Source organism: Zingiber officinale, chromosome 3B, assembly GCF_018446385.1.
Source record: "Zingiber officinale cultivar Zhangliang chromosome 3B, Zo_v1.1, whole genome shotgun sequence".
In the NCBI taxonomy this organism is placed as follows: Eukaryota; Viridiplantae; Streptophyta; class Magnoliopsida; order Zingiberales; family Zingiberaceae; genus Zingiber; species Zingiber officinale.
The window spans coordinates 96,019,378-96,091,466 of NC_055991.1; the positions used below are offsets into that span (position 1 = coordinate 96,019,378).

At 39.6% G+C, this 72,089-nt stretch overlaps 1 protein-coding gene across 5 annotated transcripts; it reads left to right on the forward strand.

Annotated features, from left to right (window-relative positions):
- Positions 1 to 31,616: 31,616 nt before the first annotated feature.
- Positions 31,617 to 43,437, forward strand: LOC121967138. 5 transcript variants are annotated; one of them, XM_042517183.1, is made up of 5 exons: positions 31,617 to 32,120; positions 32,261 to 32,428; positions 34,015 to 34,226; positions 40,938 to 41,012; positions 42,814 to 42,841. In XM_042517183.1, the coding sequence occupies exons 1-5, from the start codon at positions 31,641 to 31,643 to the stop codon at positions 42,824 to 42,826; spliced, it is 948 nt and encodes a 315-aa protein (XP_042373117.1). In that variant the 5' UTR covers positions 31,617 to 31,640; the 3' UTR covers positions 42,827 to 42,841. The 5 variants fall into 5 exon arrangements, with proteins under 5 accessions (XP_042373117.1, XP_042373115.1, XP_042373118.1 ...); XM_042517181.1 differs by lacking the exons at positions 40,938 to 41,012; positions 42,814 to 42,841 and adding an exon at positions 43,072 to 43,437; XM_042517184.1 differs by lacking the exon at positions 40,938 to 41,012 and having other exon boundaries at positions 41,290 to 43,022.
- The last annotated feature ends 28,652 nt before the right edge of the window (positions 43,438 to 72,089 follow it).

Sequence of the window (72,089 nt, forward strand, 5' to 3'; positions counted from 1 at the left end):
TCGGTCCCAACAACCCACACGACGTCCAAGAGGAGAAGAGGAATACAGCAGAAGATCAAGAGGTCTTTATTTACAAAGAAAGGTATAACTAGTTCTTAATTCCGCAACGAAACTAGTTTTTCTTTATATGGATCCTGAAATACCAATACAAGAGGCTAGCGATTTCGTGTTTCATTTTTTGTGTTTCGATTTAGTGTTTAGATCTTGTGCTTCTATTGAGATCTTTGTAGTTAAACCTAGGGTTACTGTAAGAAGTTTAAATATCCAATTTTTTTGAAAGACTTTGTCTAGGAAGTGGTGGATGATCCCATATCCAAGAAGGCCGAGTGTCTCGCCATGTTTAACCTAGAAGCCAATCATTGAAATAGATATTTAGTCAGCTTCTGTAACATGGGATGAACTTGGATTAATAATGTTAAGTATCGTTTGCAATCCAAGTTTTAACTACTGAAGAACACATGAGTTGAACTTGAAGTAAAAAATGTTAAGTTCCGTTTCCAATTCAAGTTTAATTCATGAGGAGCACATAGGTTGTTAGGAAAGTTCTGTGCTTGTACAAATTTTTTACAGGAAAGCAGAATGGAATTCCGAATAGCGACCAACACTTAGATGGAGCGTCCATATGATTGACTGTGTAAAAGTTAATAAGTAGTTGCTACAACATGTAATAGTTCATAAGCTTCTACATATTGTAACAACTATCTTATAACTTTTACATTGTATAGTAACTATCGATAGCTACTATCATGTTGAATTAAGGGTATTTTCAAAATAAAATTATTAATAGAGTATCCATTTATTTTTTTTAAAAAAAGGCACCCATTTGATGTTCTTGGGATGTCTTTTTTATTTTTCCTAAATTATAATATTTAAAAAAAATAAATGTTTTAAAAATTATTTTAGAGTTAATTTAATAATTTTAAATAAAACTTAACTAAAATATTCTCAAATTAGTCATTTTTAAATAGGAATATTTTTTAAAATATATTTATAACCATTAAATCAATTACCCTTTTTCAGGTCGTGCCTAATCCATGGATCGAGCTGGCTCCATCTGGCCTGACCTAGTGACCTATCCGAGTTTGTCACTGTCACACCCCGGGAGAGTCTCTGCCAGAGGAAATTTCGGTAGCATCTTTTCTGTACGGGTGATAATCTGAAACTTGACTACATAGCCCTTAGGGCCCCTCACAATTCTCGGCCAACACGGCCGAAACATATACAATAATATAAACAAACAATCCATGTAGTTTATAATAAATTAGCCTCCGACTGACTACACAACACATCACAACACGTAGTTTATTATACAACCTACTCCACTACTCGAGGAAAACCCAACCCACAACGGAAAACCATCGCAATGAAAAACAAAGGTAGTAGACCAAAATTCGATATAAAATCCACGAGTACAATATCTACACATCACAATTATGTAGATCTTAAAACAAGAAAACAAAGTCTGAAAGTAGAAAATCATATCTAAACGAGGTTGGGGACTAGTGATCAGAACCTCCTGACAACCTCAACTTGAAATAGAAATAAATCAACGGGGTGAGTTCAACAACTTAGCGGATATCAAGCTGACATGCATAGTAAGATATATCTAACAGTAATAATGATGGAGTAAAGTCTTATGATAAAAAATAGGAAATGCGAAAACTAAACAAACAAAGAAACTGTACTCATCAGGACCTCCTAGCCGGATATAAGGGTCGTCGGACTAAACACATCATGTCTCCTGTATGCATGTCAATCATATGTAACCACATAAATGCATCATCCAAAATGCAACAATCACAAGTAATAAATGCAATCCATGTATATGATGCAAATGTCCTGGTCACCCCTAACGCCAGTCAGCCACCTCACACACGATGGTGAGGTCGAGTGGGTAGGGTTGTGACAACTGTGCACTCTGCCATCATTACTCCTGAGTGACCGAGTGGACAGGATGCTGTCGGAGTACACTTATCCTCCTACCCCAATCAGAGTGGGGGAGTCAAAGCTCTCATCTCCCTATGTTATAGTCAAGAGGAGGGATTCCTGCCCGCTACCACACTGCAGTCACACTACCCATGAGCGGACCAACGGAGCCCTGACAGAGCAAACTGTAACACACACCCTGCCTGAAATACCACTAACTCATGAGTGGTTGTATGTGTGCAAGTCATGTAACTGGCAATGTGCTCAACAACAATGGAGCCGACAATCGCACAACATGCAATCATATAAAATGATCCATGACACTAAGTATGTAACTCCTGAACATACCAACCTCATCATAATGTGTACCAAAAGGGAAATCAAGTCCATATCAATGATCTAGGTGTTGGTTGGTCCTAGGAAGATCGTACTAGTTCCACTGTACAAAAATTTTGTACAAGTGTCGAACTTTTCCTAAACAACCTATTGTGTTCTTTAGAAGTTAAATTAGGAATCGCAAACGGAACTTAACATTATTGATTCTAAATTTAACTTATCTGTTCTTAATGTTTTAGACTTGGATCGCAAGCGGAACTTAACACTATTGATCCAAATCAACCTATGTTATATATTCAATTAAATATTAATTTCCAAAATTGGCTTCCAGGACTGCATGGCGAGGCACATGACCTTCTTGGGTATGAGAGCATCCACCACCGCCTAGACAAAGCCTTTTAAGGAAAGCTAATATTTAATTTCCTTATATAACTCTAGGTTTAACCAAAAAGAACAATCGAATCACAAATTCGAAAAACAAAAAGAAAACACAAACTCGAATTACAATTCGAAAAACTAGAATCTAATGCATCTCGTGTTTGGAATTCTAACAAAGAAAAATAACTAGCAAGATGCGGAAGAAAATTGCTAGTTATACTTTTTCTTTGTATGCTAATAACCTCGAGATCTTCTGCCGTATTCCTCGTCTCGCCTTGGACGTTGTGTGGGCAATGATCCTCCAAGATGAATACCACCCAAAGAACTTCTCCTCCTTCTCTAAGTTTCTGCACCACCACCACCAAGGAGCAAAAGAGAGCAAAGGGAAAAGAGAGGGAGAGAGGGCCGACCACAAGAGGATCACCAATAAGAGAATTGTTGGAGTGTATACTGAAAGCCTAAGCTTTGTAAACATTCATTATGAATAAAGAATCACATTTGGTCAAATTGTCTACATTTGTTTGTAGTTGTTCATTTAATTTATATTGTAGATAACATAGTATGTGGTGTCACATGCAGTAGATGATGTTATCAGTACCTTATAAATTATAAACAGTAGCTCACGACCAAAATGGAAAGGAACAAACCATTAGAAGGTCGTAGTGTAATTAGGTATTAGTTTATTTTGACTATATAATTACACTAGTACACTCAGAGTGTATTGAGTAGGACCATTTGAGGTCGTTTCTTTTATACTGACTTTATAAAGGAACAAAGACCTCAGTTATTATGGAAGTGTGTGCTCTTAATCCTAATATAATAACAAGCACATATATTTGATATTTATTTCTTTAATTTATCAATGGGTGAGATTTAGTTCGATGAATCAATAAGCCCAATAAGTTGGGAAATGATATCACTTATAGTGTGTGTTGTTGATTATAGAAGGAAACTGTGTCCTAGAGATACTAGGTTGATAATGTCCCCAAGAGGAGCTCATAAGGATTGTCATGTTAAACCCTGTAGGTGGACTTAGTCCGACATGACGATAAGGTTGAGTGGTACTACTCTTGGACTTAGATATTAATTAAATGAGTTGTCAGTAACTCACTTAATTAGTGGACATTCGATATCTTAAACACAGGGAGACTAACACACTCATAATAAGAAGGAGCCCAAAAATGTAATTTGGGATTGGTGCGGTAGTTCAATAATAGTTCTCTAGTGGAATGAATTATTATTGATAAAATTAAGTTGTGTGTTCGGGGCGAACACGGGATGCTTAATTTTATCGGGAGACCAAAACCAATTCCTCCTCTCGGTCCCTATCGTAGTCTCTTATTTATAGAGTACTATACCCACCTATACCCACCTTCTATACCCACCAATAGGGGGCCGGCCAAGCTAGCTTGGGAACCAAGCTAGGGCCAGCCTAGGTATAAATTGGGGTGGCCGGCCCTAGCTTGAACCCAAGCTAGTGGGGGCCGACCAAATTAAATTTAAAAAGAATTTTAATTTTAATTTTTATTATGTGGAAGAAATAATTTATTAAAGAGAATTAAATTAAAATATCTCTCTTGTAAAAGATCTATAAAAGATTAAAGAAAGAGATTAGATCTCTTTCCTTATTTGTAGATTGGTGAGATGTTTTATTTTCTCTTTAAAATTATTCACATGTTGATAAAATTAAAATTATGGAAATTTATTTTTATCAACCATAAAGAGATTTTAAAAGGAAAATTTATTTTTTTTAAAAAAAAAATTTCCAAAGACAAATAAGGAAGTTTTAATTGTTGATTAAAATTATCCTATTTGCTTTACATGAGGTGGCCGACCATTAGAGATTAATTGGGGAAATTTTATTTTATTTTTCTCAATTAAATCATGTCAGGGAATTAAGGAAATTTTATTGTAATTAAATTTCTTAATTTGCCTAGGCCAAGGAATATAAAAGAAGGGGTGAGGGTGCCTTCACAAGACACAACCTTTATTATTTTCTCTCCCTCTTTTCCTTGGTGTTGTGGCCGGCCATCATCCTCTCCCTCTCTTCCTCTTGTGGTGGCCGAATACTTCATCCCTCTTGGAGTTCTTGTGGTGGCCGGATACTACTTGGAGAAGAAGAAGAAGAAGGAGAGAAAGCTAGCATCTCTTGGAGCTTGGTTGGTGTTTTGATCTTCTTCCTTGGTGAAGCTTCCTTATTGTTGGCCGAACCTAGTTAGGAGGAGAAGAAGGTGGTTGGTGATTTCTCATCTCGGAAGATCGTTGCCCACACAACGTCCGAGGTTAGAAGAGGAATACGGTAGAAGATCAAGAGGTCTTTCTAAAAGGTATAACTAGTAATTTTTCTTTCCGCATCATACTAGTTATTTATGGAAATAATACCAAATACAAGAGGCTTACGATTCTAGAATTTCGAATAAGTTTTTCGATGTTGTGTTCTTTTGTTTTTTCTTTTCCTTGTGATTTGATTGTTCTTTTCGGTTAACCTAAAGTTATTTTAGGAAATTAAATATTAGCTTTCCATAAGAGGTTTTGTCTAGTCGGTGGTGGTTGCTCCCATATCCAAGAAGGCCATGTGCCTCGCCACGTTAGTACTGGGAACCAATTATGGAAATTAATATTTAATGGAATTAATAACTTAAGGTGACTTGGGTCGAACGTGTTAAGTTCCGCAGGAGATCCAAGTCAAAACCTAAAAGAACAAATAGATTAAGTTTTGGATCAAAACGTGTTAAGTTCCGCAGGCGATCCAAAATTTAATTTAAAAGAACACATGGTAGCTAGGAAAAGGTTCAGACCTTTATACAAAATTTTTGTACAGTGGAACCTCTAGGTTTTCCGAGTAGCAACCAACAAGAATAAGAATTGATATGTCAGGAGGCCTTTCCTCCCCTTCTTTTATATTACTTGCCCAAGACAAATAAGGAAAGATTTTTTATAAAAATTAAAATCTTCCTCTTGTTTTTCCTTTTCCCCTTTTATTTTTTCCTTTTCTTTCCTCTTGATTGAATTAATCATCAATCATAGATTGGATGATGATTTAATTTGGCCGGCCCCTTGCCTGGGCACCAAGCAAGGTTGGCCGGCCCCTTAAAAAGGAAGGAAATAATTTTTATAAAATTTTATAAAAGAAGAAATCCTCTCATAAAATTTTACAAGCTCTCTTATCTATTGTGGATGTTAAAAAAGGAAAGTTTTAAAAATTAAAACCAAATTTTAAAATTTAAAACTTCTCTTCTAAAATTTTCCTTTTTAACATGGTTACAAAATTAGAAAATTTCATTTTTAAAACTTCTCTTCCTTTTTTCTAAAAACCATGAGGATGATTGAAAAAGGAAAGTTTTAAAACTTTTAAACTTTCTATTAAACCATGTGGCCTAATTCAAATAAGGAAAATTTTATATTTTAAAAACTCTCTTTTAAAACTTGTAGTTTTCTACAAAGAGAAGATTTTAAAAATTCAAAACACCCCTCCTTATTTGACATATTATGGCCGACCCCTCTTTGCTTGGACACCAAGCAAAGGGCCGGCCCCTTTTTGAAGGAGATTAGCTGACCCCTTTGGCTTGGTCACCAAGCCATGGGTCGGCCTCTTCTTGGACACCAAGAAGGGCTTTATATGGGTGGACTTGAGGCTTTAATAAGGCTACGACAGGGACCTAGAGGAGAAATTGGTTTTGGCCTTCCGATGAGCTTAAGTATTCCGTGTTCGCCCCGAACACACAACTCAAGTTTATCAATAATAACTAGCTGACCCCTTTGGCTTGGTCACCAAGCCATGGGTCGGCCTCTTCTTGGACACCAAGAAGGGCTTTATATGGGTGGACTTGAGGCTTTAATGAGGCTACGACAGGGACCTAGAGGAGAAATTGGTTTTGGCCTTCCGATGAGCTTAAGTATTCCGTGTTCGCCCCGAACACACAACTCAAGTTTATCAATAATAACTCATTCCACTAGAGAGTTATTATTACACTACCGCACCAATCCCAAATTACATTATGGGCTCCTTCATATATGAGTGTGTCAGTCTCCCTGTGTTTAAGATAACGAATGCCCACTAATTAAGTAAGTTACTGACAACTCACTTAATTAATATCTAGCTCCAAGAGTAGTACCACTCAACTTCATTGTCATGTTGGACTAAGTCCACCTGCAGGGTTTAACATGATAATCCTTATGAGCTCCTCTTGAGGACATTCTCAACCTAGATAACTAGGACACAGATTCTTTCTATAATCAACAACACACACTATAAGTAATATCGTTTCCCAACTTATCGGGCCTATTGATTTATCGAACTAAATCTCACCCTTTGATAAGTTAAAGAAATAAATACTAAATATATGTGCTTGTTATTATATTAGGATTAAGAGCACATACTTCCATAATAACTAAGATATAGTTCTTTTATTAAGTTAGTATAAAAAGAACTTACCTAAAATGGTCCTACTCAATACACTTAGAGTGTACTAGTGTAATTTATTAGTCAAGATAAACTAATACCTAATTACACTACGACTATTCCAATGGTTTGTTCCTTTCCATCTTAGTCGTGAGCAATTGTTTATAATTTATAAAAAACTGATAACATGATCTTCTATGTGTGACACTACACACCATGTTATCTACAATATAAATTATTTGAACAACTACACTTAACAAATAAATGTAGACATTTGACCAATGTGATTCTTTTATTTCAAAAATAAATGTTTACAAAAGTTAGACTTTTAGTATACACTCTAACACTAGGTACACATGCCAAGTAATAAATCTAGGTACACATGCTAGGTAATAAACTAGGTACACATGTCAAATATACCTAGTAGCTAGGCCTGTATCCGGTAATGCATTGTATATCACTACATAAGTATACAATGCAAGAATCAAGAGGACATATGCATAAATGTATCACAGATAACAATATGGTAAACTACGGTATCAAGTAGTGACATACCAAATAGATGTAAGCATAATTATTACTACTAGTTATAACTCACTAAGCATATCAGAATGATAATACCAAAAGATAAGTCAAAGGTACCCACCTCAAAAATATAAGATCGTCTCCAGTAATCCAACGTCGAGACGTCCGTCTCGAATAAACATCCTACATATAGTATGCACAGTATAACTAAATTTTATTATAAATAAAATAGCTAAACAATCCGATTAGGAAACTGTAGTTTAATTCCATTTGATTATCCACATTTCCTTCATAGCTAATCTCAATATAAATAAATCTAATTCGATTAGCAAACCCCTCTTGTTAACATCAATTACCAAACAACTTACCAAATCCTCAGATGTACCGCTACTGATTCACGACCGGAGAAGTTTGCTACCACAAGGTAGGATTGGAGCTAGATGAAGCTGCTGTCCACCAAACTAGAGACAGTCATCCCCTAGTTAGCATAACATCCCATACCAACACCGAAACCCAAATCTCCACAGCTATAGAACCCAAAAACAAAATATCTTACCCTATCCTACCTGAACGACGGAACCACAATGAATGGTTGTAGGGATTGGCGGAGCAAGACTCGGTGGAAGAAGCTCGGCTGTGGGAGATGGCCGCTGCTCCTACTGTGCTATAGGTTGTGAGGCTGAGCCAGTGGCGTCCAACCAAGGCTAGGGCACAGATGGGCTGGAGTAGCATGGTCCGGTGGTCGGAACGGCGATGGACAGAGGTGCGGCAGCGAGAGATCAGATTTAGGGCATAAGCGGCAAATTGGAAGAGGGAGATCGTCGAGGCTAGCTTATCCACGGATCCCTAAACTCCCACCCACGCCGACGATCGGGTTGGGGGAGTAGGCGCAAGTCGGGCAAAGGAGAAAGAATCGGGAGCAAAAGAATAAGTTCGGTGAAGAAATAGAGAGGAGATTAGGTAAAAAGAAATAAACTTAGGGCTTTTCAATTAAAGCCTAGGTTATTTTCTCAATCAACTCCTAATTAATTGGGATACTATAAACATGCTTTCACTTAGCCTAAAAATTCATCCCCTTAAACCCGTTTTACGGGCTCCGAAAAATTCTCAGAAAATTTCTAAAATTTTTTAAAAATTCCATTATGGTTATTCATCCCTTTTCAGTATTTTACATTCTTCCCACTAATAAATATTTGGTCCCCAAATTTTGTTATTTACCAACAGCATGTATTAGCAATGGATACACAACATGAATGCTGAATGGAAATCTAAACCACATACCTCAAATAAAAAGATGGGGGTATCGAGCTCAGATCGTATCCTCGAGCTCGCAGGTAGCCTCCTCATTAGAATGATACTACCATCCGACTTTAACTAACCAGATAGTCTTGTTCCGTAACTGACGCTCTTTGTGGTTCACAATCCGTATCGAAACCTCCTCGTATATAACGTCAGGTTAGATAGGAACTGATATATCTGACATAACATGTGCTGGGTCAGATACATATCTCCTCAGCATATACACATGGAATTCATTGTGAATGCCTGCTAGAGCCGATGGTAGCGCCAGACGGTAAGCTACCGCTCCAATCCTCTCCAAGATCTGGAAAGGTCCAATGTATCGTGGAGCTAGTTTACCTCAGAGAGAAAATATCTTCACCCCTTTCGTGAGTGAGACTCTCAAAAAGATATGGTCACCAGTAGAGAACTCTAGTCTCCGTCTCCGATTAGCATAACTCTTCTGACGGTCCTGCGCCTAGGGAATCCTCCGTCTAATAGTACGGATCAACTTTACCTCCTGCTGAGCTCTCTGAGGTCCTAGCAGCTGGGCCTCCCAACCTCCTCCCAGATGGTGGGTGTCCGACAAGGCCTACCATACAACGCTTCAAACAGTGCCATCTTGATAGCCGAATGATAGTTGTTGTTTTAGGCGAACTCTACTAATGGCTGGTGGTCCTCTCAGCTGCCTCAGAAATCCATAATGCAAGACCTCAGCAAGTCCTCTAATGTTTGGATGGTCCGCTCTGACTGTCCATCTGTCTACGGATGGAATGCTGTACTGAAACGGAGCTGTGTGCCCAAGGCCTGCTGCAGACTCTGCCAGAACCGGGATGTGAACTATGGGTTTCTATCCGATATAATTCTCAAGGGAACACCATGCAATCTGATGATCTCCCGACAATACAGCTCTGCCAATCGATCCAGCGAATCGGTCTTCCGGATCGCTAAGAAGTGTGCGGATTTGGTTAATCGGTCAACGACTATCCAAATCGCGTCATGGCCTTGTTGTGTCCTAGGTAATCCTACCATAAAATTCATAGTGATGTGCTCCGATTTCCACTCTGGAATGAGAATCCTCTGAAGTAATCTAGCAGGTCTCTGGTGCTTAGCCTTCACCTGCTAACAGACTAGATATCTAGCTACAAACTCTGCGATGTCTTTCTTCATGCCGTTCCACTAATAGAAACGCCTCAAATCTCGATACATGTGGGTTCCACCTGGGTGGATAGCAAAACGGGAGCAATGAGCCTCCTAAAGTAACTCCTCCATAATCGGGTGAGATTGAGGTACGCATAATCTACCTCGAAAATAAATAACACCCTCGTCATCTCGGGTGAACTTTGTCTGCTGCTCGGAAGCTATCTGGCTGCCAATGAACTGTAAGCGTTGATCACCAACCTGGGCCTCTCGGATCCTCATCCTAATCGACGACTGAGCAACCATGGTAACCAGAATACTCTGCTCTGTCTGTTCCTGCTCCTCAAGGCCCAACTTGGAGAAACCCTGAATCAAGTCCGTGACCAAAACTTAGTGGCATGCTAAAGTCCCTCTGGACTTCCGGCTAAGTCCATAGGCAATCACATTAGCTTTTCCTGGGTGGTAGTTAATGGTACAATCATAATCCTTCAGGAACTCCATCCATCTCTGTCTGCTGTCCGGAAGCTATCTGGCTGCCCATGAACTGTAAGCGCTGATCGGCCTGGGCCTCTCGGATCCTCATCCTAATCGACGACTGAGCAACCATGGTAACTAGAATACTCTGCTCTGTTTGTTCCTTCTCCTCAAGGCCCAACTTGGAGAAACCCTGTCAAGTCTGTGACCAAAACTCGGTGGCATACTAAAGTCCCTCTGGACTTCTGGCTAAGTCCATTGGCAACCACATTAGCTTTCCCTGTGTGGTAGTTAATGGTACAATCATAATCTTTCAGGAACTCCATTCATCTCCTCTGTCGGAGATTGAGTTCCTTCTGAGTGAAAAGATATTTGAGACTCCTATGATCAGTGAGAGTCTAAAATGTAATACCATACAGATGATGCCACCAAATCTTCAAAGCAAAGATAATAGCGGCCAGCTCCAAATCATGTACTATGTAGTTCTTCTCATGCTACTTTAACTGAAGAGAAGCATAGGAGACTCCCTTGTCGTGCTGCATCAAAACAATGGCCAAACTCTGTAGAGAAGCGTCGGTGTAGAACACGAATCCGTCCTCTCCAGAGGATAAAACCATCACTGGTGCCGACACTAGTCTCCACTTCAGCTCCTGGAAGCTGGTCTCGCAGGCTTTTGACCATGTGAACTTCACGCCTTTCCTGGTCAGGCATGTCAGTGGCATAGCAATGAAGGCGCTGAAATTCCGTTTTGTTTCAATTTCCCCTGTACAAAAATTGTACAAGTACAGAACTTTTCCTAGCAACCCGCATGTTCGATCAGACATGTGTTTGATCAATCAAACAAGTTCTTGGCAGATCAAAGCATGCCTTGATTGAAGTACAAAATCACTGGCCTCTTGTGTTGATATTTAGAATTGATAAAAAGAAAACTAAACTAATTACACAGCGGAATCAAAGAACTAGTTGTATCTTTCTTTTGTAGCCAAAGACCTCTTGATCTTCTACTGTATTCCTCTCCTCTTCTTGGATGTCGTGTGAGCGATGATCTACCAAGGCAACAAACACCCTTCCCCTCTTTTCTTCCAAACCGCTGGCCACCAAGAGAAGAGCTAGGATGGGGCGCCTTCTCCTCTTCTTCTTCTTTTCCAAGCCATCGTCCACAAAGGATGCTGAGCAAGGGGCGCCGGCCCTAGCAAGGAAGAGGCGCCGACCCTAGCAAGGAAGAGGTGCCAACCCTATCAAGGAGGAGGCGCCGATCCTAGCAAGGAGGAGAAGAGAATTGTGAAAAAATTAGGTTTTTGGGGGCGCCACCTACTCCCTTTTATAACCCTTGCCGTCAACCCTAGGAAGGTGAGATTAACCAACACGTGGATGAGTGGATGCGAGACTTTATATAGAGGCTACAACAGGGACCTAGAGGAGGAATTGGTTTAGGCCTCCTGATGGGCTTAGGCTTTCTGTGTTCGGCCCGAGCACTCAACTCAAGTCCATCAATAATAACTCATACCACTAAAGGGTTATTATTGAACTATTGCACCAATCCCATATTACAATATGAACTCCTTCTTATCATGAGTGCGTTAATCTCCCTGTGTTTAAGATATCGTATGCCCGTTAATTAAATGAGTTACTGACAACTCAATTAATTAACATATGATTTCAAGAGTAGTACCACTCAACTTTATTATCATGCTGGACTAAGTCCACCTGTAGGGTTTACATGATAATCTTTATGAGCTCCTCAAGGGGACATCATCAGCTTAAATAATTAAGACACATATTTCTTCTATAATCAACAATATACCATATAAACAGTACTATTTCTCAACTCATTGGGCCTATTGATTTAACGAATAAAATCCACCCATTGATAAGTTAAAGAAATAAATACTAAGTATACGTTCTTATTATTATATAGGGATTAAGAGGACGCACATCCATAATAACAGAGGTTTTGTTCTTTTATGTAGTCAGTATAAATCAAACAACCTCAAACGGTCCTTCTCAATACACACATAGTGTACTAGTGTAATTTTATAGTCAAGACAGACTAATACCAAATTACATTACAACCGTTCCAATGGTTTGTCCTAATCCATCTTGGTTGTGAGCTACTATTTATAATTTATAAGGAACTGATAACATGATCTTCTATGTGGCATCACACACCATGTTATCTACAATATAAATTAAATGGACAACGACATTGACATATATATAAATATAAAATGCAAACATTTGACTAAAGTGATTCTCATTTCAAAATATTTTAAAACAAATGTTCATACAAAAGCTAGGCTTATAGTGTACATCCCAACAAGCAATACGAGATAAACCCTCAACAAACCGTTTGTAATATTCGGCCAATTCCAAGAAACTATGGATTTCCTAAACTGATTTCGACTGCTCCCAGCTGGTGACAGCCTCGATCTTCTGAGGGTCTATGAAAATACCTTTTCTAGAAACCACGTGTCCTAGAAAATCGACTGAGGATAGCCAGAAAGCACACTTGCTGAACTTCGCATATAGACGATGTTGTCGAAGAGTCTCTAAGACTATGCGAAGATGTTGTGCATGTTCCTCCTCAGAACGCGAGTAGATCAAAATGTCGTCGATGAAAAAGATAATGAACTGATCTAGATACTCCAAAAAAGACACGGTTCATCAAATCCGTAAATACCGTTGGAGCATTGGTAAGCCCAAATGACATTACCAAAAACTCATAATGTCCGTATCTGGTGCGGAATGCTATCTTCTAAATATCAGAATCTTTAACTCTCAGTTGATGATATTCGGATCGTAGATCAATCATAGAATACACTGATGTACCTCTGAGCTGATCAAACAAATCCTCGATCCGTGATAAAGGGTACTTATTTCTGACGGTCACTTCATTCAGCTGTCTTTAATCGATGCACAACCTCAGAGTACCATCCTTTTTCTTGACAAACAATACCGGAGAACCCCATATAGATACACTAGGGCGAATACATTCCCTGTCCAATAACTCCTGGAGTTGGACATTTAGCTCGTCTAACTCTTTCGGTGCCATACGGTAAGGAACTTTCGATGCCAGCACAGTCCCTAGAATCAACTCAATAGTAAACTCCACTTGCCTTCGTGGAGGCAAGCCTGATAGCTCATATGGAAATACATTTGGATACTCTCATACCACTGGAACGTCTGAGAGCTGAGAATTACTACTATCATCATTATTAATTAACAACAATAGAAATCTCTGACAGCCATGTGACACCAGTTTCTGAGCCTGAATCGCAGAAATGGTCGATATACTGTCATCCTAAATGCTAGTGAAATCCCATGAGCGTTGGTTTGGAGGTCAGAATGTGACCACCCTCGTCTGGTAATCAACCGTGGCATGGTATGCTGACAGCCAAACCTTACCAAGGATAATGTCGAACTCAACCATTTCCAGTACTAATAAATCTACAATGATTATATGGTTGCCAAAGTCTAATGGGCATCCTCTGACCTCCTGAGTGACGTCCAATGTATCGTCGGACGGTAGGGCGGCAGTCAGTCACCGCGATCTAAGGATAGGTAGTCTACCAATCTCCCTCATAAATGTACGAGAAATAAAGGAATGCGAACTACTAGTATCAATAAGTATATCAGTGGAAAATGCATAAAGTAAAACCGTACCACGGAAAATGAATCCGTCGGCCCGCTGCGCATCCTCTCTAGTAACCGCATGAATTTGTCCAGTCTTTGGCGGGGGTGGAGGTGGTAGCGCTGCCAAAGGTTGCTGCGCCTGAGCCTGAGCCTGCCACTGAGGCGGTGCCAGATACTGAGCCAAAGATGGATAGGAGGGCTACGACTGATACTGAACCTGTGGCTGGGGCTGCGGCTGGTACTGCACTAGTGGCTGAGGCTGCGACCGGTACTGAACTAGTGGCTGGGGCTGCAGCTGATACTGCCCCTGCGTCAGATACTGAAGTCCCAAGGCAGGACTCTGTGATACTGTAAAAGCACTGGAGTGCTCCTGACCATACATGCCATATGCAGCTACTGCAGGGGGAGCTGTCCTCTGCTGACGATGCGAAGATTGGGCTTCCTGCCCCTCTCGCTGAGTCCCTGTCTGACTATACTGTCCTCCTTGAATAGAGACTCCGGAAGCTATATGCTGAGCCTTCAGTGAACAATCTCGGCTTATGTGCTCAGGTAGTTTGCAATAATAGCAAACTGACTGTCCCAGAGAGCAGGCTGATGTGATGTGATCTCTGGACCCACATCAGATGCAGTGAATGTCGCTGGCGGGTTGTTTTCGATTGTGCTGAGGAGATCAGAAATGTCTTGATGAAGATCACCCTGACTTCTGAGGCCGACCAGATGCCCCAGGAGTACCCTGACCCACCTGACTGCAACCACTCTGCTGCGGTTCGGTAACCTGTGGCTGCTGGGTCTGTCCTGAAGCCCGATCTGTCTGCTTCCTTTTCTTGTCCGGATACGCTCTCTGCTGAGCTGATTCAATCATAAGTGCTCTATTCAATGTCTCTATGTAAGACGAATTACCAAAACTCACAATCTTTACTTGTAGTTGTCCATCTAGTCCCTGGACTAATTGAAGCATACGTGACCTGTCCTCAACAACTAACTCTGGACAAAATCTGGCTAACCGATTAAATTCAGTGTTATATTCAGTCACCGTGCGGTTGTTCTGCGAAAGACTCAGAAAATCCTGTCGGCGTGTCATCTGATATGACCGTGAAAAATACCAACTCTCAAAAGCCTCTCTAAATCTCGTCCAGGTGATGTGTTGCTCGCCTATAATTGATCGTTGCGTGCCCCACCAGATATCGACCTCGCCCCGTAAATGGTAAGCAGCCAGCTCTGCCTTCTCCCACTCGGAGCAAGCCATATAGAAAAAAGTTCTCTCCAAGGTCTCTATCCAAGACTGAGCCACGCTCGGATCGGTCTCTCCGCAGAATAACGTGAATAAGCTTTTCACCGACTCTGCCAAAGCTGGGATCTGAGCTCGTGCCGTAATTATATCAGTAGGGTGAGTAGGGATCGCCGAGGGAACTGGCGGAACCACTGTAGCTGGTACTACAAGTGGTACCGCTAGATAGGCCGGGGAAGGTACCCCTGGTGCTGTTATATAAGTCATGGCAGGTATCGCTGGTGGCACTGCAAGGTCAATATAGGTAGGAGCGACTGGAGGTACGGTAGGTGGTGGTACCGGATAAAAAGCAACTGGTACTGCTAGGTCAACTTGTACTACTGGTGCGGTTGCCGGGTATGCAGTAGCAGGCATAGGTGGCGGTGGTGCTGAGTACGCAGTAGGCACGGCTGGAGGAGGTGCCGGGTACGCAATAGCAGGCACTGCTGGTGGAGGGGTTGGATATGCTGCAGGTGGTACCGTGAATACTGTAGGAGTGGGTACGACGGGTACGGTCGAGGTAGGTACCTCTGAAACCATCGGAGTCTGAGAGCCTGACACGCCCGCAGTACCATGTGGAGTCTGTCCCTGACTGATAGGCTCGATCCCACCAGACCTCTCTAGCGACTCCGTCGCCAGGGATTTCAACGTCCTCTTACATGGTCGTTCAAGGCCACGTCTCGACACAGGAACACATGTAACTCGTTTCATATTTGTTAAATTATTACACAGTATTACTACGGGTACTAAAACTATAAAATCAATCATCATATCTATTTGTCGTCTAGAGATGTTCCGTCACTGCCAAGTCCCCAAATATTACCTCGTCAAAGAATACCTCAGAATTCCGAAACATAAAAATCGACGGAAATCTATACAAATATGAAAAGTACCCAGATTGACTCGCAAAACCGAGCTCTGATACCAAATAAATTATCACGCCCCGGGGGAGTCCCTGCTAGAGGAATTTCGACAGCATCTCCCCTATACGGATGACAATATGAAACTTGACTACATAGCCCTCAGGGCCCCTCACAATCCTCAGCCAACATGGCCGGAACATATACAATAATATAAATAAACAATTCATGCAGTTTATAATAAATCAGTCTCCAGCTGACTACACAACACATCACAACACGCAGTTCATTATATTGATAGATCGATTTAAGCAATAGAGGGGGGGGGGGTGAATATCGCGCGTTTAAAAACTATTCTTTTGATCTTTTGAAACCAAAGTCGTGCAGCGGAAATAAGAAAAAAGACAAGGTTTTAACTTCGTTCGGAGTCTAGCTCGACTCCTACTCGAAAGCCCGCGGTCCTTAACCGCACCGATGGGCAAAATACTATAATCCTTCTTTCCGAACTCCGCGGAAAGAAGTGAATCGTACAAGTACAGATATATATAGATAGTAACACTTCTACTATCTTATAGAATTAAAGTACAGTGCAACAAGTAAAGCTATACCGACAAAAGTAGTAAATCGTAGCTCGGTCGACAATCGTATGAAGTTGCTTGCAAAGTTGATGATGACTTGTCGCATGAGCAGCTTGCAGAAGTACACAGGAGTCGATCAGAAAAGTTCTTATTGTCTCTTACTTCGAGCCTTAATTTATAGGAGTATGAAGGTTCGGTCGACTGATCCTTCTTTTCGGTCGACCGAACCAGCTTCGATCCCCTCCAGCTGGAATCTAACACTGGCTCGAATCTCTGACATTAATTTGTCTTTAAGTATTCGGTCGACTGATCATGCCTTTCGGTTGACCGAACAGCTTCCTTCCCTGTTCGTCGTGATTCTACCAAGATCATCCTTTAATGCTGAATAAATGTGATTGGATCGGTCGACCGATCCCTAGGTTCGGTCGATCGATCAGCTTATTTCCTTTATTGCTGATCGATGCTGATGATCTGTCCTGTGCTGAGTCACTAAGGTTCAGTCGACCGATCTTACAGTTCGGTCGACCGATTAGTCTTTGATCAGACTCTGATCTGATCTGTTCTGAGATGTTAGTTGCTTTGCATTGATCTTGTTCGGTCAACCGAACCACAGGTTCGGTCGACTGATCCAGTCGGTCCTGCAAAAGAAAGTTAAGCAAAAACTATTTCCTGTAAAACAGATGTTAGAACAGTAGTAATATAAAGCAAGATTAATAATATGAAAGACAGTATAACTGTCTTGATCTCAACTTGGAAACCTTCCCAGTTTCTTTAGTTGGATCAGCGACCTAAGGTTGTTCCCTTCGGAAACCCGACCTCGTTATCGCTCCTCCAGTTGTTTACCTCAACCTACCCGCCAAACTTAGATCCTTCAGATCTAGTTTGGACTTTTCACTTAGCTTTGATCGGCTCGCTAGGACTTTTCCCTTGATCTTAGGTCCTTCAGACCTCTCGATCATACTGCCAAGCTTCAGGTCCTCTCGACCTCCTTGGACTTGCACCTGGGTTCCGCGATCTGCTAAGATTTCTCTTGCCTAGCCTCCAACTAGGTTTTTCTTGGTTGAGTAAACATCCTGTACACTCAGTCAATTTGTTAGATCATAACAAGACTTAACTTGAACCTTTGACAACATCAAAACTCAGGTTTGATTCTGGTGCGGCTTGCACCAACAATCTCCCCCTTTTTGATGTTTGGCAACCAAGGTTCAAAGTTAAGTTCAAATATGCAACAAGTAAATAAACAAGCAATTTTTCTCCCCCTGAGTTAAATAACTCCTCCTGAATTCACTATCTCTCCCCCTTTGACACACATCAAAAATAGGGGCAGAACCAAAAAACAAGTAAGATTTAACCATAACATTTTCTAAATATAAATGATTAAAATATGAAAATATTAACTAAGTAAATTTTGAATAGAATTATCAAAGAATTTAAACATAATACTAAGTTTGAATAATATTTTAAAAAAATTACTAAGTTAATAAAATTTTGAAAATATCTTAAAATTATATTTTGAAAAGAATAAATTTTGAAAAATAAATTTGAAAAATAATTTTATATTTTGAATAATTTTTTATTTTTGAAAGAAAAGTTTATATTTTGAAAAGAATAAATTTTGAAAAACATTTATTAAAAAGTTTATATTTTGAAAAGAATAAATTTTGAACAACATTTTGAAAAATTATAATTTTTGAAAGAATGAATTTTGAAAAACATTTTGAAAAATATTTTGAAATGAATTTTGAAAAACATTTTGAAACATATTTTTTTTATTTTAAATATATTTTGAAAATATTTTAATCACTAAGTAAAAATAATATAAACTTAAAAAAATCTTATTTTGAAGCTCCCCCTAAAATTGACAAATTCCTAAAAGTCCAAACATGGGTAGGAAAACTAAGGAAAATATATCCTTATGATGAAACATCCAACCTTTGTTCAAGGCTAACTACCACAAGATAGTAACTAATCACTCAGGTTGGTCAATTTGAGTATTTAGTACTAACTAGGTTTTTACTAGTTAGTTAACCCAAATTGATCCATGTATGTTGTTTAAAGCCCAGATTTATATCGATGCACTGACATAAGCATCTGAAATCTAGGGCTAAGACCTAAGCATCTCACCCATTCTAAGTTATCAAACAAGGGATCCTACTGTGCTTGTGAGATGCTGGCTCCTAGAACTATAGGATCATGCAGTCTACGGTAGATCCTAAGCTACTCCAGAAAATTAAAATATTTTGAAAAGAGGTTTGAACACCAAAAATTTGAAAGGGGGTTTTTACAAAAATAATTTTAAAAAAATAATAAGTAATAATTTTCAAAATGAAAGAAAAACTATTCTATAAAATTTAGCAAAACAAACATTACTAACTAGAAATTACTTAAGATTAAACATAGTCATAATCCAAGTCAATATATATAATAAGTCAAAAACAACAGATCCTAAAAATCACTCATCCTCATCCTCATCGTCTTGATAATAGTCAAACATCCTCCGCTGCTCCTTCTCTAAAGCATCAGTACGATCAAGCATCTCTTGACGAAAATCTGCAATTTGTCCCTGAAGAGAGCTGTATTGATCATCCATTTTTGTTTCCAAGGAGTCAAAGCGACTAAAAATATCATCACGAAGACGGGTAAAGAAGTCACTGGTCGGAGGAGGAGGAGCATAAGAACTGCTCTGAGCAAAATCAAAGCAGGGTGTCATGGCGAATCCAGGATCAATAAACACAGGAGGAGGCACAGTAACTGGGATCAGATCATCCTCAGCAATAGGGTCGTCGACAGCCGGTGGGATGTAATGTGGATGAGTTCGTTTGTACACAAGCCCCTCGGCGCTAGCCTTAATCCCAGCCAAGGACAACTGCCTAATCTCGACAAGATCAAAATCCGATAGCTCAATCAACTCACCCCAAAGTACTCCCACACCCAAAGAAGCAATGTAGGCAGTAAGAACATGACACTGAACCATATGAACCTTATATGAAGTACTGTACCCTGAATAGTAAATGATAGATCTGTATACCCAGTATCCTAAGTCAAAGTCTAGTCTATGTCTAAGAGCATATATCAGAAAAAGATGAACTGGACGCAAGACACCCTGATCTCCAAATGATAATGGATAAATGCAAGACACGACCATCTTATAAAAGACATTATCTTTTGGACTAAGGGGTACAATTGACATCTTTTTAGAACGAGGTCCCTCAAAGAAGTCTGCATACATGATGTCAAGGGTTAGATGAGAGAAGGGAGCAGGTAACGGATCGGGAAGAGACTTACTAAAAAATATACGGTTAACCGAAGGTCGGATCCATAGAAATCGAATAAACATGTCAAGATCAAACAACATATCTCGAGTAGCAACTCTAGTCCTATAATGATAAGGATCAAGTTCGCATAGATTGTGATAAAACTCAGAACACAAAATAGGATTATATGCATGACGACAAAAGACAATACTGTCTAGTTGAAAGTGCTGTGTAATGTCTATGACCTCAGGACAGAAAGTTTGATAGAATTGAAGATCTAGACAACGCGTTCCTAACACCTTAAATTTCTTATTAGGAAAAGATTGACGCAATTCTTCGGAAGAGAACCTAGGGTCTTGGCTGGGATTAAGAGAGCTAGCCTCTCGTTGTGCAATAGACCTACTTTTCTCACTATAAAGATAATAATGAAAAATTAATATTGCAGTATATAATTAATTGAGAAAAGACTAGATAATTACCGAGGCATTATCGAAGGTGAGGTGAGGCTAGAATCGATGAACAGATTAGAAGAGAGGAGAATGGATTTGGTGAGTTCTAAAGGTTGCCCGATTCTGTTTATATAGAGGGTGATCGGTTGACCGATCACAAGTTCGGTCGACCGATCCCTTTAAATCGTCACCTTTTTTTTTGACAGGTGAAACGATGTTCGGTCGACCGGACACTTGTTTGGTCAACCGATATATTTATTTTACAGAGAGAAGCGGTAGGTGTGAAAATAGGTGAATGGTTGAAGTTTATGTTTTCGGTCGACCGATAAACTTGTTCGGTCGACCGAATAATTGAATATGTGAATAATTGCTGTCACGTATGTTCAGTCGACCGAACCTTCCATTCGGTTGACGGAACCTAAAAAGTTTTTTTTTAATTGATAAGTTTTAATAATTTTTAATAAGTTTTAAAATAATTTTTAATAATAAGTTTTAAAATATTTTTTAATAAGTTTTAAAATGATTTTTAATAATAAGTTTTAAAATATTTTTTTAATAATTTTTAATAATTTTTAAAAGTTTAAAATAATTTTTAAAAGTTTAAAATAATTTTTAATAAGTTTAAAATAATTTTTAATAAGTTTGAATTAAGTTTGAATTAGATTTGAATTAGATTTCAATTAATTTTGAATTTGAATTAATTAGGTTTGAATTAAATTAGGTTAGAATTAATTTGAATTAAATTAGGTTTGAATTAATTAGGTTTGAATTAAATTAGGTTTGAATTAGATTTCAATTTTGAATTTGAATTAATTAAGTTTGAATTATATTTGAATTAGATTTCAATTAATTTTGAATTTGAATTAATTAAGTTTAAATTAGATTTCAATTAATTAAGTTTGAATTAGATTTGAATTAGATTTCAATTAATTTTTAATTTGAATTAATTAAGTTTGAATTAGATTTCAATTAATTTTGAATTTATTCAAAGAGGTTATTGAACCCATGTTAGATTCAAACTTAGTTTTGGGTTAATCAAGCAGACATCCTAAGGATAAGTTTCAGTTCAGTGGCGAGGCATATGACCTACTTGAATACCATTAGACCATTTACTGAAGACTTTCCAAACTGTTCCTGCCCAAAAAACTTAGTACTAAATTTTGGTCTAACTAGCCCATGTTTGACTGGGGTAGCTTCGGTCAGATCCACTAAGTCTAGTGCGCCAGGTAGAATTCCATATTCATCCTAGATATGCCTTCGACAAAGTTTCCTTAACGTACTATCATCCCAATCCATTCCGATGTTATGTTGTAGGGTTTGGTAAACCTTTTTCATCTAGCCATTCTAAGCAGAAAAATAATCCTAAGGCTAAGTATTGAGTTTGGTTTAATTAAGTTGGTTGGATTGTTTTTCTATTTGCTCCCCCTGAGTCATAGCTTAGATAAGGTCTATCTAAGTAATGGATTTGACTCTTAGGGACCAAGTAGAGGTTTGGTTCAATTTGTTTGGTTAAAAATTTTGTTTGAACCTATGCTTGGACTTGACTTCTAGTATTTTGACTGATTAAGGATAAGTATGATTTGTTTGTTTGTTTGGGTTTGTAACCAAGTCCTGATTTGTTGTACATGGCTCGTTGTGATCCAAGTACCATATTTAGACACTTGGATCCCATTTCGAACCTTTCCAACGTTTTCTTGAGTCGCTCGACTTGACCTTTCAAATCAGAATTTTCTTCCTCAAGTTTTTCAACTTGAGTTGAAGTTCCGATTTGAACTCGGTTAGTTGAGTCACTCAAGTTAACTTGTTGCTTAAGGTAGTCTATTTCCTTAAGTAACAAGTTATTTTTTTTTTTCTGATTTTGACAATTTTTTAAACAAACATTTATCTACTTTAAGAAAATTAGACTTTGAATAAATCGTTACCATATTTGGATCTTCAGATCCGGAGCTTCTATCAGACTCGATGTCGATCTCGGATTCGTACTCTTCGTTGGACTCGGACCCAGAATCTTCGTTTCTTGCTATAAATGCAAGGTGGCTCGAGTGCTTCGTTTGCTCCGCGTCGGATTCATCGGAAGAAGTTTCGTCCCATGTCGCTTGAAGAGCCTTCTTTCGTCTTGTTGATTTCGGTCCTTCTTCTTTCCGATTTGGACATTCATTTTTGAAATGCCCCTTCTTGTTGCAGCCATAACAGGTCACTTCTAATTTGTTTTGGATCTGATTCGGAGGGGTCTTTTTGGTGCTTCTTCTAAACTTCTTTTTAGTCAACAACCTTCGGACCATGTTGACTAATTCTTCTTAGTTTGTTGAGTCCGAGTCTGGTTCGCTTTCTGACTCTATCTTCTTTTTTGATTTTGTTTCCTTTTGTTTGATCCTATATACAAAGCTACACCTTTCTCGACATGGCTTGTGTTAGACTGTTCGTGTAATTCCAATTCACAAAATAACTCGTCTAACTTAAGAATTGAAAGATCCTTGGAAACTTTGTACGCATCTACAATTGATGCCCACAAAGCATTCCTCGGAAAAGCGTTCAGAGCATACCTTATTGTGTCACGGTTTTCAAGACTATGCCCGATCAGGTGGAGGCCGTTTAAGATGTCCTTTAGTCGAGCGTGTAGTTGCGAGGCCGTCTCTCCAGGAAACATTTTTATATTCAATAAATTATTTAAAAGTAAATCTCGTTTGTTAACCTTTGAGTCGTCAGTTACTTTGTGTAGCTTGACGCGAGTCCCACAATTCTTTGGCGTCGTCGTAGGGACCGATTCAGTTCAACTCCTCCATAGTAAGCCCGCACTGAATGGTGTTGATCGCCTTGTAGTTCAATTGTGCCTTCTTGATCATTTGGGGAGTCCATTCTTCTGGTTCTAGTGTTGTTCCGTCCTTTGTTGGGGGAGTATATCCTTTCAAAACGATGAACCAGAGCTCGATATCGGACTTCAAGTAACACTCCATCCTATTCTTCCAATAACTAAAATTTTCTTCTTTGAATAGTGGAGGTCGGACAGTACTATATCCTTCTTGATACGAGTTCGTCATCCTTGCAAGACAAAAATTTAAAAATATTTCCAAGACTTTCGTCTTGGGATTAGTAGTGCCTGAAAAATAAATAATAAAAATATTCTAAAGGAAAAAAAAGAAAGTTTTTTTAAAAAAAAATGCTTTGAAAATCGGTTAAGAAATTTCAGAGCTAACCAGCTTTGATACCAATTGATAGATCGATTTAAGCGATAAAGGGGGGGGGGGTGAATATCGCGCGTTTAAAAACTATTCTTTTGATCTTTTGAAACCAAAGTCGTGCAGCGGAAATAAGAAAAAAGATAAGGTTTTTTACTTCGTTCGGAGCCTAGCTCGACTCCTACTCGAAGGCCCGCGGTCCTTGACCGTACCGATGAGCAAACCACTATAATCCTTCTTTCCGAACTCCTCGGAAAGAAGTGAATCGTACAAATACAAATATATTTAAGATAGTAACACTTCTACTATCTTATAGAATTAAAGTACAGTGAAAAAGTAAAGCTATACCGACAAAAGTAGTAAATCGTAGCTCGGTCGGCAATCGTATGAAGTTGCTTGCAAAGTTGATGATGACTTGTTGTGTGAGTAGCTTGCAGAAGTACATAGGAGTCGATCAGAAAAGTTCTTATTATCTCTTACTTCGAGCCTTAATTTATAGGAGTATGAAGGTTCGGTCGACCAATCCTTCTTTTCGGTCGACCGAACCAGCTTCGATCCCCTCCAGCTGGAATCTGACGTTGGCTCGAATCTCTGGCATTAATTTGTCTTTAAGTATTCGGTCGACCGATCATGCCTTTCGGTCGACCAAATAGCTTCCTTCCCTGTTCGTCGTGATTCTGCCGAGATCATCCTTTAATGCTGAATAAATGTGATTGGATTGGTCGACCGATCCCCAGGTTTGGTCGACTGACCAGCTTATTTCCTTTGCTGCTGATCGATGCTGATGATCTATCCTGTGCTGAGTCACTAAGGTTCGGTCGACCGATCTTATAGTTCGGTCGACCGATCAGTCTTTGATCGGACTCTGATCTAATCTGTTCTGAGATGTTAGCTGCTTTGTATTGATCTTGTTCGGTCGACCGAACCACAGGTTCGATCGACTGATCCAGTCAGTCCTGCAACAGAAAGTTAAGCAAAAACTATTTCCTACAAAACAGATGTTAGAACAGTAGTAATATAAAGCAAGATTAATAATATGAAAGACAGTATAACTATCTTGATCTCAACTTGGAAACCTTCCCGGTTTCTTCAGTTGGATCAACGACCTAAGGTTGTTCCCTTCGGGAACCCGACCTCACAGTCGCTCCTCCAGTTGTTTACCTCAATCTACCCGCCAAACTTAGATCCTCCAGATCTAGTTTGGACTTTTCACTTAGCTTTGATCGGTTCGCCAGGAGTTTTCCCTTGATCTTAGGTCCTCCAGACCTCTCGATCATACTGCCAAGCTTCAGGTCCTCTCGACCTCCTTGGACTTGCACCTGGGTTCCGCGATCTGCTAAGATTTCTCTTGCCTAGCCTCCAACTAGGTTTTTCTTGGTTGAGTAAACATCCTGTACACTCAGTCAACTTGTTAGATCATAACAAGACTTAACTTGAACCTTTGACAACATCAAAACTCAGGTTTGATTCTGGTGCGGCTTGCACCAACATATACAACCTACTCCACTACTTGAGGAAAACCCAACCCACAACGGAAAACCATCGTAGCAAAAAACAAGGGTAGTAGACCAAAACTCGATATAAAATCCACGAGTACAATATCTACACATCACAAGTATGTAGATCACAAAACAAGGAAACAAAGTCTGAAAGTAGAAAACCATATCCACATGAGGTGAGGGACTAGCGATTGGAACCTCCTGACAGCCTCAACTTGAAATAGAAATAAATCAATGGGGGTGAGTTCAACAACTCAACGGGTATCAAGCTGACATGCATAGTAAGATATATCTAACAGTAATAATCATGGAGTAAAGTATTCTGATAAAAAATAGGAAATGCGAAAACTGAACAAGAAGCTGTACTCACCAGGACCTCCTATCCGGATATAAGGGTCGTCAGACCAAACACATCATGTCTCCTATATGCATGCCAATCATATGCAAACATAAAAATACAGCATCCAAAATGTAGCAATCAGAAGCAATAAATGCAATCCATGCATATGATGCAAACACCGGAACCCAAATCTCCACATCTAAAGAATCCAAAAACAAAATATCTTACCCTATCCTACCTCAACGGTGGAACCACAATGAATGGCTATAGGGATTGGCGGAGCAAGACTCGGTGGAAGAAGCTCGGCTGTGGGAGATGGTTGCTGCTCCTACTGCGCTGTAGGTTGTGACGCTGAGCCAGTGGCGTCCAACCAAGGCTAGGGCACAGATGGGCTGGAGTAGCACGGTCCGGTGGTCGGAGCGGCGATGGGCAGAGGTGGAGCGGCGATGGGCAGAGGTGCAGCAGCGAGAGATCTGAGAGATGGGAGAGGGCGACACCTAGGGCACTCTTGCTCGGGCTGTGGTTGTCGGTGGTGATGAAGATGCGAGGAAGATGGGAGAGAAGCTCGACAGATGCGCTTTGTCAGTGAGGAAGAAGAGGAAGCGATGCGAGGCGGCGCCGTGGGCTCGGGAATGTGATCGGGTTGGGGGAGTTGGCGCAAGTTGGGTGAAGGAGAAATAATCAAGAGCAAAAGAATAAGTTAGGTGAAGAAATAGGGAGGAAATTAGGGGAAAAGAAATAAACTTAGGGCTTTTCAAATAAAGCCTAGTTTATTTTCTCAATCAACTCCCAATTAATTGGGATACTACAAACAGGCTTTCACTTAGCTTAAAACTTCATCTCCTTAAACTCGTCTTACGAGCTCCGAAAAATTCTCAGAAATTTTTAAAAATTTCTAAAACTTCCCTTATAGTTATTCGACCCTTTTCGGTATTTTATATTTAGCAAGTCGATTGTTTATCTAGCGGTACCAGATAGTATACATTTTTTTTTTACCGGATTGGGCTAGATGGCTGTTGCCCCCTCCTCAACTTTTTTAATATGAGAAGCATATGAAGTATAGGGATAGAGATTCAATGAGAGTTGAATGGGAGGCACATTATCACTTCTCCTTAATATAAATATATATATTTCACCCACTCGATATGAAATTTCCGACTTCGTCCTTGCTCATATACCTATTCGATCAAATATCCTTTATACCAATAAATTTTTTTCATTACATCTCATTATCATCCTGGGCATACTTAAAAAATTTATTATATTTTAATTTTTTTTATTTAATATTATAATTTAACTCTTAAACCCTAAAGATAAAATGATAATTTACTAAAAGGTGTATCCAGGTTTTCGAATTTACCCAAAGGCGCATACTACTTTGTTATTTATCAAAAGATGCACCATTTTACATGTTTTTCCCATTCTACACTCCTGATTACTTTTTTTTTATTTTTTTATTTTCTCTGTCATTTCTCTCTTTTCTCTTTTCTCCTATGCATGCAACGTTTTTCTTTCCTCTCCTCTTTTGTCCTCTCTTTTTCACGTCGTTTCTTCTAAAAATATTTTAACAGCTCTGAGAAGCTGAAATAAATAATGGATAGCATATTTGAACTCCTTACAACCTCAGAAATCCATAGGAACTGAAATGGGTGCAATCAGAGCTCTCTAGTCCCATCAGTGTATTTTGGTCGAAATCCATTGATGGGCTTAGAGAGCTCTAATTGCACCCATTTCAGTTCCTGTGGATTTCTGGGGTTGCAAGGAGTTTAAATATACTATTTATTATTTATTTCGACTTCTCAAATGTGTTAAAATATAATAAGGAAGAATTGTCAAAATTCTCCAGATTGGGCCTGATATGGAATCATATCAGACCTAATGTGGGCCTAATATGATTCCATATTAGGCCCAACGTGGAGAATTTTGATGATTCTTTCTTATTACGTTTTAACACTCCTAAAAAGTCAAAATAAATAATAGATAACATATTTGAACTCCTTGCAACTCAAGAAATCTAGAGTAATTAAAATGGATGCAATCAGAGCTCTCTAGGCCCATCAGTGGAAAAGAGAGGAAAAAAGATGAGACGAAAGAGAGCAAATATTGCATGCATAGGAGGAAAGAGAAGAGAAAGAGAAATGACAGAAAAAATAAAAAGAAAAGTAATCAGGAGGGTAGAGTGGAAAAAGTACTATAAAAAAGTATATCCTTTAGTAAATAACAAAGTAGCATGTGCCTTTTGGTAAATTCGAAAATCTGGATATGCTCTTTGGTAAATTGCCGAAGATAAAATCCTAAATGACATATCCATAAGATAAAAAATAAATAAAATACTATTGCAGTGTGCAGTCTGCAACATAAATATATTATATATATATATATACACATGATTTTGATATGATGACCCACTTTCAAGTTTGATTGAGTATATGGGGTGCTCGAAAATGATCCAGATGCTCGGATATATGCGAGAGTTGTAGAGGTAGTCAGATACCATATATATATATATATATATATATATATATATATATATATACACACACAGAAAGAATTGTTATGCTACGAACTATTTCTTATGGATTGCTACGGACTATCCTCGTGGTAGGTTCATGTCATTGTTTTTAAATACAACTATTCTTTTTTTTTTTCTTCATTCTCGTCGAAATTGTTTGTTCTCATGGAAATTGCTAGCAAGGCTCACCGTCCCTCCTCGCCCGCCGGTCACCAGCCCGACCACTGACCGCCTGCCCACCGCCGACGTCCTTCGGTGGCCTGGACCCTCCCCAACTACTATAGCCTGGAGGAAGGTGAACCCTTGGGGGATCACGACATGGACTCGATGGCGACGACTCAATCGCTGTTGGATTCCAGCTGCGATATGACGCGATCGCGACCAAAATTCGGTCGTTACCGGACCCTGGCCGGTTCAGGGCTAGATTGCAGCTAGAATTTGGCTGAAATTTGGTTGTGATCCGGCCGCCACGCTAGCAACCACTATCGCAACCAGATTTTGGTCGGATTGTGGTCGAGATTTTAGCTATGATTCGGCTCGAATCCTAGCAAGGTAGGCATGGTGGTGTGGGGGGGGGGGGGCCAGTGAGTAGTCAACGGTGAGGCAGACACGATTGGCATATGGGCAAGTGATTTCGACGAGGAGAACGAGGGAAAAAAATGTAAGAGAAAAAGTTATATATATATATATATATATATATAAGGGAAAAAAATGTAAGAGAAAAAGTTATATATATATATATATATATATAGAAATTTTAGCCTGCGGTGGCTTATGTGCGGTTTTGCTGCGGTACTAGCCACGTCAGCGAGAAAACACAAAAAACTGCTCTCCTCTAATCGGCCTGGACCGATCAGGCTCCAACCTGATCGGTCTGGGAGTCTCCTGATCGGTCCCCAGACCGATCAACCAACTCTCTGTGAGAGTTGGCTTCGAAGCCTGATCGGTCTGTGGACCGATCGAGACGCCTGATCGGTCCAGGCCGATCAGGAGCACAAGCCAACTCTCACAGAGTTGGTTGATCGGTCTGGGGACCGATCAGCCTAGGGCCTGATCGGTCCACAGACCGATCAGGAGACTCCCAGACCGATCAGGTTGGAGCCTGATCGGTCCAGGCCGATCAGAGGAGAGCAGTTTTTTGTGTTTTCTCGCTGACGTAGCAAGTACCGCAGTAAAACCGCACATAAACCACCGTAGGCTAAAATATATATATATATATATATATATATATATATATATATATATATATGCACACTAATTGCTTCGGATCCATGTCTTTTGTTTTTTTTATTGTTTAAATGCCATTTTTTTTCTCAATCCTCACGGAACTCGCTGTGTAGTCACTGTGCCGGCTCTGTAGAGCCGTCAATTTGGGTTGGGCCCGTCGGGTTGGCCCGTCCCGTCAAACAATTTAAGCGGGTTGGGTTGAAATTTTATCAATCCAAATCCGCCGTGGGACGACCTGCCTAGGCCCGTGACCCGCGCGGGTTGGCCCGCTCGGGCTTGGGTTGACCCGCGGGTTGAAAAACATATGTAAGCTAAGTTTTAGGCCAATTTATTATTTTTTTTGTTATAATTTTGAAATAAAAATATTACTTTTCATCCAACATAAGTACTCGTTTGTGTTCATTTATATTTAAAATGTATGTTTATGTATACATTTAATTATACAAAACTTTTTCGAAGTAAAATATTGAAGATATGAAATATTTTTTAATTTTTTAAAAAATTTTGATGAGCCTGCGGGTTGGCCCGTCAAACTCGCAACCCGCCTTAGAATGAGTTGGATTGGAAATTTCCTAACCCGCTAAGTTGACGGGTTGGCCCGCCCCGCCCCGCCAAATGGTTAGCTCACGATGGACCGACCTACCCCGCCACGGATTGACCCGTTTGACAACTCTACTGTCCTGCCCTCCAACCACTAGCCCGTCCGTTGGCCGGCCGCCCGCCCGCTGTTCTTACCTCGTTGCTAGATTCTAGTACGTAGGATGGTAGTTAGAATCCTGGCCACAATCCTATCAAAATCCGGCCATGATTGGTGCCGCTAGCATGACAACCAGATTGTGGCTGGATTCCGGTTACAATCCGGTCAAGGTTTAGCCACGATCGGAATTTAATTGCAATTGGCCATGATCTGGTTGCCACGCTAGCAATTATGATCACGGTCGAATTTTAACCGAATTGTGATCGGGATTCTAGCCGTGATAGGCTAGAATCCAGCAGTGAGGCAGTATGGTGGGCGGGTGGTCGGCTGATGGTTGGACGGGATATGGAAAAAGAACACAAATAGTTTGTAGTAATCCATCAAAAATGATAGTAGTATATATATATATATATATATATATATATATATATATATATATAGCTGATGGTTGGACGGGATATGGAAAAAGAACACAAATAGTTTGTAGTAATCCATCAAAAATGATAGTAGTAGTGTATATATATATATATATATATATATATATATATATATATATATATATATATATATATATAGATTAGTATTTATATTTTTTTACCCACACAGGAAAATATAATTCTGGATAAACACCTCTATATATATATATATATATATATATATATATATATATATATATATATATATATATATAATTAATGTTGTTATGCTACGGACCTTATTTTACGGATTGCTACGAACTAAGCTCTACGTCATTTTTTTTAATACCGTTTTTTATTTTTCATTTTTTTAATGAAACTTTTTCTCTTTCCTTCGTTCTTGCAACCGAAGCTCACCGCGGCTCCACCCTCGTGCCTCCTCGCGCCCCGCCGCCGACCGGCAGCCCCGCAGCTGGCCTCGCGCCCCATCGCCGACCGACCGCCCTCGCTGCTGGCCTGGCAAACTCGCGTTCGGTCGTGACGCGTCCGGAATCCGGCCGCGATCACGCCAGATTTCGGACACGATCGCGACCGGAATCCGACGCGCGATCGCAGCCAGATTCCGGCGCGATCGCAGCCGGATTCTGGTCGTGATTGCGGCCGCGCCGGATTCCGGCTATGATCTCGCCGGAATCTAGCACGATCGCGTCCAGTCGTGAGCGTCCAATCGCGATAGCGTCCGGAGTCCGGCCGCGATCCCCGACGGGTTCACCCCTTGGGCTATAGTGTGGGTGGGTCCAGGCGGCCGGAGGTCGCCGACGGTGGGCAGATGGCCGGTGGGCAGGGCGGGTGATGGGCGCGGGAGGAGGCGCGGTGAGCACATTCGTTTCGACGAGAACGAAGAGAAAAAACAGAGAAAAAGTTGTATTTAAAAAATAAATAAAATATTAAAAAAAATCAAATTATGTGGTTGCGGACGAATCCGCATGCCAAGATCCGTATTTTAACAAAACTCTCTCTCTCTCTCTCTCTCTCTCTCTCTCTATATATATATATATATATATATATATATATATATATATATATATATATATTAGCATTTATATTCTTTGACCCATTCAGGAAAAGATAATTCTGGATGAACACCATGTTACCATTCCGACCCTAAAAATTATCATGAGTGTGCATATTACCATTCCGACCCTCTGCTATTTCATTTTTCTAATAATTGATGGTATTTAGTGGGGTAGCTGTCACGGCGCTGGTGGCGTTTATGGTGCCAGCCAGGTCCCAGGTGATGTTTTCTTTGAGAATAGAAAAGAGCAGGGAAGGGAAGGAGATGTTAGGAGTAGCGGCGGTGGATCACGCCTTCCATTCTTCTCATCCCTTTCACCCCCATCACACTTCCTTCTTCTCCTCCTTCCTACCCAATCGCCTTCCCTTTATTTCCTCCTCCTCCGCATCTCATGGAAGAACCCTCTCTCTCAGTCGCCCTACCAACTCCTCTCTCCGCGCCAATTCGACCTCGGTCGTGCTTCCGGAGGGGGAAGAGGACGGCTTTGAAATTGAGGTGGAGAATGTCGGAGAACACAAGAATCGTAGGAGGAGGATTCAGTCCAGGATCCGTGTTAACGCCGAGTTGGACACTGTGTGGAGCGTCTTGACGGACTACGAGGGCCTCGCTGGTTTCATCCCCAGCTTGGCCGTCAGCCAACTGCTCGACAAAAAGGACAAGTTTGCGCGACTTTTTCAGGTGAGAGGCACTTTGGATTCGATTCCAAAGCATCGATTAGATTCAGGATGAGCTTTTATGCTTGAGATAATAATAGAATCCTAGAACCATTTCTTTGAGTTTTGAGCGACTCGTATGATAAATATTTCTACCCTCAACAGGTTGGCCAACAAGATTTGGTCTTCGGCCTAAAATTTAATGCGAAGGGCGTTCTAGACTGTTATGAGAGAGATCTGAAAAATTTACCTAATTCTCGGAAGAGGGACATCGATTTCAGGATGATTGAAGGTGATTTCGAGATATTCGAAGGCAAGTGGTCCATTGAACAGGTAATCATCTTCTTTTTATCTTTTTTATGAGTAATTTGTGAAATCTTCTCTTCCAAACTATGCTAGCTTATGTGTATTTCATATGTATTTAACGATACCAGTGAGACTTGAATCATCTGCTTTCCTAGACAGCATCTACCAAATCAGAAGTAAACAACAGAATAAATTTGACTTTTTGGTAAATTGCGGATGCAGCCCCAAAAAAAAAATAAAAAAAATCATGCTACACAACTTACCAGCTTCCTGCTATTTGTGATCCTCAGAGTTTGTTCTCTTGACCTAAACTCATCATCCAAAAAGCATTACTTATTTCTCAAACTGTATATCTATATCTATCTATATATATGTATATATATATAAGTCTCTTCTTCTTCTTTAAATCTCAAATAATGGACTTGCATTCAAATTAATGCTAACTAATCTGATAGAGTTCATATCAAACTCACCTTGACTAATGCAAACATTTAGAGCCGGCGACTGCCGCCACTATTAGACTCTATTATCATGCAGAATTCCAGCAAGCTTCCTGGCAAATTGGTGTTGTATCTCTTGTCACAAAGCACTTGAATGACATGTGCTTGGATCCCATAAAAATGCCCTCAAATAAACATCAGACCCCAAAGTTTGATATCTTGTTTCAATCCCGTACCAAGTCATGAACTGACAGTTCTATATTTTGGAACAGGTGTAGATCTTCATTTAATGAGACATACTGTTGCATTTCAGATAAAGCAATTTTTTTGGTCAAAAATAAAAAAGATGCCTCATTTTAATTAGAATCGTCAAAATGACACTCCTTTTTCATTTATCATCAAAACAGGACCCCATTCCACCTCACTCTATTTTTGTTCCGCTAAATATCCTTATTTTCGGTACTTTTATAGCAGCTATGTGCCATAACTTCTATAACATAGAAAAAAATTGACTGAAAATATAGTTGTAGTAGCTATGGATTGTAACTGCTACACAGTTGTAATAGTTATGGTTCTTAGCTACTACTACACAATGGTAGCAGTTATGAATCATAGTTGCTATAATATAATATTGATTAGACATAAAGTGTCTATGTTGTAGCAGTTATGATTTATAGTTGCTACAACATATTGTTGATAAGTATTGACCAGAGATGTAATAGCTGTAGTTCATAGCTTTTATAACATAGTGTTACTTTGTAGCATGATTCATAGCCACTACAATATTGTCAAAAACAAGGGTAGTTTTGGGTAAAAATGATGAGGTGGGATGAGGTGCTATTTTGATGATAAATGAAAAGGGGCCCTTTTGATGATTAACATAAAAGGGGCTCCATTTTGATTTTTGCCCATTTTTCTTTGAATCTTAAGAGGAATTTGAAATATTTATATTCAGTTATATAGTATGTGGATGTACAAGTTATAGTTTGATCAATAAAATAATATCCAATGATTATCTATGTGTAATAACAATGAAACAAAACAGTCACACATAGATAGTGTAAACACAATGGGCTTTTGTGAATTTAAATTTGCAGTTTAATATGCATTTTAACTTCTAGAAGTATAACCTAGCTTGTTGAACTGGAATACTAATTATGGCCTTCTGTGTAGACTGACTACCCCATTGGCAGCGACCCTCAGAGTTTTGTAGATGAAGAATTCCAAACAATATTGTCTTACTTTGTGGAGCTTGTTCCCAAGCTTTGGTTGCCTATTCGTCTAATTGAAGGGAGAGTTTGTAAAGAAGTGAAAACTAATCTTCTATGTGTCCGAGAACAAGCTCAAAGAGTTCAAAGATTGAAAGGCGAAATGCATGACACCTGGTAATCCAGAAAAAACACCCTTTTCTGCAGCATGATTTATATTTTGATTATATTAACATGGTGGAATTATGTCGAAACTTTGTGTAATGACAGAGTGGGAAAGAGGAAAGGAAAGAATAGAAGAAATGATGATTTCAATAAACGTTAATTCCTTATCATGCATAAACCATTATACTACAAAGGATGCACATTTTGGAAAGAAACTCTTTACTAATCTCTAATTATCCTTATTACTAAATTTAATTATTATTGCATTCTGTTGCACTGCTGACTTGTGGATGGAAAGCAATAAAACCTAAGTCTGCTATATAATCGCGGCATATGCTTGAAATATTAGCTGTTAGTTTGTCTTTGCTATTTATTCAACATCATTAGCTACCAAACAAGGGAGCCTGTTAGAAATTCAGGGAATCATTATTAGTTTATATGATGAACTAGTCCATGAGATGTTACATGACTGTAACTTTCCTTGAGTATTATTAAATGTATTAGATCAATAGGGTTATTAGTGTTCTGGATTAGTCCCATATTAGATTTCTTGTGGTGGTAAAAGGTGACTACGCTTGCCTTCAGCGTCTCCGTCAATCCGTCCAAGGGTTAACACATAGAAGGTAAATCATGGATGACTACTAACCTTTTGGAATAGTGAATTTAGGTTGACTTATATATATTATGTAATGAGTATTTTTTTCATAACAAAGAATACAATAGTTCATTTCTCCCTCTTCTAGGTTAGGGCTTTTCCAAAAAGGTTATTCCCTTAAGGGGAGGTTGCTTTGCTGAAATTGGTGGCCACCCACATCACCATTGATATTCTACTTCTCTCTACAGTTGTTTTTTTTTTTTTGGCTAATCTCTAATCATCACTGTGGAGGGCTTAGCCAGTACGCTTTACAATCTATTTGAGTCCTTGAGTGAGCAGGCGTTGCTCTTGACCACATAAAGGACGAGCTTAAAGCTCTAAGCACTCAAGTCCAAGACCTAAAATGATTTTAAAAGCATGCAACACAATTTAATGAATTGACAAAGGAAAAAGATTGTAACATATATACTAGATCATTCATCATACATTAACTCATAAATCTTACCTAGGCCAAATAGGCTTCATCATCATTAAGAATAAAAGATCACTTTTTTAGAAACATCATTATTCTATTCTTATAGAAGACCACTTCCCTAGAAACAACTGATCTAGGCCTCAACATGAGTTACCCATCTCACCACGGTCTCAAATGAATAGAGTTTGCAATAAATATTGACAAAGTGATCCGATCCATTTTTGAGAAAAACATAGAACCCGTCACACAACGGTCTCAAATTAATAGAGTTTGCAATATAAGACATGATCTACATGACCTGATAACACAACTTGACACAATTAATAAAAACAAAATCTAAAAATATAACTCAATTCTTTTGAATGTGTACTTAATTTTACATCTTAAAAAATTACTTTTAAAAAATATACATGTAGTTTTATATCACATCATATAGGCTTTTATTGAGCCAAATGAACAAATACTAATAGAAAAGTATCCTCACCTACTTTAAAAATCAACATTATAGGAGGTGGCCAATTATAAAGTACTCCGTCCAAGCATCATTGAGTATCAAACTAAGAGTAAAGCCTTGATCGCAATCTTGGACTGGACCTTTAGGAAACCCTCAGTCATTTCATTATTGAACCTAGGATGAAAATTCAAACACAGGTGGAGTTGTTTACCCTAAGTTGATAGAAGAAGTTTGCTATAAGGATGGCGATATGCAATAGTTCATGAAGTCTCTTACATTCAAGAAATCAAGCTATTCGACCGGTAATGCAACCCCTTGTTGGATTTCACAAGGAAAATCAACTTGTTCGACCTGTCTTGGAGAACAAATAGACCTAACTGTTATTCCCGGATAGCTTCTGGAGTATGCAAACTGAATTTAAGCTCCTCAATGCTCCTCGCGACGATGCGAAGTGGGCCTACAAAACGCCCATTACGCACGTGCGCACGTGGCGGGCTCACAGGTGTGAGCACCTGCTCGCCCTGGGTTAAGGGAGCACCTGTCCTTTTATTTTTGTGTTAACTCCATTAACACATCTTCATTAATAAGTAGAGAATACACATCGAGAATTTCCGATGTGGGACTATTCTCCCATGCACTTTATTAATGAATAATAAATATTATTTTGGGCCGACTTTAAACATTAATTTCTCATTCACCCTTAATCGGTTTTGAGCAAATTAATAGTCTAAATCTATCTACGCGAATCGTAGATTTCAATTTTGAAGTCAATTACGACTTTCAACAATTGATGGCTTCCTTCCTCAAAATCGTTTTGGTCCATTTAAAGCCCCAATATCCAACACTAACTATAACTCAAACCTTAACATACAATGGCATAATTGTCATGGTAAAGGATACCTAGCATCAAATGCTCACAGTCATTGTTATAGAAATTCAAACGTGAACATAATCTAAAAGAAAAGCATTCAAATCCATTATAGTTGATCCCATCTGAAATCGGTAAAGCTGGACCACCGGTGAATTGGTTGGAGTATTAACTGGAAGAAGACCTTGCGGAGGTGGGGCCTGCAGAGAACACAAAAGGGGAAGGAAGAAGAAATGTCGGCAGATAGGCCAGAGAACCCCTGGTGCAGCCACTCCGATATTCAAGTTAGCGAGATGGAGGAAATATGTAAGAACCGTGGAACCTAATAGGTTTTTCACAATGAGGAAACATACCTGCGCCTATAGGGACGGGATCCTTTTATTACACTTTGTAATCCCCGCATTAAATAAATGTCATGATTCGATGTCATGTCAAAGTAAGGAAAGTATTTTATTAGTGTATTTTTACAGTGTTGAGCAATCACATTGCCCATATATTATGAGTATTCCATATCTGTGTAAATATATTGTCCCACGTGTCTCCGACAACACCACTTGAAGCATTAATTACAACATTGGGCCATAATTTGTGAGGCCCATTGGGCTTTCTACGGCTTAACCCAACTAAAGGAATGGTGGATCAGTAAAGGAGCCCAGTTTTAGCTAATGAGTTAGCATACCTAAGAGTATAACTTGTTCATTTTATAATGAGTCGAGGGGTGTTATGCTCCAGGAGTGAGGTTTTTGTTTAGGAGTTGCCTTAAGGGAGCAGAGCCTAGTGACTCAGGCGATCTAGTTGGGAGTTTTAAGAGAGTAGGACGTAGCGACTCGGGGGATTTGCTTGGGAGTCTTAAGGGAGTAGGGTCGGATGACTCAGACGATCCAGTCGGGAGTCTTAAGGGAGCAGGGCTCGACGACTCGGGCGATATAATTGGGAGTCTTAAGGGAGCATGGTCCAGCGACTCGAGGGATCTGATCGGGAGTCTTAAGGGAGGAAAGCCCAACAACTTGGGGAATCTGATCCGGAGTATTAAGGGAGCAGAATCTAGCGACTCGGGAAATCCGATCAAGAGTCTTAGGGAGTATGCCCAGTAAATCGGGGGATCCGATCGGGAGTCTTAAGGGAGCAAAACCCATCGACACCCATCGACTTGGGGAATCTGATCGGCAGTCTTAAGGGAACAGAGCCTAGTGACTCAGAGAATCTAGTCGGGAGTCTCTCGGAAGGCTCGACTGGCATCCACCCCTAGTGTCCATCACAGACTTTGACCTCCACATTGTTGGGACCTTAGATGGCTAGAGGGGGGTGAATAGCCTCTTTGAAAAACACTAAACACAAATTTCTTCAAGAACTTTGTTAGCACAGCGGAATTAGAAAACTAAAACAAGAAAGCACAGCACACTAACTCAGAGATTTACGAGGTTCGGGGATAACTTGCCCCTACTCCTCGGCGTGTCCGTAAGGTGGACGAATCCTCTTGATCTTTCGGTAGATCACACCCCGGAAGCTATCCGGCTAAAGGATTCTCCTTCTCGGTGGAGTAACCTCTCCACAAAGTCTTTAACAGCAGTAAGAAATTAAGCACAAGACTTACAGTAGTGGCTCAAGTGAAATGATCAAAGGAAGCTCACAGCCACAATCAGCGAAGAACAAGCACACTGCTTCAATCTTCCAGAGAGTTTTTTCTCCACAGTGTTTTTCACAGCAAGAGCACAAAAAGCATTGTTACGAGAGCCTTTCCTCTCCACCTTCATATGCCTCTCTGCTCTGTAACGGATCTCTGCCAAACCTGCAGCAAATCCCTGCAAATCCCTGCAACCGTCAACAAGGCAACGGCGCCAAAATTTGGTGTCGGCCTTTTTGCATGTCACAAGGCGCTCCAAATTAATAAAGATTGGAACCCATTTAAGCTAAAGAAAATGCGTGTAGTAAGGAGTCCCAAGTCGTATTTTTCCGAGGACTAACTAGTAAAAGTGTGTAAATTCTAGAGTTAGTTCCAATCAAAGTATTACATCACAAGATCAAAGAATAAGATCAAATAAGGTTCATTCTCATCTAAACATGATCCATTTCCTTCTCATCAAATAAGCATCAATTAAATTCAGATTTAAATGCACCATTGAATCAATTAATGCAATTCCCTCATCTTCAATCAAGAATCAATTCATAATCGCATTCAAATTCAACACTTAACTCATCCACCAAGTCTTCACTTCTCACTAACAATCAACCACATTCTACAAAGGTGAACAATGAAAAATTTAAGTGATTCATTCATCAATCAAGCTCATTAACAGCCACCTCAACATTCAATGAGTCAAACAAGTATTTCCTAAATTCATGAATTGACTAATCCTAACTTATAGAAACCGAAGCAAAGAATTTCAAGTAAAATAAAATTGCAAACCAAGTTAGTAGCTAACATTACTGTAATTGCAGAAATCTTAAGGAATTAGAATTCAAATCAGAAATAAGAACTGGGTTTTTTGCAACAAAGAAAATCAAAACAGAATTGCATAAGAAAAACTCAAACAAATTAAAATAGCAAAGTAATGGATCAGATCTGAGGATCTGAACAGGAACATCAACAATTCAAAGACAAAACAAATAAATCTAAACCCTAAGCATTCCTCAACCAAATCCCGAACTCAACCTTCTTCAATCTGCCAGGAAACCTCCAAAATAGAAGTGCTCTCGGAAACCTCCTTTCAAGCACCCAACAAACAATTCCTGAGCTTTCAGCTATTACCAGGGAATGATCCTAGCTCCAGGAAACCTCCCTTCAACTCACATTCCTCTGATAACCTCACCAGCCGAAAAACGGAGCATGAATCTGTGAATTTGCAAACCGGATCGAATTGGCCGCATCGTCCAAGTATTGCTGTGAAATGGAGATTGAAAAGAAATCAGTAGCTTCCAGGAGACCTCCCTTAAGCATCTGATGGATGAGAATACGCCGATCTGGAAACCTCCTCAACCGGGTATGCGGCGGCGGAACAGATTCAAAATCGCCATCTGGAGACCTCCTTCAAGCTCTCTGATCACCGGAAGATGAACGCCGGAAGCTGGATGATTGTTGTCGTTGAAGAAGAAGAAGCACCGGATCTGGAAATCGGAATGGGAGCGTCGGCGTCGCGCGAAGAAGAAGACGGCACTGTAGCTCAAAATCGCGAACCGAGCTCGACTGTAGCTTCTCACGCGAAACCTTTTAAACTCCTCAGATCTGATCGGACGGTCCATAATCATCGGATCTTGATCAACGGTGGAAAATAACATAAAATCTGATCCAACAGTACCGATCTTCATCTATGGTCCAGATCTACTCCTCATTAGGTTGGATGAGTCGGATCTTCAACGGATGGCTCAGATCTACTTGATCTTCAATGGACGGTCCATAATGCTCCCAGGCTTGATCGACTTGATTAGCCCTTGATTTGAGCCCAAATGCAGTCTGATCTGATCGGGTCTATGACCCTTTTGATGCCTACAAAATAATAATAAAATATTAGCATCAAATACCATGAAAATAGGCTAATTTACAATTATGTCCAAAATCAAATGCAATTATGAAATGTAATGCAAATATGAGTTTAAGCTATGAATAGACCAATAAAAACATGCATTATGATTCAAAATAATATAGCTAAAATCATGGTTATCAAATCCCCCACACTTAGCCTTGGACGTTCCGTTCAAGTCAAGAAAACTAAAAATCATCTCCAAACAAATTCCCTAGCAATACCTAGAAGATAGTAAAAAGAATTTAACTAAGACCATATTAAAGATCACAATAATCATGAATACAATCCAAACAATATTCAGTAGGTATGGTAGTTTCAATCCAATTGAAAAATTAAGCAAGTTGCAATCTCACAAGGGATTTACCTAATCTATCTCTCACACTCAAGCATGTGTATAAGTGGAGCTCACTCAATGCAACTCACACATTTCACTACCATAAGCTTGCTTATATTCTACTTCTCCACCACTATAAAACATAGCATACATGAATCAAAAGGAATTTATCATGAAGAATTGAAATGTAAACAAGAAGAACAATTAAAGTGGATGAAATGGCAAAAGAAAAGAATTCAATGAAGAAAATGAGAGATATGAGTATTGGAGGAATATACTTGATGAGTTGACCAATTTGATGTGAAAAGAGTTGTATACCATTGTCATTACCAATTCAACATATCAAGCTAACCTCTCCTTCAATTTGATGGCAAACAAATAATCTTGATACTCTATCTTCCACTTGATACTCTCTTGATGTGCCATTTTTCAAAAATTTTCACTGTATTTAAACTGTCTTTCCACTTCAATTTCAGGATTTGGAAACAACACCCTCCCCCACACTTAAACCATTGGACGGCTCGGACAATGAAACACCACATGTATCCAATGTATTTGATACTCTTCTAGCCATTTTTCTTCTCTTACTCTGCAATCATTCTCTATTCCTATTTTCTGCAGATTCATCTTTTCAAATAACAAATACAGAAAGTAACCAAGAAATATGATTCAGAACCTAAAATCCAACAAGAACTTAGATCATTACAGCTTTCAAAGAAGTAGAATATCAGCAACTTGCATATTCAGATTGTGCAGAAATCAACATTGTCTACGGTTGTTTCCACTTTCATCTTCAAATAATTCTTACACTATACTGTTTCACTGCAGTATCAGCAATCAAACCCCCAAGCATGATTTACTCCTACTGCTGTCCAGATTAGAAACTCCATGATCAAATACTAAATTCACAACCAATTCAATGAGATTCCAGAATTAAGACTGATTCCCTGATTCATGTACGTCGTTTCATGTGCTTCAAGGACCTCATAGAAGGACTGAATCTAATTCAGATTTCTGGCACTAAAAAGGTCCATAGCAATGCAGATTCAGATTCTGTTAAATCTCAAGTTTTGAAACTGAATTACACTTCCGAACTTGTTTTTCTGAATTCATGTTCAGATTCAATCATGCCATTCAGGACTCAATTATGAATTCAATGATGGTTCAAGGAAACAATTGTGCTATTTCCATCATCCTGCTCCCTTAAAATTCTTGAAAGCTGGAGACAAATTAACAGGATGATCAGTACATCATCAGCAACTTCTGAAATCTTAATTCTCAGATTTCAACTTCAGACTCAATTCCAGCTCATTGAATTTCCAGCGTCAACAACAAAATTCGAATTCAGATTTAAACTTGAAGTCTTTCAGCAATACAAATTCCAGCATTCTTCATAATTTACAAACATTTGTATGAATCCTGAGTTGAGACTTTTGAATTCTTTCACAGTAGCAATGTTCAGACATCAATTCCTGAAATCAGATTGTATAATCTGTTTCGTGCACAGTTGGAAAATCAATACTAAAACAACATCCGGATTTCAATGTTTCCATGAATGGATGGCTTTGAACTCTATTCCATGCATCAATGTGCAGATTTCTGCATTTTCCTACACAATTCTTGACTTTGTATCAACTAGTAATCTTGAAGCCACTAAAAATCCCCATCATTCTTCATCTAACTTCTAAAGATCTTAATAAATGCATACTTGAAAGCTTCACAGGTTTCGGCAGCTCCAACTCATCTCAATCCTCTTCCCAAATTGGCACAGTTTATCACCACTTTATCCTGCAAAATCTGCACTTCCATGTTGCTACTTCTCTATGTTCATTTCTATCCTTTGCAGCCTTTTGTTCTGTGAATATCAGAACTGAAATTAAGCTCTGATATCTAATTTATCACTGCTTCAGTATCAGAAAGCTGCCAATATTCAGTTAAAGAATTCCGGAATAGGTTGGCACAAGTTTTACTCATCAAGAGCAGGATAACATAAGACTAAGTATTCCTGCATTTCCATTTTCCAATCAGAAATTCTAACTTCTAAACACACCAGAGCTTATGAATCAATAACAAAATGACTTCATGGAACAGATCCTTGATGTAGAGTTTCAACCAGAGAATATGGATCTTCAGCATTCCCTTTGTTTAACAGTTTGGCACGCCCCTTGTGCCACTGTTTTCTTTTCCTGAATTCTAACAGCCTACCAGCTTCTCTATTTTATCTTGCAAGAATACCATTTGCTACTCCACTATTTCCACACTAACTGAATTTGTTCCCCACCTATTTCTGCAACTTCTTAAGCTTCCATTCCTGAACATCATGAGTGGTCTGATTTGAGCTTGTTTCTGCAGTGGCACATCTTAACTACAAAAGTTTCAACTCAATTCCCTTAGCAAATTCCCTGTTTTCATCAGCTTTTTATTTTCAGGTAAAGAGCAGCACCAATTCTCTGTTTTAAAATAATTCCATCAACTTTATACAAAAATTTTCAGCACTCCAGTATATTACAGGTTTTGAAGAAAAATTGCAAGAACACCAAGTACAAACTTAGACTCTTCATTCTGTTTTCTTTATTACTGCCCTTACTGCATTCTTGCATTCATCTTCAGCAGTCCAATTCCAGCATGGGTTCTCCAAAATTCCAGATTCCATTATCCCAGCAGAATTCAGTTACAATTCCAGCATTTTAACAAATTGGGCAGATTAAGTTCCCTGTTTTCAGATTCTAATCTTAAGTGAAAGGAAGTGCAAATGCTAGGACATACACCATTTAGGCATACCTCCAGTCTGATTTTGTTTTCTGCTTTAAGTTCCCAGTTTGTATCTCTGTTTTTCTATCAAATTCTCAATTTAAAAGTCTTGTAAACTTTGGAGCAGAAAGTATCAGCTGGATTTCAAATTTTCCATGAACAAATGGTTTTTAACTCCATTTCTGAATTCTGCAAAACAGCTTCAACATCTATTCTGCACATAGCAATTTCTGCAATTTTTTCTCTCTGCTGCACAAATCCACAGCTTTTAGCAGCAAAATCTGTAACTTTGATTTTAAGTTTCAGAAATGAAACTTCAATATAACTTTCAATTGTATCAGTCAAGAATTCAGATTAGTAATCCAATCCAATTAAATTCCAACTTCTCATTCCTGCATAGCAGAAATCTTCAGAATTGAGAATGTCTTTCAAGAAATCAGAACTAGAACTCAAATAGCATTAAAGTGAATGGAGCTTCAATTCAAAACAATGAAAAATAGCTTGTAGATTGGCACGAATTGGCACATCTTCTCATTGCTGCAGTTTACAGCATTTCCTCTTCCCTCATCCATTTTCCAGTTATTACTGAGGTTTCTATAGTTACAAAGTTCTTCACAAAACGTGCAGATTCTCTGGAACTGCACTGCACCTCTTTGAAATCAGAATACAAACTCCATTTGTATCACAAACCTGTTTTTTTTTTATCCAAATCTTGATGCTTGGAAAATTGCAGAACCAGCTAGCACTTCATAAGTCCAGAATTCGAATCTTAAGTTTTAGAACAGCATTTCAAAATCCATTGGCACAAATCTGAACAATTAGCATATGAGTATCAAACTTCTTATGAACTAATCGCCTTGAACTACATTCTGTACAGCCAACTGCTGACTTAGTTCTTCCAAAGGTATCATTTAGCACCAAATCAATTGAAAATTCAAATTCCTGCTTCTGTACAGTTCAGCATTACAAATTCAGCAGTACTTCCCAATTCTGAACAAGTCTGTTGTATACAGATTTTCTAACCATCCAATAGTTACAATTCTCAAAATCTACAACAATTTCATCTTACTTCTTGCATTTTGCTTGACACTGCAATCTTGAGAACTTGAATTCAGAAGCGTACTGTTCACAAACACATCACCATTTTGTACAGCTAATTGAATTTAAAAATGCAAGTTTAGATCTTGTAAGGTTTCCTTCAACAAGGACAAAATTTGAACCTTCCGCACACTTCAATCTTTGCTCATCTAGTCAATCCAACTCATCAAGAATTCAACCAAAACTTCTAATGTAATGAAGGCAAGACAAAGTGATCAAGGGTTAAAATGCTAGATAAGAATCTTTTAAGAAAATTGTGGAGAAAGAAACGGGAAGTTATGAGCAAACAAGAATGATAAATATCCCTCATTTCCATGCATACATACGCTATTGTGACCTTGAAAAGAAGCAAAGCAAGTTCTAGAGTTTCAATTGCTATGAGTGCATGCCACACAAAAATAAAATAGCGTATAGGCTTAAAGTGGTCCTCTCTAGGTATTTTTTATGCAATCAAGCTCAATTAATCAATATGGAATTCACCACCATTTTAACCAATATCATGTAAGTAGAGTATCCAATCATGTCAAATAACCTAAAGTTGATGATCAAATTTAAAACAACTTTTACCATCTTAAAAATATTACTTAGAAAATTCCAATGGTGCCTTTTATTCAAATGAAATGCTATGTACTAACTAAAATGCAATATATGAAAGCAAAGTGTGGAAGTAAAATGCAATTGCTAAGTATGAAACTAAAGAAACGTATGAAGCAAGAATTTATTAACAAAGCATGAATTAAAATGCAAAAGAAAGTAAAATTAGAACCAACTCCCCTTAAATTCCGGCGGTCGAAGAAGATTGAGAAGAATAATCCATGCTGGTAGTGGAGTACTTTTGGTTCCACTCAATTCCTTTTTATTCTTCATTTTTCCTTTCAAAGCTTTTTCTGGAGGACGGAGGCGGTTTAGTTCAAGCATCCACTCCTGAAGCTTATGTTCTCCTACAACATCAATCAAAGAAAACGTCTCCCACACGCATGTGAGGTAAAAAGAAGATAGGAGAATATTAGTGTGGGTAGAAAATTTGTCAATCAATGAATCAGAACTAATAAAATCAACAATTGGTACCTCAATTAAATTCTCTGAAAAATCACAAAAAATACTAGCCTTTTCATGTTGAAAGGTACCTGGAGTGGCGATTGTTACCTCCTTTTCATCATTATATGGCTCAAGCTCTTGTTCTTGTAAATGTTCATCCTCATGTAGTGATTCTTGGGTGCTTGGCTCCATAGCACAAGTCCCTACACTTTCATCCTCTCTTCTTGGTGATCCTTGGGGTAATGCTTCCAGTAAGCACTCCCCTACACTTAAATCATCTTCAAAAATATGTTCAGAACCTGAATCACTAACAACATCTTCAACAACAAAATTATTAGGATCAGAAATTTGCAGAATCACATAATCATCACAAAAAGTATTAGAAAAATCATGTGAATTAATGGAAGTAGGGTCAGGCCTGACAGAATCGTTACTTTCCATCTCTCCACTGGAGTTTTGTGCTTGATTAATAGATGATGTAATTTGATCTAATTGAATCTGTATGTTCTGAATCCTTGAAAATTGTTGCTCTTGATGTTCGATCATTTGATGCATCATCTCTCTGAGTTTCCATGCTGACTCATCCATCTGAGGTTCGTTTTGTTGAAAAGGTTGTGGGATAAAATATGTTGAAACTTCTTGAAATCCATATGAACTCTGGTAGGTAGGATATGGCTCAACAAATGGTCCTTGTGCATTTTCATACCTAAAACATGAATTATCCACCCAATTAGAATTAAAACCATTTGAAAATGACTCATACCTATTTTGTTGATCCAAATTTGGGTAAAACTGATACTCAGGCTGAAAACACTGATAACTCTCCATTCCACCTCCAAAATTCTGAAAATATGGATCCATGCTAAAGAAATCTCCTGTTCTTTCAAAACAACACTACAAATCAATGTTAGAAGATTCTAGAGCATAAAGTTTCAATCTCATGAAAACATGAACAGTAAAAGCAATTAATAATTCAAGAACAATCCAACATGAAAATACAAAAGAGAAATAAGCAATCAAATCAATCAACATGCTAACAAATAAAATCAATCAATACATCAATCTAAAATAAACACACACTACTAGTTAGTTGCTCCCCGGCAACGGCGCCAAAATTTGGTGTCGGCCTTTTTGTATGTCACAAGGCACCCCAAATTGATAAAGATTGGAACTCACATAAACTAAATGAAACACGTGTAGTAAGGAGTCCCAAGTCGTATTTTTCCAAGGACTAACTAGTAAATGTGTGTAAATTCTAGAGTTGGTTCCAATCAAATTCTAATATCAACAAAATTCAACTTAGTACTTCCATTTATCTCACAATTCAAATTAAATTCTTCCACAATCATAAATGGATCAAAGAAGGTCCATGCATTATTGCAATAATTGAATGAATCACTCACTCTCAACTTCTCAATCACAGTAGCAATTAAACCATAAGCTCAAACACACTTGTATAAACCATATTAGCATCAAACTCACAATCTCAATCGAATTCAACTATTAAACATCAAAAGCTCAATCAGTAACAATACACCCATTGGAAGATCTAAGGTTTGCTAGTTACATGAATGTCACTCAACAATTTGTAATAATCAAGTCATCTATGTCAAAAACATAAACTAGATTATATCCTAAGTTAGTAGCTGAACATGGTTTAGAATGCAGAAATTCAAGAAATCAGAACTATAAGCAAGAAAACAGAATTGCAGAAAACATGAATTAGAGAAGAAATAGCTAGGCAAAGGAATCAGATCTTCCGATCTGAGCAGATTCAAGTACACTACAAAGACAAAAATAAAGAAATCTACAACCCTAAGCATTCCATATCCAAACCCCGTAGCAATCTTCTTCAATCTGCCAGGAAACCTCCAAAACAGAAGTGCTCTCCGAAACCTCCTTTCAAGCACCCAACAAACAATTCCCGAGCTTCCAGCTATTACCAGAGAACGTTCACAGATCCAGGAAACCTCGTTTCCACTGGTACCTCTGAGCTTGAACCTACCAGCACAAGTCAAGCTGATTTCGACCAAACGGCTGCCAGCAGATCGCAAACGAGACGTTGCTACCAAAACTGGTTTGTCCGCAGCGAGACACAGCAAAAGCTTTTTCGTCGCCTTCTACTAATGATCCTTAATTTGAATTCACCCAACATCAAGTAATCTGTAACCTGTAACTTCGAGAAAGCTTACAGCAGATGGTTAGAAACGAAATAGGTAAAAGCAATTGCGAATCAGAAACAATAAGAGAAAGCGCATGCAAAACAAGCCATACTGTGGATCGGTCAGCAGACCGATCCACGCTTCTATTTATCGTCACTGATCGGTCTGGTGACCGACGGTGCTGTCGATCGGTCCCAAGACCGATCCACCCTTCACGCGAATCGGCTGTGGACGATCGGTGCGTGGACCGATCAGGACTCACCGGATCGGTCCGTAAGACCGATCGGTATCCACTCGCCATGCGAGATCATCCGATCGGTCCCGGACCGATCGGTATCCACTCGATGTGCTCGAGTGTTATCGATCGGTCCCGGACCGATCGATACACTCGCAGTGTTATCGAGTGTTGCCGATCGATCTGCAGATCGATCGAAGCTGATGGGGCACTCGGTTCCCAACTGGATCGGTCTGCAGACCGATCCAAAGCTGTGAGTCTCGAGTCAAGCTTCCAAGCTTGCTGCCCTCACCCCTGACGGTCCAGAGAGCGTGCTACCGAACCCTCTCCGACCATACATGCCAAGCTTCCACACTTGGACTTCCCAATTGCCTGGTTTCACTCACCAGGACTTTCCAACTGCCTAACATCCCAGTTAGGACTTTCCCACTGCCTGGCTTCACTCACCAGGACTTTCCAACTGCCTAACATCCCAGTTAGGACTTTCCCACTGCCTGACTTCACTCACCAGGACTTTCCCGTGCCAAGCTCCTCGCTTGGACTTTTCCCAATCAGGTCAATCAGGTTAACCAAGTCAACCTTGATTAGTAATTAATCTGAGTTAATTTAATATCTGATTCAAACTTAAATCAGTGTCAACATCAAAACAACATCCAGGTCAGACTGTATCAACAATCTCCCCCTTTTTGTTGTTTGACAACACAATTTAAGTTTAGATCAGAAAAACTCTCATATCCATAATTTCAGGGAAATTAAGATCTCCCCCTAAGATGGATATAACTCAGTTACCTTCTCCTCTTTTTTTTTTATATTGATTCAAAGAGGTCAAATCGTCTCTAAACTTAATTATTCTCTCCCCCTTTGTCAAACACCGAAAAGGTGTAAAATAATGAATAAGACTGACAAGCACCTCCCCCTTTTAACCAATAACGCCTCAATCTTAATCCACAAAAAAAATACGGTATATGAAAAACAATGGCATATGAAACATCATAAGTGTATCATGAATAGTGAAGCATCATAAATAGCATGAATATAAGAAACACAGCTAACATCCAGTTCAGATAAATGTATCAAAGACATAGTATCAACAAAACAATCAAAACATAGAGAATGTCAGCCAACATCCTCATCAAGAGGATCATCCGCAGCATCAGCTGGAAGAGTGGAATCCTGAAGAGGCATGCTGCTGCCTGAGGGTAGCTCGCCCGCGGAGTGCTGAGGAGGTGGATGGCCGGCCATCCATCCTAGAAATGTCTGATGTGTCGCCAACTGCTGTCTCTGTAGAGTATCGAAGCGCTGATCAATCTGGAGGCGCAGGCCATCGAACTCTGCAGCCACCATCTCCTCGTGGCGGTCAAACCGGCTCTCCAGCTCAGCGATCTGCCAGCGCAGATCTGGATCCTCCTCGCCATATGCAGCAGCAGGAGGACGAGCAACCTGTCGTGGAAGTGGTAGCTCACCCAGTGCCCTCCCATCCTTCCACCTAATCGGCCCATCCTGACTTAGGATTCCGGACTTGGAAAACGCACGTTTCCCAAGTCGACAATCCTGCCTGACCATCTTCACTATCCTCCCCCTAGAGACGTCAATACCCATGGACTCGAGCCAACCAGTAATTAGATGCCCAAAAGGCATATAGATGTTGTCGCCGCTCGGTTCGCTATGGGATATGATAGACATATAGACACTCGACATAATATCAAAATCTAGACGTCGACGTAACCCATAAAGCATCAGACAGTGATATGGTCGAATTTCTGCCAACGGTTTAGAGGTGATAGGTAGAAGACATTGTGTGACAACTTTGAAAAGGATGTAGTCAGGAGCAGAGAGTCTAAGGGCTGCAAATGTAGGAAAGTCGTCATCTAACTCATCTAAACCATCCAGTCTCGGATGACCAAAGAAGTACTCATAGATTGAGTCAGAAGAGACATTAAGAGGATGAGGTACGGGTTCAGGCAAAACAGGATAGATGGAGAACACCGTCCCCGAACACAAACGACAACCTAAATACTCAAAGAAGGCAATTATGTTGAGATCAACGTTTTGCTTAGCCACTCTTGTTCTATAACTACCATCAGGAGTCTGATGAAGGTTGTTATAGAATTCAGATACTAGATCAAAGTTGATGTCCCTTTCTAGAAAAACCAAAGAATCGAGCTTGTAGTAGGCAATGGTTTCTAAAATAGAGGGACAAGATTCCTGCATGAACTTCTTATCAACAGATCGACAAGGGAGTAATTTGAAAGTCCTCTCCTTAAATGATTTTTCAAATTGTTGGTTGGGGAATCTCCCCGAACTAGACGGTTGAGGTCGGGAGGTAGCAGGAGCTTTGGACTTGGATTTGGATTTCTCGGTTGGTTCCTTAGAGGTACCCTCACCATTAGTGGGTTTCTTCCTAACCATTTGAACAATGGGAAACAAAGAGAGAGCACCGGCCATGGGCAAACCACCAAACACAAACCACAGTCACCGTAAGAAACATGATAACATGAACTGCCAAAGACAATAACAGTAGAGATTAGAGATCGAGAGATTACCTCGGTGCCATTTTGACCTTCGGCTTTTAGAAGACGATGGGTCGAGAATACGGGAGGAAGAAAGGGGCGTCGGGGCGTCGGTCGGCTAGGGTTGTGAGAAAGAAGAAGATCGGGAAGAGAGGAGGTCAGGAGGATTTAATGAGGGGGTAGCGCACAGTGTAATCTGATCGGACGGCTGTCCGATCAGGATCGATTTTAACGCACAAAAGGGTCCGATCGGTCCCCTTGACCGATCAAGAAACCCTCTGATCGGTGCTCGGATCGATCAGGGGCCTTCCTGCGAACCATAGAGAGCTGATCGGTCCTCGGACCGATCAGAGTGAACAGAGAGTTATGAGACTCTCTCGATCGGTCCACGACCGATCGAGTATCGCCTGATCGTTCCTCGGACCGATCATTGGTCGAACAGAGAGTTGAAGCGTGCGAGAACCTCTGATCGGTCCCTGACCGATCAGATGACGAATGGAGATATTGAGACCGATCGGACGTGGACCGATCAGAGTCTCTGATCGGTCGTGAGACCGATCAGTGTCTGATAATTCAGATTTCTGATATCTGAATTCGAGCAACTGATTTCGCAGTCGTTTCTCTCGAGAATTCTGAAAATTCAGAACTTCTCAAATTCAGAACACAGAACTTAAACATCTACGAACAAGAACATTTCCTAATTGCAAGCTCTGAAAGTCCTAACATTCTAGGTTTTTTTTTATTAAGTTACAAGTTAGTTTCAGACATTTCAGAGTTTCAAAACCTGAAATATCCAACCCTGTCATGTTTAGTTTCAAATTTGTCAAAATATATCCTAAATTACTATTCTTACATTATCAACTCATCTTATCATTAAAGATACCAATCCAAAGTATCAATCAACACATCAATCATGATTAGATAATTTCTAGACAAAAGTCCAACCAAGATTCCTTGGTTGGAATATATGAGTAAGATCTAGGAGTCAAATACACATGAATTATGTAATGACCTTCCCCATACTCAATTTATGTCTCTTCAACCTACTTATTCAAGGGATGCATAATACATTTTGAATAAATTGGTTGTTCCTAGCATCTCACCCCATTTCTAGCAAACAAAAACAATTTGTTAAACCTTATCGTTTGTGTGAGATGTCCCCAAATTGCCAAATCAGTGTTCCAATTACTCTTGTCATTTTAATAGTCCTTATTGATCATGGTGAAGTTCTAATGACCTAAGGAGCCAAACACATTCCCAACTCCCTCCTTAAATGACTAAATTCATTCTCCGGAAGGGGTTTTGTGAAGATATCGGCTAGGTTTGACTTTGACTCAACATATGTGAGCACAATGTCTCCCCTAGCTACGTGATCTCTTATGAAGTGATGACGCACTTCAATGTGTTTGGTCCTCGAATGATGGACTGGATTTTTAGTTAGGTTGATTGTGCTAATGTTGTCGCATAGCACTTGTACACCCTTATAAGAGAGTCCATAATCCTCTAGGGTGTGTATCATCCACAACAACTGTGATACACTCTCTCCCATGGCAATATATTCAGCCTCGGTCGTGGAGAGAGCAACACAATGTTGCTTCCGACTTGACCAACTAACTAAACATGAACCTAAAAATTGGCAACCCCCACTCGTACTTTTCCGATCCAATTTGCACCCAGCATAATCGGAGTCGGTATAACCTATCAAGTCAAATGATTCAGTACGAGGGTACCAAAGACCTACTCTAATTGTGCCTTTAAGGTATCTCAGAATTCTCTTAACTGCAATTAAGTGAGATTCCTTGGCACAGACTTGATACCTAGCGCACATGCCCACAGCAAAGAGTATGTCCGGTCGACTAGCTGTGAGATATAGAAGACTACCGATCATGCTTCTATATTGCGTTAGATCAACTGATTTTCCACTCTCATCATTGTCAAGACGAGTGCTCGTCGCCATAGGAGTGGATACTTCCTTAGAATCACTCATTTTGAATTTCTTAAGCATCTCTTGAGTGTATTTTGCTTGATGGACATAAATGCCATCTCTAGTTTGTTTGATTTCTAGTCCAAGGAAGAATGTCAATTCTCCCACAAGACTCATTTCAAACTTACTTTCCATGTGAGTGATAAATTCATTTAAATAGCCCTTGTTATTTGAGCCACAAATTATGTCATCGACATATACTTGGGCTACAAAAATATTTTCACCATCTCGACGAAGAAATAGTGTTGGGTCTATTTGACCCCTTACAAAACCCTTTTCTAATAGATAAGTCGACAACCTTTCGTACCAAGCTCGAGGTGCTTGTTTTAGCCCATAAAGAGCTTTCTTGAGCTTGAACACGTGGTTTGGAGCTTCGTATTCACAAACCCCGGTGGTTGTTCAACGTAGACTTCTTCTTTAATGAAACCATTTAAGAAGGCCGATTTAACGTCCATTTGATAGAGCTTGAAACCTCTATGTGCAGCAAAAGCTAGCATTGAACGAATGGACTCCAATCGTGCCACAGGAGCATAGGTCTCATCATAATCGAGGCCTTCAACTTGACTATAGCCCTTGACTACTAGTCTTGCCTTGTTTCTTACTACCTCTCCCTTTTGGTTTAACTTATTTTGAAGACCCATTTAGTTCCAATAATGGTGGTCTTCTTAGGTCTAGGAACCAAGTCCCACACTTGGCTTCTTTCAAATTGACCTAACTCATCTTGCATAGCTATTGACCCAATCAGGATCATGCAATGCCTCATCAACTAGTTTAGGTTCGATTTCTGAGATCAAAGCAACCTCATTCGACTCATTTCTGAAGAATGATCTAGTCCTAACCCCTTGTTGGATGTCTCCCACAATCTGGTCTTGTGGATGACTAGAGACTATCCTAGATTGCCTTGGGGTTGGCGGTGCCTCATGAGTGGTCTCACTCGGCACAGGCAAGAGATCAGATTGAGCCCTTTCTTGCCTTTGCTCATCATCTTCAGAGTCAACTTCGACTCTTCCAATGTTTTGATCATTCAAACTTAGATTTCTAAGTTCGAATTGAATTTCTCCTACATCCCTTGATTGATCATTTGATTTAGGGATTTCTTCAAATGCTACGTCTGAGGACTCTTCAATCAATTTAGTCCTCTCATTGTAGACTCGATAGGCTTTGCTGGTAAGAGAGTACCCGACCAGTATCCCTTGATCAGCCTTAGCTGTGAACTTCCCAAGATGGTCCTTGGTGTTTAAGATAAACACTTTACAACCAAACACCCTAAGATGTTTAATTGTAGGCGGTTTCCCAAACCAAAGTTCATGGGGAGTCTTTCCTAAAAACCTATGTATTAAAACTCGATTTTGCACATAGCAAGCTGTATTCACAGCTTCAGCCCATAAGTAGCTCGGTAGTGAGTACTCATGAAGCATGCTTCGTGCAGCCTCTTGTAGGATTCGGTTCTTTCTCTCCACAACCCCATTTTGCTGTGGGGTCCTTGGAGTAGAGAACTCATGCCTATATCCATTTTCTTGACAAAACTCTAAAAACCTATAATTTTGAAATTCCCCACCATGATCACTTCTAATGGTTTTAATTGTTGTCGATTTTTCATTTTCAGTTCTTCTACAAAAGGAAATAAAAATATCTATAGTTTGGTCCTTATGTTTCAAGAAGAAAGTCCATGTGTATCTAGTAAAATCATCAACGATTACCAAACAATATCTACTTCCATTCAATGATATTACACTACTGCAATCAAATAGGTCCATGTGCAATAAATCTAGAGCAGTAGATGTACTTACATTGCTTTTACCTTTATGGACAACTTTTGTTTGCTTACCCTTTTGACATGCATCACATAGTTTGGTCTTGTGGAACTTGATGCTTGGTAAGCCTCGCACTAATCCTTGGTTGGCCAACTTCCAGATGTTCTTCATGTTTACATGTGCCAATCTTCTATGCCATAACCAAGACTCTTCTTCTTTCGACATGAAACACTTAATCAAAGCATTAGTAGCACTTTTAAATGATACTTGATAAATATTGTCAACCCTTGTGCCTACTAGTACCGTGTCAAGTGTGTCAATGTGTTTAACCAAACATTGATTTGAATGAAATTCAATTGTGTAACCCGTATCACACAATTGACTGACACTTAGGAGATTAAAAGTCATCCCCTTGACTAGAAGGACATTCTTGATATGAAGACATTCGGATATATGAATGTCTCCAATTCCTACAACCTTAAGGCTACCATTATTACCAAAAGACACATTACCTCTACTTTTGTTTTGAATGGTAGTAAACAGTGATTTGTTCCAGTCATGTGCTTGGAGCATCCACTATCAACAAACCAAGTTGATAGATGCTCCCCTCGACCAATGCCTACAATACACGAAAAATAGAGGTTTTAGGTACCCAAATCTTGGGACCTAATGCTTCTACAACGAAAGACCTAGGAACCCATGCCTTGGTCATACCTTTCCTAGTTCCATGAACTCTAGAAACATGTGATCTACTATTTTGAGTTCTAGACATTAGAGAAATGAAACTCGACTCCTTGGGTTGATACCCTAACCCGGCTTTGTTGTAAACTGCCCTTTGGGCATTTAGAATCATGTCTAGAGTCTTAGAGCTAGTTGAGAATTTCTCAAGTATTTTCTTGAGTTTCTCAACCTCACCCTTTAAGGCCTTGTTCTCATCCTCAAGGACTTCTAGATGTAGGTCATCGACCTCATCTTCCCTAAGGGTCCTTAAGGTTTTTACTTCTTCTTTCAACAATTTATTTTCTATTTTTGACTTTTTAAGCAATGTAGATAAGTGAGTGATAGTTTTATAACACTTTTCTATATGAGAAGTGGTTACCTCTTCATCATCCGAAGATGATGAAGCCGTGGTTGAAGCGCTTGAGTCATCGCTCTCGGATTCTGACTCTTCCCTTGCCATGAGTGCCAATTGCCGAGTGCTCTTTTCCATCTTCTCTTCTTCCTCCGATGAGCTTGATGAGGACTCATCCCAAGTGGCCTTGAGAGCCTTCTTCTTCTTGGCTCTTTCCTCCTTCCTTTTGGCTCGTTCCTCCTTCCTCTTTAGTTTCGGACACTCGCTCCGAATGTGTCCTTTCTTGCTACACTCATAACATGTAACATTAGATTTATCAAAATTTTGATCATTAGTTTTACCTTTTCCTTTGTATCTTGACCTCTTCTCATAATCCTCCTTACGAAGTTCGCCATCTCGCTTGATGATGATCCACTTTCATCATCGGATTCGGAAGAAGAGGTGGATGAGGAAATCTCCTTTTCTTTCTTCTTTTCCTTCTTCCTTCTTCCATCCTTGCTCTTTGGTCCTGCAAATAAAGCAATACCCTTCTCTTTTTGACCTTTGTTAGCAAGCTCATGAAGTTCCATTTCACAGAAAAATTCATCTAGTTTAACAATGGAAAGATCCTTGGATACCTTGTAGGCATCTACCATGGATGACCACAAGGCATTCCTAGGAAAAGATTTAAGAGCGTACCTTACTAGGTCACGGTTTTCTACCCGTTCATCCACGGAGTGGAGACCATTGATGATCTCCTTGAATCTCCCATGAAGTTCACTCACCGTTTCATTGTCCTTCATGGTTAGATTTTGGAGCTGATTCAAGAATAGGTCCCTCTTGGCAATCCGAGAATCTCGAGTTCCCTCTTGGAGCTCGATGAGTTTGTTCCATAGGTCTCTTGTACTTGAGAACGGACCTACCTTGACGAGTTGGTCCTTGGCGATTCCACATTGCAAGGTGACCATAGCCTTGGCATCGGCTTGTGCTTTGCGGAGTTGTTCGGTAGACCACTTTGATGACTCGAGTTCCTTACCTTCTTCATCCTTTGGTGGTGTGAAACCTTCCTTGACTGAGAACCACATGGCTATGTCGATTTTGAGGTAGTACTCCATGCGGCCCTTCCAATATTGAAAATCTGCTCCTTCGAAGTAAGGTGGACGGTTGGTGCTAAATCCCTCCTTCATGGCCATTGTTTTGCTCTTCGGGTTGTTAAGCCGAAATGAAGAGCACCAGGCTCTGATACCACTTGTTGGGGCCTTAGATGGCTAGAGGGGGGTGAATAGCCTCTTTGAAAAACACTAAACACAAATTTCTTCAAGAACTTTGTTAGCACAGCGGAATTAGAAAACTAAAACAAGAAAGCACAGCACACTAACTCAGAGATTTACGAGGTTCGGGGATAACTTGCCCCTACTCCTCGGCGTGTCCGTAAGGTGGACGAATCCTCTTGATCTTTCGGTAGATCACACCCCGGAAGCTATCCGGCTAAAGGATTCTCCTTCTCGGTGGAGTAACCTCTCCACAAAGTCTTTAACAGCAGTAAGAAATTAAGCACAAGACTTACAGTAGTGGCTCAAGTGAAATGATCAAAGGAAGCTCACAACCACAATCAGCGAAGAACAAGCACACTGCTTCAATCTTCCAGAGAGTTTTTCTCCACAGTGTTTTTCACAGCAAGAGCACAAAAAGCATTGTTACGAGAGCCTCTCCTCTCCACCTTCATATGCCTCTCTGCTCTGTAACGGATCTCTGCCAAACCTGCAGCAAATCCCTGCAAATCCCTGCAACCGTCCACGACGTCGCCAATCACGCTTCTTCCTTGTCTGATTGTCTCAGCTCCCACCAATGGCATCCTCGTTTCCACTGGTACCTCTGAGCTTGAACCTACCAGCACAAGTCAAGCTGATTTCGACCAAACGGCTGCCAGCAGATCGCAAACGAGACGTTGCTACCAAAACTGGTTTGTCCGCAGCGAGACACAGCAAAAGCTTTTTCGTCGCCTTCTACTAATGATCCTTAATTTGAATTCACCCAACATCAAGTAATCTGTAACCTGTAACTTCGAGAAAGCTTACAGCAGATGGTTAGAAACGAAATAGGTAAAAGCAATTGCGAATCGAAACAATAAGAGAAAGCGCATGCAAAACAAGCCATCATGTGGATCGGTCGTGAGCCGATCCACGCTTATTATCGTCACGATCGGTGCGGTGACCGATCGGTGCTGTCTGATCGGTCCCAAGACCGATCCACCCCTTCACGCGAATCGCAGCGAAGCTCGATCGGTGCGTGACCGATCGGGACTCGTTGATCGGTCCGTAAGACCGTCGATATCCACTCGGCCACGAGGATCATCGATCGGTCCCGGACGATCGGTATCCACTCGATGTGCTGCGAGTGTTATCGATCGGTCCCGGACCGATCGATACACTCGATGTGCTATCGAGTGTTGCACGATCGATCTGCAGATCGATCAGAATGGATCGATCTGACCGATCACCGTATGCCCTTTGGATCGGTGCGGACCGATCCAAAGCCGTGAGTCTCGAGTCAAGCTTCCAAGCTTGCTGCCCTCACCCCTGACGGTCCAGAGAGCGTGCTACCGAACCCTCTCCGACCATACATGCCAAGCTTCCACACTTGGACTTCCCAATTGCCTGGTTTCACTCACCAGGACTTTCCAACTGCCTAACATCCCAGTTAGGACTTTCCCACTGCCTGGCTTCACTCACCAGGACTTTCCAACTGCCTAACATCCCAGTTAGGACTTTCCCACTGCCTGGCTTCACTCACCAGGACTTTCCCGTGCCAAGCTCCTCGCTTGGACTTTTCCCAATCAGGTCAATCAGGTTAACCAAGTCAACCTTGATTAGTAATTAATCTGAGTTAATTTAATATCTGATTCAAACTTAAATCAGTGTCAACATCAAAACAACATCCAGGTCAGACTGTATCAACACACATCAGCGGGAGACTCGACCGTTTTTATCCTACATAGGAGGGCCCCCCTCCTTAAATTTGCCATATCACATGCCTCCCCTTCGAGTCTAGTCAAAGGAGGCGCAAGCTTGACTGACTAGACAGTAGTATGATCTATCCTTGCGGACTAGGTGATTTCCTTAGGGTAGATACTTTCTTGCTAATTTCCCCACCATTGCACAGCCCCTACCTTAAAAAAATATGTGTAAGGCACTATTAATGCAAATAAGGCGCTTTTAATGTGAGTGTTTCACATGATGACATATCCGGTAGGTGATGATTGGCTTTGTCACATCCACCATAAATGTGAGCTAACATGGAATTGCCATGTAGCGCTGCTCTATGTAGTCACCTTTTTCAGGATGATAGTTGGGATTCTGTTGATATGACTTGGATTTAAAAGGTGGGGATGGAGATCATGTCCCTTTATCTGTTAGATCAGACGATTGTGACATGAAAGTACTAGGGTTTATAAGAGCCAAGATAGGGACAGGGAACAAAACGCGTTTGTCTTTGCTTTCCAACATTCGGCGATAGTGATTTTCGGTGATGGTGAATCTAGCGTCCTTCCTCAAAAGCCTTCTTTAACCCCCTCTTTTTTTTTGTAAGTCTCTTTCTTTTGTTTCTGCATTTCTCCGGCCTTGCTCACTTCTTTTCCTATCATGGTGCAAGACTGTCCCGTATCCATTCCCACCTTGTGGTATACATCTATTGTCTCTGACATTAACGGTGGCGACATAGATATTCTACGATTAACTTTTGAAATCCCTAAGAATCACCACATCATCATCCTGAATGCCTTAGATCGACCCCACCATCCTCCTCCTGGTTTCATTACTTTCTTCAAGGACTAGTTTCTAGGAGTTTTTAGGTGGTCTTCGATTTCCCCTCCCCTCTTTTTTTCTCAGACATTTCAAAATATTTTCATAATCCCCTTAGCAATTAGCGCCCAACACCTTTAGATTACTGTGTGGATTATTCATTCTCTTTCGTTTGTATAAAATCCTTTTTCACCCCACGCCTTTTATTATTTCTATTGCCTCAAGAAAATAGAAACAGGGGTTTTCTTTTTCCAAGCTTGTCTAAAATATATTTTTTCGATGAGATGCTCATTTCTAATAAGGGGTGGAAATCTCACTACGTATATATCCAATCGGCCCCTCTAGTGTCATGGCCGATGGCTAGCAGATGAAATTGCTGAAGGCTTTCGAGGTACACAATTTTCGTTTGGAGCCTATGTTTGTGTTCACTGTCAAAATCTTAACTGGTCTGAAGTTTGACATTACCAAGTTACTTTAGGAGGGTCTCCTCAATGTTTTTGGACTAAGCTCAATCAAGGTCGGGCTATAGTTTTCCTTTAGGAAGAAATTTGACCAAAGCTCATATGTTAGTTGATTGCTATTCTTTTATTCTCTTTACAACTCGTACAATGTGGAAAGTTTCAATAACTCATGTCCTAAAGTTGGACAAGGTTGAGTTGAATAGTCGCGACGAAGCCATTTTTACTAAGTGCGATGTTCAACCGGTGGGATCAGCAAGCGATGCGGTTGAGGGTGTTGGAAGCAAATTCAAAATTTGGGTATCATGTTTTTACACCCCTATACGCAACAGAAGTTTAAAATTTATTTTATGATTTAACAATTAAATCAAAGGAGTATTCATATAGATTTTTCAAAAATAATTATGTGCATGATCTTTAATTTAAGTATGCATTACAATATAACCATTCAAGTAAGATCCTTAAAGCATAACAAAGATAAACTATCACATGACTGATTCATTTAATATTAATTTAATTCTTTTATTTAGACATGTAAAACTAGTTCATTTAAATACACTAGATCATGTAAGCATAATCTAAATAAAACTATTAACACATGTATCAATATATAAATGAATCAAAATATAAGTAAAAACATGTCTTCCAAATAACCTTTGTTTTGGAATGACTCCAACTATTTCGGGTTTAGTGAAATAACTCTTTTTTGTTTATCTTGAACTTGTGCTTCATTCGTCTAATCTAGTCCATGATCAGAGCCCCCTTTCTAATACTTGATCGCACTAGACATCAAGTATCATTTTTCGTTGAGACGGTCGTAACAACTTCCTCAAAGATGAAAAGATTGCTACACAACCACTTTTTCATAAGGGGCTGCCAAAAGAGCCCTCAACAAGGGGCGACACCAATAAAGATATCCTAGAAAAAGTGGGTGACAACCGTCCTTCTTGGAGAAGAAAAACAAACAACGAAGAGATGAATTTCTCTTGATGGAAGAAATGGGAAAATCTCTCTCTTCTTGAGAGAGGCGACAACTTGAAAGGAAAACTTCTCTTTTTTATTTTCTAAGAATGGCCACACTATTTATAGTTCATCAACTCTCCAAGGAAAATAAAAAGATGAGTGTCTCTTCATCTATCCAAGGAAGATGAAGAGACATGTATTTCTTTATCTCTCTAAGGAATATGAAGAGATGAGTGTCTCTTCATCGATCCAAGAAAGATGAAGAGACATGTGTCTAACAAATTAAACCTAATCATTTTCTTTCTTTCATCTTGGCCCATTAGATAGTAGAACTTTTCTGAAACCTAATAATACGAGTCCATCATAATTATATTAATGATAACATTTGATCATATCAAACTTTGTTTGTCAATTCACTATTTGATCACACCAAACTTTATTTGCCAAATTCAACTATTTGAATTTGACTTTTTCAATGGGAAATAGGGAAATCAATACTTGTGTGACTCTCAATGGTTCAGGAATATAGTTAGCCGTGAGTTGCCAACTCTTTGTGATTTAAGACGATGCTCATCCTTTATTTGGACATATACCCTTAATAGCCTCATCCTATGATCAACTGCTTTATTATAAAATATCAGAACAAATTATGATGGCAAGAGAGTTGCGAGGGTACCTCCAACCATCTTGGAAGCGTCTCGAGCATTGTTTATCTGAGAATGAATAACACCAATCATTTGGGTGATGTTCCGGTCATCTGAAGTTGAGCTCATTCGAACCCAATTCTGATCTTATCCTTGAGCAGACTTCCTCCTTGGCTTATCCCCCCTCAAACGCTCCGCGCGTGTCCTTCTTGTACACCAATATACTCTTCCGCAGTTTTTCATCCCTCGAATGCATTGAGTCCATCGACTTATTTTCCATGCCACTCTTCTCACTTGTCGTGTCTTTTGCTTGACTTCATATGTTCCTAAATTTCTGCACACTTAGACACAAAGTATCAAAAGATACAAGACCTAACTTAACTCGGTTGATCACATTAAAATTAATCAGGGTACTTACAATCTCTTTTTTTTTTTGATGTACATCAATAGTTAAAGATTATAGGTAAACAAATAAATAAAAAGTAATTATAACTTAAATATGACAATTAAACAAATTTATTGTAATTGCAAATAAATATAGTAATGTAAAATAAAACTTCTCCCTAATCTTAATATTTAATTTATTTTTCCGTTCGATCATATAAAAAATAAGGAAAAATGTAAGCAAAATTTGAAGAAAAATCTGGAAAAAAATATCTAGGGGTCTAACATAAACATCCCAAAGTTGTATAATATTTCCGGAATTAATTTACAAAGAAATTAAATTTAAAGACTTAATTCTAATTATGATAAAAAAATTTAAAAAATATTATTAAGTATTGAAAAATAATGAAATTTTTTGTCAATGTCATGATAAGTATTCGGATTAGTAAAAAATTTTCAAGATGATATTATTTTATGTCATTATCAAAATAAATATTTGTTGACATAGGTGTGAATTTAATGTTGAAAAATATTTATATATATAAAAAAATATTGTAATTTTTCTAAGCATACACAATATAATGTTTATCAATAATTTTTTTTTAAAAAAAATTTAATTTTAAAAATCTAATTTTTGTTAAAAAATCCATAAAAAATAATGTAACAATAAAAAAATTTGAAAATTTTTTTATTAGCAGATAATATTTTCATTTTTCATAAAAAAAATTGGATAGAAAATAAGAATAGAAGGTCTATAATTTTAATTTTACTTTAAAATGTTAATAAATTAAAATAATTCAAATTTCTAACATACATATGAATTTTAACAATCTAACACAGTTTTTGGTATTTAAAATAAATTTTGAAATTCAAAAAAATATTAGAGTGCAAAATTTTTTGATTTCAATGTTTCCATTTCTTTTTTTAATTTTGCATTTTTATTTTTAATTTTGTTAATTTTTTTTAACAAACTTGCATAGTCTTTTTTTATTTTAAATATTTAGTCCTATTTTTAAAAGCGATTTGGATAGCATTTTAAAACCATTGTATAATTGCTCGAGAGGTAAGAGATGTACCTCGATCATTTACAGTGTTGGACTCGTAGTTCGATACTCCTCGTTCATCGTTGCTCATGTCAGATGAGCTTTTTTGTCTTCATCTCCTTGATGACTTGTCATAAGTGCAACTCCGGCGTAAGTCTCAATCTTGGATTCTGATGACGACTCATCCCACGTGACTTTTAGATTCTTGTGCTTCGTCTATCTTGACTCTTTGTTTTTTTCTTTCTCCATTTTCTTCAACTTTGGATAATTATCTTCGATGTGTCATTCTTCTTGACAATGGTAGCGCCAAATCTTCCTTTTGTTTCGGATTAGCTTTGTTGCCTATTTCTTATCAAGAGCATTTGGTTTATATTTTTCATGTTGTTTTCTATTTTTATTTTATGAGAAAATGAAAAATATATTTGGTTTGTATTTTCCATGTTTGTTTTCTATAAAAAGATAGAACATTTTTTAAGAAAACAAAAAATACAAAAAAGTTATTTTCCAAAAAATTGGAAAATATAATTTTTTAAAAATATAAATAAAAATACAAACAAATCAAACGCTTAGTCTTTAAAATGATTTAAAACTTAAGCCAAATTTAATTAATGTCAAAACTGAAAGCCAACACTATAGATGAAGTATTGTTTGATCTTGACGGGTTGATAATAATATAAGAACTAGCCTAATTTAATGGAAATCAAGTCTGGGAGCTAATGTCTCAACCAAATGCTAAAACTATTATTGATACTAAATGATAAAGGTAATGTAGTAAGAAGGCTCGATTAGTAATATTAGATTTTAGCCAAGTAAAAGGTCTAGAGTATAATGAAATCAATGCATTAATAGTTAGACTTGAATGCCTTAAAATGTTGTTAGCTTATACAATTCATAAAGATTCAAATTATATCAAATGAATATTAAGTCAACATTCTTAACGGTTTTATTAAAGAAAAAATATTCATAGGACAACCACTTAGGTTTGAATATTTAGACTATTTTAATATGTATTTAAATTAAAAAAGACATTGTATTGATTAAAACAAGTACTCAGGATTTGATATGAATGATTGTCTACTTAATTTTAAAGAATTTTAGATAAGAACAAATTGGGCCATACTATTTTAGAAATCACATAATAATGATATATTTATAGCCTATATGTAAATGATATAATATTTAGATCAATTAATATTAAATTTTTAAGAGAATATATAACTTTAATAGAAAATAAAGTTAAAATGAGCTTAGTAGGTAGATTAATATTCTTTTTAGGATTCTATATTAAATAAACAAAATTTATGTATATCAAAATAAATATATTAAGAAATTAATTAAAAAATTTAGCATAGATAATGTTAAAGAAATAAGTACACCAATGATGATAAAAGTTAAAATAGATAATGATTCAAAGGTAAAAATAATAGATCTTAAAGACTATAGGAGTACAATAAACTGTCTATTATATCTAATTAAAAATAAATTTAATATTTTATTTACAATAGGTATGTGCATAAGATATCATTCATATTAAAAAAAAAAAAATCTCAACTAACAATAGTTAGAGATAAATAATTTTGAATTAAGAGAAAGTATAATTCACTGGGATGTTTGGCCTTTGACTTTGATTTGTTGATCTTTGATCATACTGTTTACTTTTCATATTGAATTGTCCATGCATATATATTAAATGTTGAATTTATTGGTAAGAAGTTTAAATTACTTGGATGATAATGTCGGGTTACTTGCTTAATTATAATTTAATAATTTTTTAACAAATTATTTTAGAAAGAGACAGTGCTTAAATGTTCAAGAATTATTTTCAATTTTGTTTGTGAAAAATGTTTTAAAACTGTTTTTAAAAAACTAGTTTAAAATTCTTTTTTAAAAATATTTTAAAACTATTTTAAAATCGTTCTTAAAAATATTTTAAAACAATTTTCTTAAAAATTCTATTTTAATCCTTTTTTTAAAAAAATTAAAATTTAAAATTATTTTTAAAATTTTATTTTAAAACTATTATTTTTAAAGTTACTTTAAAACTGTTTAAAAAAATATTTTCAATCTAAATTTTTGAATTTTAAAAGGACACATAGGTAGATGAACCTCCCACAAATACGAGATCTTAGAAAATGGTACAAGAAGGTATTTTTAAAACTTTAAATCATGATCGTTAAGTCTCCTTGGGGCGGTACAGTGGTTAAGACATGAGGTGTTATCATATGAGATCTTGGGATTGAAATTCGACATATTTGAGTATGCCTCCCTCCATGTCTTGCCACCTATACTAATGACTAGTAATCATCCGTGATTTACTTCCTTCGTGTGTTAGCCTAGAAACGAATTAACAGGATACTAAGAGCGAACGAATTGACCTCTGCACATGACCGTAACTTTACTATTATACTAACGTTTCCCTTCAAAATTATTTATCAAATTTTTTTTTAAACTATTTTTTTTCAAAAATATTATAAACTTTTTTTAATTTGTTAATTTTTTGAAAATATTTTAAACTTGTATTTGGAAATATTTTAAAATTATTTTTGAAAATCTTTTTAAATCATTTTAATAAAAAATATTTTTAAACTGCTTTTCAAAAAATACTTTGACAATTTTTGGAAATCTTTTGATGATACTTTTAAATATTATTTGAAAATATCTAAAAAATAAGTTAAAACATTTTTTGAAAATATTTTAAGAAATATTTGAATTATTCTTTGAAAAATATTTGATATATTCGTTGAAAAATATTTAGAAAATATTTGAAGAATATCCTTTAAAAAGTATTTCAAAAAATATTTAAAATTTTCTTTGAAATATTTTAAAAAATATTTGTATATTTTAAATTATTAGGTTTTGTTCTACTCCTATTTTGATGTCTGTAAAAGCGGAGAATACAAGATTTAATGTTTTGAAAATTAATAGATTGGGAGGACTAACACTAAATAGAGTGAAAATATCTTAGTACATCAGGTGACAAAAGGTGATTCGTTCGTCATAGTGCCCCCGTCAATTCGTCCTTAGGCCAACACGGAGGAGGTAAATCATGGATGACTACTAACCATTAGTACAAATGACCAAGACATAGGAGAGGTTAACATCAGGTGAATCAGATACTATGCAAAGGAAAACTATGTGAGTTAATGATTTAGATATTTGGCAAGAGAATTTTTGGTGGGCCAGCAAGATTGAGCACCAAGTAAGAAAATCCGTAATTAGAAGACTAAACACTAAGCATGGGAAGTCATGATAAGCTAACAGGATCGAACATTTGACATAGGTTGTTGGAGAGTCTGTTGGCGTTATAGTAGTAAAACTTGCATGAACTGAGTAGTAGGAGCAGAATTAGTCAAGGAGAGAATTGATGTAGAGCCTTGGACCTCGCGGCTTCTTTTATAGGTCACTTCCAGTCCACTAGAAATTGATCATTCGATTGAACACTATCAGTTAACTGATGCTTTATCAAGTGACTAATTCCACTTCTTTCCTTTCTTGCTCGGATAAGATCTGATTGATCCCTTCAAATACGGGTTTTTCAGTCGACTGAACCCCATCCATTCGACTAGTCCCCAGGGGTTTCCTTAACTACGATGATCCAATCATAATAGTATCCACTTTCCAAAAGTGGTTCGATCAGCTAATCCTCTTAATCAGTTGATTGAACCCTGGTTTCCTTCTTTGGAGAGATTTGAATCTAGATGTGCTTATTGTAAGTACCACAGGTTGATATTGATGTGATCAACCAAATTAAGTTATGTCCTGTGTCTTTTGATGCATTGCGTTTAATTGTGAAAGAACTTAGAAATACAAGAAGTCGAGCAGAAGATGTGGCGAGCGAGAAGGGTGGCATAGGAAATGGGTTGACGAGCTCAGTGCATCTGAGAGACAAAAAGCTGTGGAAGAGTACACTGATGGACAAGAAGGACATGCGCGAAGCGTTTGAGGGACGAAAAGCCGGGGAGGAAGCCTTCTCTAGGAGAAGATTGGAGTTAGGTTCTAGTGAGCTCAACTCTAGATGACCAGAGCATCACCCAAATGATTGAAGTTGTTCATTCTCGGATGAACAGTGTTCGAAGCACCTCCAAGATGGTTGGATCCGTCCTCGTGCCTCTCTTGGAGGCTCCCTCATGCCTCTCTTGGAGGCGCCCTCGTGCCTCTCTTAGAGGCGCCTTAGAGTTCTCTTGGAGGTGCCCTCGCACCACTCATGGAGGCGCCCTGAGCTCTCTTGGAGCTACCCTTGTGTGGATGCAATCGACCTAGGTTTGATAGGGAACGATCATAGTTTTTATGTATGTGTCAAAGAGTTTAAGTTAAGTTTCATATTGGTTTGATATGTGTTTGAGTCATGTAGGACTTGATAGTTAACTTAGTGCGACCAAGTTTAGGGAAAGTTTCTCCTATGGCTCGGGTTCTTGTGATCGGTGAAGGATGGTGCATTCGAGGGACTACTGGACGAGGAGCAATGGAGTGAAATCGAGAGAAGCGGACTTCAAGGCAACGCGAAGGATGCATGGAGGAGCCATGGGCTTGAGTGCATCTGAGGGACGAAGGTCGAGGAAGAGGACTTCAAAGGGTGACTCTAGAGAGGATGAGAGTTGAGTATGTAATTGGGACCAGTCAACTGATGAGTTTGCTAGTTGACTGGTCCAGTCAACTAAGCAGTCGATTGGGGACGAACAGGGGCATTATGTTCGCTCAACCAACAGCTATCAGTCGACCGGTATCTTTACCAGTCGATTGGTATGTGGTCGTTGGTGACCGTTGGCAGAATCCCTGATTCTGTGAAATAGCTGTTGGCTATATCCAACGGTAGCACTAGTCGATTGGTGTGCATGAAATGAGTTAATGTGTGATCAACTTTTTCCTCTCTCTATATAGGGAGTTTGGGGCATTGAAGGAGGTTACTGTTTTAATTGATATACTCGTAGTTGTTGCCTCCAAACTTCCTAAACCTATACTCTTCTTCCTACACCTAATTCCCAATCTTGTAAAGAAGAAGAGTTTCCTGTGGGAGGTTTTTGCTCCACCGAGAAGAAGCTCATTTAGCCAAAGATTGCTGGAGACTAATCCATCGAAGGATTGAGGGTTCATCCACCTCAAGGACAAGTTGTGGAGTAGGAGCAAGCAATCTCCGAACCACGTAAAAGAAAATGTTTTAGAGTTTGATTGTTTTCTCTTTTACTTTGTGTTCATTATTATTCCGCTTGTGCAACTAACGATTTGTAGAGAAGCTAACGATTTGGGGTGACCAAACCATTCAACCTCCCTTCTAGATGACCACCGATCTTCAACAAGTGGTGAACGAGGATGCCCTTTAATGGTATAATCACCGAGAAGAGCACTTTCAACAAAATGGTCGGTTCAAGTATTCATCCACCCAAATTTGAAGGAGAATTCTCTTGGTAGAAAAAGAGAATGGAGATATTTTTTGAAACCTATTTCGATACAATGCTAATCATGGAAAGTGGTTTTGAGATACCTAGGAATGAAAACAATGAGATAATTCATAAAACAAGATGGACTAAGAAGCAAAGGGAAGAGCACGTAACAAACTCAGGATCACTACATCACCTCCTAAGTGTTCTTCCCCAACAAGAAGTAACCTGGATTGGAAACTACTCGAGTGTCAAGGATTTGTGGGGAAAGCTAGTAGAGCTTCATGAAGGCACATCGGAAGTGAAATTAGCAAGAAGAGGCTTTCTCTGAATTCAACTCAACAACATCAAACTTGAAAAAGGAGAAAAAGTTTCTTCACTTCATGCTAAACTTAAAGAAATATTGAGTGGACTAACAAGTGTAGGTGAGAAACTCTCCAACTGTGACATTATGATGAAAGTCAGCAATGCTTTTCTAAGAATCACAACTTGGAACTTAATTGTAGATTGATTCTACATTTCAAAAGACCTAGAAAAAACTTCTCTAGATGAATTCTACTCAACAATGGAGCTTCACGAAACTAGAGTTGAAGGGTTAGAAGGAGAAACTCATAGATCAAGAGGAGTAGCCTTCATAGCTGATCCTGTCCGAATCGCTGAATCAATGGACGCTGGGCACGTGACGCTCTCCTTGTCGCTGACGTAGATCTTCGGCCGGTCGGACGGCGCTCCGGCGAACCTGCAAAGAAGTCAGGCCGGGAAGGGGTTCCCGGCGACGACCCTCCGACGCTCAAGTTAGGCAAGGCTCAACGAGAAAGTAGCTCCAAGAATCATAGAATGCCTACCTCCGTCGAAGGATGAGAGCCTTTATATAGGGCTGTGGAGAAGCGGGTGCACACATATCGAGGTGTACACGTGTCCTCAGCCCATACCCAAGTAAAGGCCTGTCAGTGAGCTTACCTGACCCCATACTGCTACAGTCTAAGCACGTCTTCGATGGGACAGCGGAATCCCTGGTCGTAAGATTTGGAGTATGGCCGAATTATAGAGCATGCCCGCTGTCAGAAGACGTCCCTTGTCCTTTTCTCCTTACTCCCTGCCGGGCGCCCGACCGGCCAGCATTCGCCTTACGTCCGGCCGGTCATATATAGTGGTCTACTTGGGAGATTCTTGATAACGTGTTCTGTGGAGACTGTTAGCAGTATGCTACCTTACGTCTTTGGCCAAGCGTGACATCCGCTCGGCCCTGCGATCCTGTTCAATGAGCGTCGGAACCCCGACTCCTGCCGGGGTGCCTTTTGTCATCAGACACCGGTCGACCGGCCGGACGGCCGGTCCACCTTTCTCAGGTCGGCCTATCGATCCACCATTTTCTTGGACCTCCGGTCGGGCCATCCTTCTCCGGTCAGCCACCTGGCCTTTTGACTTCCACGTGGCGTTGACTACCCAGAACGGGGGTCCCCTGTTCTTACCGCCGGATCACTTGCCTCCCCTTCAAGTCTAGTCGAAGGAGGCGATTAGTCCGACTGACTGGACTGCTAGCCTAGCCGGGCGGCGCCTTCAGGCACACCTCCTCCGCTCGGCTTTCCGCAGGGATGGTCGTAAGGTTAGTCAACAGCAACCTTCCTCGAATCTCCTCGTAATCTGCACCAATCTTCGACATTAAGGCTGAGCATGCGCTCATTAAATGCGTCGAATGGCTGAATGCCACGTGTCGTACTGTCGTCATCATATGGCGGCAGCGTGGTGCTTTGATGGGATCGAGGCGGTTCGAAATGGACGGCGAGATGTGCGCTTTGATTCCCGTGACCTGGATCCAACGGTGGAGGCCGTTCGGCCTCCGCCACATAAAATCTTCGTTCTCCCCTATTCCCCTCATTTGCTTTCGCGACTTCTACCTTCGTCCCCGGTGTTTCGGTGCTCCGGCGATTCCATTCCTGCTCTCCGACTCTCTCCGGCGCCTCTTCCTTGATCCTTTTCCTCGCAGTAAGGTTCTATATCTTTTCTTCCTTGTTTCCGGTGTCTGCTCCGCATTTCTTTCCCCAGTTTCAATCCTTGGGGCCTCCTTTCGCTTGCTGCCGTCTTTCTTCTACCTTTCTGCCTTTTTGATTTCTCCTGCTCGGATCATGGCTAGTTCTTCTTATCCTGAAGACCAGTCCCTCGGCCCATGGTACACCACCATGCAGTCCCGATTCGACCAACGTGATTTTGATGTTCTGACAGACAATTTTGACATCCCTGGTGATTTTGAACTTCTTTTAGCCGGTCCCTCCGCTCAGCCACACAGGCCGCCGCGCGGAGCTTTCTGTGTCTTCCGCGATCAGTTTACCGCCGGTCTGCGTTTCCCTGTACATCCCTTCATCATAGATGTTTGCAACTTTTTTGGTGTTCCGCTCGGCAGTCTAGTACCCAACACCTTTCGCCTTCTCTATGGTGTTGTTATTTTGTTCAAAATCCACAACATCCCCCTCCGACCAGAGGTTTTTTATTATTTCTATTACCCCAAGCAATCCGAGCCGGGCACTTTCATGTTCCAAGCTCGGCCCGGCTTAGTCTTCTTTAACAAACTACCTTATTCCAATAAACATTGGAAGGAGTATTTTTTCTATATTCGTATGCCCGATCAGGCCAACTTCCCGACCAAGTGGCAGGTCAACCTACCCCCCACTCCCGAGCTGAAGAAATTCAAGACCCGACCGGACTACCTCCACGCGGCTAATATGCTAGCCGGTCTGCGGCTCGACATCAATAAGCTTCTTCACGAAGGAGTGATGTACATCTTCGGTCTGAGTCCCATGCGGACTCCCCTTCCGAGCAGCTTCGGTAAGGATTTAACTTGGGCATATACTTTGATTGCTAACTGATTTCTTTTCTTTCCTATGCAGCGGACATTGTCATGAAGTCGGTAATGGCCGGCATTCTGAAGAGAAAGGCGGCGGCGCTCGAAGCCGCGGCAGCCAAAGAAATGGAGACGCTCGGGATCCAACCGGTCGGCTCACATGAAGAAGAGAGCGGGACACATGCCGAGGAGTCGACCGCTCAGGCTTCTCTCCCAGAGCCAGCGGCTGGAGCAACCATCAGCCAAGAGCCTTCTGCTCGGGGTGACGGCTCAGCTCTGGAAGAAGAGCAGCCTCTTCCGAAAAGGCGCCGAGTGGAGACCCCCGTCCGATCAGCCACGTCGGCGGTTCAACCGTCCGCCCGAGCCACTGCAAGTGCTCGCGGAAAAGCTCCAGAGGTCGAAGCTATCTCGCCCGATCGGACTCCTTCGGAATGGGACGAACCGGAGGCCCCTATTGAGGCTATTCCGGTCAGCACCCTTCCGCCCCCTCAAGCAGTCGGGCGTTTAACCATCCACTCTCAGTTTTCGGCGCCGACCTCTGATCCTCTTCCGGATGCCGGTCGGATGACCCCAGGTCATGGCCGCACCATACGAGTCACACTTCATCTTCCAACGGAAGAACTGCTGCCAGAGGCCGACCAACCGACAACGCCCGAGCATACCATCACTTTGAGGGACCCCCTAGCTGAGATGTGGGCCGACGCTAGGGCACGCGTCTCGCTCATTCCTCTCCGAAATTTGGCCAATAGCCATATGCAACAGGCCACGGGGGTAAGTTTATTTTCTCTCCGAGTTTTGTGTGCATTCCTTCCGATCAGCCAATAACAACTTCTTATTTCTTTTGTCAGAGATGGGTGGAGGAGATTGCTATCTCCAACCGCCTGGCCTTGGTAGATGAAGAGCTAAGGCAACTGAAGGCGGTCGTCGGTCCGTTCGGCTCTAAAGGTCCCTCCTATTCTGAGCTACAAAAGGAGCTGAAGAAAGCTCAAGATTTGTTGGCGGCCGAGCAGAAAAAGACGGCCGATCAGGCCCATGCCTTGGCCGAGTCCGAGCGACAAGTCAAGTTGCTCGACACAAAAATATCCTTGGCCACCACTCAAAAAAACACGACCATTTCCGACTTGGAGAAGAAGAACGTGGAGACTCGAGGCCTGGAGCAGAAGGTAAAGGAGCTGATGGAGCAGCTAGATAGAGAGAAGGCGGGCCGCTCGGCCGACGCAAACAAGCAGAAGGAAGAGCTTCAAAATACTAAGGAGGCTCTCACCGCCTCTCAGGTGGCCTTCAAAGAGTATCAAGAGGCCGAGCCGAGCCGGGTCGCCGCCCTAAGGCAGAACTACATCCGCTCGCCCGAATTCTCAGAGAAAGTCTGCGAGCGGACGTACACGGCCTTCGACCTGGCTATGACCGCCACCATCACGTATCTGAAGTCTAAGGGTCTTCTTCCGGACTCCACCACTATCCCGGCCGGCGATCAAGTGGCGCTCCTGGACAACATTCCCAAGGATCTTTACGATTATATAGAGTAGATATTTTCATATG

Coding starts and splice junctions, on each gene's coding strand:
- LOC121967138 (XM_042517181.1), top strand. CDS start 31,641: ATGGTGCCAGCCAGGTCCCAGGTGATGTTTTCTTTGAGAATAGAAAAG. Junction 32,121..32,260: donor AGTTTGCGCGACTTTTTCAG/GTGAGAGGCACT, acceptor TACCCTCAACAG/GTTGGCCAACAAGATTTGGT. Junction 32,429..34,014: donor GCAAGTGGTCCATTGAACAG/GTAATCATCTTC, acceptor CCTTCTGTGTAG/ACTGACTACCCCATTGGCAG.